The 51,415-nt window shown below is 43.7% G+C and overlaps 1 protein-coding gene and 1 pseudogene across 1 annotated transcript; one reads left to right on the top strand and one right to left on the bottom strand.

Moving 5' to 3' along the window:
- Nucleotides 1-2,733: 2,733 nt before the first annotated feature.
- LOC135556685 (tripartite motif-containing protein 16-like) lies at nucleotides 2,734-11,242 on the bottom strand (annotated as a pseudogene).
- A 15,232-nt stretch (nucleotides 11,243-26,474) lies between these two features.
- On the top strand, nucleotides 26,475-50,103 carry LOC135556689 (tripartite motif-containing protein 16-like). Its single transcript, XM_064990075.1, has 6 exons — nucleotides 26,475-27,088; nucleotides 27,502-27,597; nucleotides 34,166-34,399; nucleotides 48,275-48,434; nucleotides 48,560-48,619; nucleotides 48,856-50,103. The coding sequence occupies exons 1-6, from the start codon at nucleotides 26,492-26,494 to the stop codon at nucleotides 49,362-49,364; spliced, it is 1,656 nt and encodes a 551-aa protein (XP_064846147.1). The 5' UTR covers nucleotides 26,475-26,491; the 3' UTR covers nucleotides 49,365-50,103.
- The last annotated feature ends 1,312 nt before the right edge of the window (nucleotides 50,104-51,415 follow it).

Genomic DNA, 51,415 nt, shown 5'->3' with positions numbered 1-51,415 from the left:
TCAGCTATAGACTACACCAGCATGACTAGTATCTATGTGGACCCTACTACAGTTTAATCAGCTCAGCTATAGACTACACCAGCATGACTAGTATCTATGTGGACCCTACTACAGTTTAATCAGCTCAGCTATAGACTACACCAGCATGACTAGTATCTATGTGGACCCTACTACAGTTTAACCAGCTCAGCTATAGACTACACCAGCATGACTAGTATCTATGTGGACCCTACTACAGTTTAATCAGCTCAGCTATAGACTACACCAGCATGACTAGTATCTATGTGGACCCTACTACAGTTTAATCAGCTCAGCTATTACACCAGCATGACTAGTATCTATGTGGACCCTACTACAGTTTAATCAGCTCAGCTATAGACTACACCAGCATGACTAGTATCTATGTGGACCCTACTACAGTTTAATCAGCTCAGCTATAGACTACACCAGCATGACTAGTATCTATGTGGACCCTACTACAGTTTAATCAGCTCAGCTATAGACTACACCAGCATGACTAGTATCTATGTGGACCCTACTACAGTTTAATCAGCTCAGCTATAGACTACACCAGCATGACTAGTATCTATGTGGACCCTACTACAGTTTAATCAGCTCAGCTATAGACTACACCAGCATGACTAGTATCTATGTGGACCCTACTACAGTTTAATCAGCTCAGCTATAGACTACACCAGCATGACTAGTATCTATGTGGACCCTACTACAGTTTAATCAGCTCAGCTATAGACTACACCAGCATGACTAGTATCTATGTGGACCCTACTACAGTTTAACCAGCTCAGCTATAGACTACACCAGCATGACTAGTATCTATGTGGACCCTACTACAGTTTAATCAGCTCAGCTATAGACTACACCAGCATGACTAGTATCTATGTGGACCCTACTACAGTTTAATCAGCTCAGCTATAGACTACACCAGCATGACTAGTATCTATGTGGACCCTACTACAGTTTAATCAGCTCAGCTATAGACTACACCAACATGACTAGTATCTATGTGGACCCTACTACAGTTTAACCAGCTCAGCTATAGACTACACCAACATGACTAGTATCTATGTGGACCCTACTACAGTTTAATCAGCTCAGCTATAGACTACACCAACATGACTAGTATCTATGTGGACCCTACTACAGTTTAATCAGCTCAGCTATAGACTACACCAGCATGACTAGTATCTATGTGGACCCTACTATAGTTTAATCAGCTCAGCTATAGACTACACCAGCATGACTAGTATCTATGTGGACCCTACTACAGTTTAATCAGCTCAGCTATAGACTACACCAGCATGACTAGTATCTATGTGGACCCTACTACAGTTTAATCAGCTCAGCTATAGACTACACCAGCATGACTAGTATCTATGTGGACCCTACTACAGTTTAATCAGCTCAGCTATAGACTACACCAGCATGACTAGTATCTATGTGGACCCTACTATAGTTTAATCAGCTCAGCTATAGACTACACCAGCATGACTAGTATCTATGTGGACCCTACTACAGTTTAATCAGCTCAGCTATAGACTACACCAGCATGACTAGTATCTATGTGGACCCTACTACAGTTTAATCAGCTCAGCTATAGACTACACCAGCATGACTAGTATCTATGTGGACCCTACTATAGTTTAATCAGCTCAGCTATAGACTACACCAGCATAACTAGTATCTATGTGGACCCAGTACAGTTTAACCAGCTCAGCTATAGACTACACCAGCATGACTAGTATCTATGTGGACCCTACTACAGTTTAATCAGCTCAGCTATAGACTACACCAGCATGACTAGTATCTATGTGGACCCTACTACAGTTTAATCAGCTCAGCTATAGACTACACCAGCATAACTAGTATCTATGTGGACCCTACTACAGTTTAACCAGCTCAGCTATAGACTACACCAGCATGACTAGTATCTATGTGGACCCTACTACAGTTTAATCAGCTCAGCTATAGACTACAACACATGACTAGTATCTATGACCCTACTACAGTTTAATCAGCTCAGCTATCTATGTGGACCCTACTACAGTTTAACCAGCTCAGCTATAGACTACACCAGCATGACTAGTATCTATATGGACCCTACTACAGTTTAATCAGCTCAGCTATAGACTACACAAGCATGACTAGTATCTATGTGGACCCTACTACAGTTTAATCAGCTCAGCTATAGACTACACCATCATGACTAGTATCTATGTTTACCCTACTACAGTTTAATCAGCTCAGCTATAGACTACAACAGCATGACTAGTATCTATGTGGACCCTACTACAGTTTAATCAGCTCAGCTATAGACTACACACATGACTAGTATCTATGGACTAGTATCTATGTGGACCCTACTACAGTTTAATCAGCTCAGCTATAGACTACACCAGCATGACTAGTATCTATGTGGACCCTACTACAGTTTAATCAGCTCAGCTATAGACTACACCAGCATGACTAGTATCTATGTGGACCCTACTACAGTTTAATCAGCTCAGCTATAGACTACACCAGCATGACTAGTATCTATGTGGACCCTACTACAGTTTAACCAGCTCAGCTATAGACTACACCAGCATGACTAGTATCTATGTGGACCCTACTACAGTTTAATCAGCTCAGCTATAGACTACACCAGCATGACTAGTATCTATGTGGACCCTACTACAGTTTAACCAGCTACACCAGCTATAGACTACACCAGCATGACTAGTATCTATGTGGACCCTACTATAGTTTAATCAGCTCAGCTATAGACTACTCCAGCATGACTAGTATCTATGTGGACCCTACTACAGTTTAATCAGCTCAGCTATAGACTTCACCAGCATGACTAGTATCTATGTGGACCGTACTACAGTTTAATCAGCTCAGCTATAGACTACACCAGCATGACTAGTATCTATGTGGACCCTACTACAGTTTAATCAGCTCAGCTATAGACTACAACAGCATGACTAGTATCTATGTGGACCCTACTACAGTTTAATCAGCTCAGCTATAGACTACACCAGCATAACTAGTATCTATGTGGACCCTACTACAGTTTAACCAGCTCAGCTATAGACTACACCAGCATGACTAGTATCTATATGGACCCTACTACAGTTTAATCAGCTCAGCTATAGACTACACCAGCATGACTAGTGTCTATGTGGACCCTACTACAGTTTAACCAGCTCAGTTATAGACTACACCAGCATAACTAGTATCTATGTGGACCCTACTACAGTTTAATCAGCTCAGCTATAGACTTCACCAGCATGACTAGTATCTATGTGGACCCTACTACAGTTTAACCAGCTCAGCTATAGACTACACCAGCATGACTAGTATCTATGTGGACCCTACTACAGTTTAATCAGCTCAGCTATAGACTACACCAGCATGACTAGTATCTATGTGGACCCTACTATAGTTTAATCAGCTCAGCTATAGACTACTCCAGCATGACTAGTATCTATGTGTACCCTACTACAGTTTAATCAGCTCAGCTATAGACTATAACAGCATGACAAATATCTATGTGGACCCTACTATAGTTTAATCAGCTCAGCTATAGACTACAACAGCATGACTAGTATCTATGTGGACCCTACTACAGTTTAATCAGCTCAGCTATAGACTACACCAGCATGACTAGTATCTATGTGGACCCTACTATAGTTTAATCAGCTCAGCTATAGACTACTCCAGCATGACTAGTATCTATGTGTACCCTTCTACAGTTTAATCAGCTCAGCTATAGACTATAACAGCATGACAAATATCTATGTGGACCCTACTATAGTTTAATCAGCTCAGCTATAGACTACAACAGCATGACTAGTATCTATGTGGACCCTACTACAGTTTAATCAGCTCAGCTATAGACTACAACAGCATGACTAGTATCTATGTGGACCCTACTACAGTTTAATCAGCTCAGCTATAGACTACACCAGCATGACTAGTATCTATGTGGACCCTACTATAGTTTAATCAGCTCAGCTATAGACTACTCCAGCATGACTAGTATCTATGTGGACCCTACTACAGTTTAATCAGCTCAGCTATAGACTACACCAACATGACTAGTATCTATGTGGACCCTACCACAGTTTAACCAGCTCAGCTATAGACTACACCAGCATGACTAGTATCTATGTGGATCCTACTATAGTTTAATCAGCTCAGCTATAGACTACACCAGCATGACTAGTATCTATGTGGACCCTACTATAGTTTAATCAGCTCAGCTATAGACTACACCAGCATGACTAGTATCTATGTGGACCCTTCTACAGTTTAACCAGCTCAGCTATAGACTACACCACCATGACTAGTATCTATATGGACCCTACTACAGTTTAATCAGCTCAGCTATAGACTACACCAGCATGACTAGTATCTATGTGGACCCTACTACAGTTTAACCAGCTCAGCAGTACCAGATAGCCAAAACCCAGGATAGAGGGGCTGGGTGAATGTGGTCTGGACTCTGTGGAGGAGGGTCATTGTGTCAGAGACACTGTAGAAGGACAGAGTACCTGCCTTGTAATCCAGGTACACTCCTACTCTGGAGGACTTAGGGCCTGATGCTTTCGTCTCAACATTATTGTGTCTGAAATAATAACCATCACTAGAGCACTGTAAACTCCAGGACTTGTCATTGTATCCAAATGCATTACCTCTCTCTGTTCTACTGATGTCTTTATAGGAGACTGTTGTAATAACATACACCCCACTCCACTCCACCTCCCAGTAACAGCGTCCAGACAGACCCTCTCTACAAAGAACCTGGTAGTAGTTAGTGAATCTGTCTGGATGACCAGGATATGGTTGGTCTTGGCGTGTTTGGGACACCTTTCTGTTCCCTTCAGACAGAGAGAGACGTGTGCCTGCTGTGTTTGGGTCCAGTGTGAGCTGACAGGAATCTGCGAGAAGAGCAGAGCAGATACCAATGAGGGGAGTTAGAACAATCATTTTATTCAGATACTGTATCTACCCTGTCTTTGATTAGAGCACAGCAGAGATCAAATCAGAGAAATATGAGGAGTCAGATACCCAGTCTTTGATTAGATCTACTATTGCTATATATTTCTAGAGGGATTGTTAGGAGTGTCAGTGAAAAGAGACTGTTAGTTACTTCACAATAAAGAGACTCACATTGTAACAACTGTTCTCCGGTCTTGGGCTCTGGAGGCAGTACAACATCCACTATATTCACTACAGACACACAAACACATTGACAGAGAGAGGGAATGTTATCATCATACCATATTCCACATGTATATGACTAGTAGGGAACTTTCAATGGTCTAAAGTTGATGTTCTTATTATTTTCAACACACCTGTAGTGGAGATCTTGGTCCATTCTCCTTTAAGGAAGTCTTCTAGTTTCTCTCTCAGTTCAGACACAGTCTTACTCACATCTCCAAAGTACTGAAGAGGACAGACAACGATGCTGGGTAAGTCTGAAGATACACTTAAACTGGAGAGAGACTGATAACTCTGGAGAGAGATAGAGAGACAAAGAGAGAACAGAACCAAATGATTGACATGAATAGTTTCAGCATTCAGATCATTTCATATCACATGAATAAAGGCCGTTTAGTTACCTGGAGGAAATGGATGTGATCCTCTGTGTGTGAGAGCTGCTCCATCTCAGTGCTTCTCTTCCTCAGCTCAGCGATCTCCTGCTTCAGTTGCTCCAGGAGTCCTTCAGCTTGACTCACTTGAGCCTTCACTTGGGCTCTGATCAGCTCCTTCACCTCAGAGCTCCTTCTCTCAATGGAGCGGCTCAGCTCTGTAAATATCTGATCACTGCCCTTCACTGCAGAGCGCTATTGAGAGAGAGACTGACTTGTCTTAATGAGCCATCCTTATTACACTAACACCCACCCCCCTCCTAAAAACATATTGTGTGCCACCACAACCTCCACACAATCACATTATACAGTACCCAACACCACAGTACAATACACCATCCAGCACCACATTCCAACCGTACATCCAACCCCTCCTCTCCAGCCGTACAGACAGCCCCCCTGAGCCCCCATACCTCCTGAAACATCTCCACACTGTTGATCATTTTGTAAAACTCAATCTCATCCCTAAGGCATTACCCTCACCTCCACTTGGCCCTGCCCTACTCTCTTCCCTCCTGGTACTCCCTCCAGCAGCCTGCCCTGTATCAGAGCTAGACCCATCCTCTGCCCCCTGAGTCCTAGGCCACACACTCTTCTCAATTTACATCAACAACATAGCTCAAGCAGTAGGAGGCTCTTTCATCTATTTATATGCAGATGACAGTCTTATACTCAGCTGGTCCCTCTCCGGATTTTGTGTTCAAAGCTTTCTTATTGTCCAACAAGCTTTCTCTTAACCTTGTTGTGAACACCTCCAAAACAAAGGTCATGTGGTTTGGTAAGAAGAATGCCCCTCCCCCCACAGGTGTGATTACTACCTCTGAGGGTTTAGAGCTGGAGGTAGTCACTTCATACAAGTACTTGGGAGTATGACTAGACAGTACACTGTCCCTCTCTCAGTACATATCAAAGCTGCAGGCTAAGGTTAAATCTAGACTCGGTTTCCTCTATCGTAATCGCTCCCCTTTCACCCCAGCTGCCAAACTAACCCTGTTTCAGATGACCATCCTCAACTAACCCTACAGTCATTAAAAACCAACGACCCCATCCCACTACTTTGACCCTATCTTCTCCTGCACCATGACAACTAACCCTACAGCCATTAAAAGCCAACGACACCATCCCACTACTTTGACCCTATCTTCTCCTGCACCATGACAACTAACCCTACAGTCATTAAAAACCCACTACCCCATCCCACTACTTTGACCCTATCTTCTCCGGCACCATGACAACTAACCCTACAGTCATTAAAAACCCACTACCCCATCCCACTACTTTGACCCTATCTTCTCCTGCACCATGACAACTAATCCTACAGTCATTAAAAACCAACTACCCCATCCTACTACTTTGACCCTATCTGCTCCTGCACCATGACAACGACCTGGGAGGACGGGACACCACCACTCAACACACCCTAGAACTCTTATGAAGTCAAATCTCGTATGACCAAATACTTCTCTGCAGCTGCCACCGCAACATCAATATTCTGTGATTTAGGTTCCATTTCTGTGGTACAGTTGATAACCATTGTTATGGCAAAGCCAACCTTACTGAAGCATATATCACTCATTGGCCTATCCCTCTGTGCTGCACAGATCTACTACTCACAGGGATCCTCTCAGGATCCTTCACCCTTGACCCATCCTCCTCTACTTTCTTCACTGCCTCAGCATACGACACCTTCTGCACTGGCGCTTAGATAAATGTAATAGTTCTTTAGAGAGGTCAGAATTACCTCCCGGCATGTCAAAAAGGGACTCCGAAATAATGATATTATCACGCTCCCTTTGGCTATATTCAAAGTAATCTTGTATGGGTCTATGACCAGTGTCAGGAAAGGAATTATCATTCGGCATCGTTTAAGAGCTTTTTTATCGATAGGGTGCTGTTTACTGGGTAACAGAACGGTCTAGAAGAAAAAGAAACGCACACCTATAAAGACGAGGTGCTGGCTAGCGGAGTAGAAACTTGAAAATAAAAATAAAAGAGAGCCGCAGGCGTTCCATGCTTTTCTTAACTCCTGTTCTGAGCATCTGAGATTTACTATGCAATCTGATACACGTCAAATCAGTTTTCTTGATCTTCTGATCTTGTGTGAAGATAATGTTTTATACACTGATCTTTACAGGACACCTACTGATCGTAATAGTTTGCTGAGGGCTGATAGTTGTCACCCACTTCCCTTGAAAAACAGTTTGCCCTACAGCCAATTCTGTCGAATCAAAAGAATTTGCAAAAAACAGTCCGATTTCGACAGAAATATGGCTGAGACGCAAAGAAAGTTCAAGGAGAGGGGCTACAAGAATGATCAGATTAATATTGCCATTGAGAAAATTCAAAACAAAACGAGACATGACCTTTTTCAAGGTAAATCTCGCAAAAAGACGCATTCTTGCATTCTAACTACCCGTTATTCAAAGTGCTCTGAACAAATTAAGGGAATTGTTCACAAACATTGGCACATCCTAAAATCCGATGATAGTCTTGGTAATGTGTTTTCGGACCTTCCCTTGGTCGTATTCTCGCGGGGCAGAAATCTCAGAGACCAATTGGTAAACTCTGATTTACCACCCCAAGATATTCCTGAGCAACGTCTATTTGCGCCCCTACTGGATGGAAATTACAAATGTAATGGCTGTGCTCAATGCAATGGCACTTATAAATGTAGATCCTTCAAACACCCACAAACAGGGAAATCGATCCCAATAAAAGGTGTTATTACGTGCTTCACTAAGGCAGTTATTTATCTTATAACTTGTCCTTGTGGTAAAAATTATGTAGGTAAAACAAAGCGCGAATTAAAAGTACGTATCTCAGAGCACCGTAGCACCATTAGGTGTAAAAACTTGACTTATCCAGTTGCGGCCCACTTCTTGGAGGCAGGCCAATCGATTTCGTCACTGCGTTATATTGGCATCGAACATGTCACCCTCCCTAGGAGAGGGGGTGACCTTGATAATTTATTGTTAAAACGAGAGGCTGCCTGGATCTTTAATTTAAAGACCCTTGCGCCCTTCGGTCTCAACGTAGACTTTGATCTGAAGCCATTCTTGTGATTATTGTGATTTTGCCATTGTAATTGTGTGTAAACTTGTATAGTCAAATTAATCTATGATCGTATGCTATCCATTTGTTTGTATGCTGTTCTTTGTATGACATTTTAATATTTGATTATTAACCAATGATATTAGGCCACTCCTGGCCATGATTACAGACACCTGTGTCCTTTGACACTATATAAACGAGTCATCCCGCAGTGTTTGTGATTATACCCTGATGAAGACAGCTTGGCTGTCGAAACGTTGGTATTACATTTTTTGCATCTGAGCTCCAAGAGTGTGCGGCTCTCTTTTATTTTTATTTTCAAGTTTCTACTCCGCTAGCCAGCACCTGGTCTTTATAGGTGTGCGTTTCTTTTTCTTCTAGACCTATGTGATGAGGTAGGCCCGAAAGCAACTTCTAAATCAGTGTCAGCCCAATGGGAAATGTCCTCTTGGTGTAACAGTCAAGATGTTGGTTTCTCCCACAGTAGACCTAAGTTCATATCCCGTTGTGTACATTAAGCAGTGTATTGTCTGAAAGGGGTCCAGACAGCCTGTTCCCAATATTGGGGTCAGTGGGATTGGAGAGGGGCCCCTCTCCTCTCTCTCTGCCTGGAGGAGAGAAGTGAACTGGTGTGTCTCCTCTGGTCAACAAAACTCACCTTGAACGACTCCACAGCCTGTTGGACCTCCTTCAGCTCCTTCTCTCTCTCCTGGAATCTCTGCTGGACCTTCTGCTGACTCATCCCCAGCTGCCTCTGTGGAGAATCACTCTTCAATGAGCTATGAAGCTGTAGTAGTTCAGTAGATCAATAGTATAGTAATGTGACATAGGGCCCATAGAGAACAATTGTGATAGAAAAATTACATACTTATCTGATTTATTTGATATTAATAGTAAACAATTATATAATTATCTAAGAGTAAGACTGGCCTGCTAAGGCTGAGTTTTATTGTGTCCACTCTATCTTCCTGCAGCTAGTCTGGGTTTACTAGAGATCTAGAGTCTGGGTGTAGAGGACATGGGTTTTAATAGAGATCGCTTGAAGCTGGCAATTGATCAATGTCTTGGTGATAAAATGCATGTGAGACAAATGTCTCCGGTCTGACTGGGCCTGTATTCTATAGATAAGATTGTGTGTAAGTCGCTCTGGATAAGAGCGTCTGCTAAATGACTTAAATGTAAATGTAATGTAAATGTGTGTGACTCGAGATAGAGAGAACCTGAAAGAATAGGATCCTTTCATCTGGGAAACTTATCCTGAAGGAGTAGAAAACCTCTCCATGTAGATAAACATCAGGATGAACACAGGGTGGGTTATAGTGCCCAATCTGTATGGGGGGCAGCCATGGTTGAAGCCGTTTTAGGTTTGGTATATGAAGACCCGGAATTCTCTGAATGATTCAAGTACTCGGTCCGACAGTCAAGACTGTTAGATTGACGGCGTCATTATTGCAATAATTCATCGATATTAAATAATGATGGTTGTTTGAAGAAATGACCGAGTCTCTCTCAGTACTGACTTTCCACAACACTATCAAGCTGTATTTTTTCAATAGATCAATAGTATAGTCATGTGCCATAGGACCCATAGAGAGGAAGGTCTACAATCTTGATGGTCCCTTTACATTGTGATATTGATTTGCTGCTATTTTAATGATTATAGTTTTAACAGTCGGTGTAAATGTATCAAGGAGTTGAGACTGAACTTTGGACTCATTAAAGGTCATTCAGAATGATAATGGTGTTTGACTTTAGAAAATGGTGATACATTTGGAGAATCTGGGTTAACATATCTATATACTCAAGGTTGTGTCCATATTTGATCTGCTGTGGATCAATTTAATTTGAATGACCTCATATTCAAACAGTCTTAGTTCCTACTGTATCTTTAATTCCTTGTTTATCAGACAGTCACCAACAAGTTGTTCTGGTCTTACCTGTTTCTCAGTCCTCTCTGCTGCAGCTGACACTGTATCATGGCCTTTATGTTGTTCCATCACACACTGATAACAGATACACTGCTGATCGGTACGACAGAAAACCTCCAGCAGTTTGTCATGATGAGAGCAGATCTTCTCCTGTAGTTTTGCGGTGGCTCTGACCAGCTTGTGCTTCTTGAAAGTAGGAGATTCATAGTGAGGTTGGAGGTGAGTTTCACAGTAAGAGGCCAGACACGCCAGACAGGACATGAGGGCTTTCTGTTTTCTGGTCCCTCTGCAGATATCACACGCCACATCTCCAGGTCCAGCATAGCACAGAGCAGGAGGGGGAGCAGCCTGGAGTCCTGTCTTCTTCAGTTCCTCCACCACCTCAGCCAACATGTTATTTTTCCTTAGAGTAGGCCTTGGAGTGAAGGTCTCTCTGCACTGAGGACAGCTATAGACCCCTCTCAGAACGTTGTTATCCCAGCAGTCCTCAATACAGATTCTACAGTAACTGTGTCCACAGGCAGTAGTGACCGGCTCCTTCAGTAGCTCCAGACAGACAGAACAACAGAACTGGTCCTGGTCCAGCAGAATTCCTTGTTGAGCCATTTGGATGGTTGTTCACTCTCACACAGACAGATGAGACAGAGACTCAGGTCAGTTTTATTTCCTCTGAAGAGAGTTTGTGGGAGGGGGAGGGACTTCCTGGTTCTGCCATAGGGGTGGGGTTAGAGAGGTGAGTGAGTTAGGGAGGGAGGGAGGGAGGGGGTAGAGGGGTGGCAGGTTAGTCTAGTGGTTAGAGCGTTGGACTAGTAACCAGAAGGTTGCAAGTTCAAACCCCCAACCTGACGAGGTATAAATATGTTTTTCTGCCCCTGAACAGGCAGTTAACCCACTGTTTCTAGGCTGCCTTTGAAAATAACAATTTGTTCTTAACTGACTTGCCTAGTTAAATAAAGGTAAGATAACATTTTTAGAGGTGGTAGAGGTCAGAGTGATTCCCATTCCAATAAAGACCCTTGAATTAATTTGAGAGGGGGAGGGATTAGAAGGACTGAGAGGTTCGAGAGAGTGAGACAGTTTTGTTCCTGGTTAAATGTAATATAGAATACATCAAATAATGAACCTTCTGGATGCATGCTGTCAATTAACTTCTGGGCCACATCCTGACTGATGGAAGCCCATTTTTGCATAATCAATACTTGGAGTTTGTCAGAATTTGTGGGATTTTGTTTGTCCACCTGCCTCTTGAGGATCGACCACAAGTTCTCAATAGGATTAAGGTATTGGGAGTTTCCTGGCCATGGACCCAAAATATCGATGTTTTGTTCCCCGAGCCACTTAGTTATCACTTTTGCCTTATGGCAAGGTGCTCCATCATGCTGGAAAAGGCATTATTCATCACCAAACTGTTCCTGGATGGTTGGGAGAAGTTGTTCTCGGAGGATATGTTGGTACCATTCTTTATTCATAGCTGTGTTCTTAGGCAAAGTTGTGAGTGAGCCCACTCCCTTGGCTGAGAAGCGACCCCACACATGAATGGTCTCAGGATGCTTTACTGTTGGCATGACACAGGACTGATGGTAGCGCTCACCTTATCTTCTCCGGACAAGCTTTTTTCCCGGATGCACCAAACAATCGGAAAGGGGATAAAGCAGAGAAAATGACTTTACCCCAGACCAGAACAACTTGTTGGTGACTGTCTGATAAACAAATAATTAAAGATACAGTAGGAACTAAGGCTGTTTGAATATGAGAGAATTCAAATGAAATTGATCCTCAGCAGATCAAATATGGACACAACCTTGATTATGTTAACCCAGATTCTCCAAATGTATCACCATTGTTAAAGTCAAACACCATTATCATTCTGAATGGCCTTTAATGAGTCCAAAGTTCAGTCTCAACTCCTTGATACATTTACTCCGACTGTTAAAACTATAATCATTCAAATAGCAACAAATCAACATTATATTGTAAAGGGACCATCAAGATCGTAGACCTTCCTCTCTATGGGCCCTATGTCACATGACTATACTATTGATCAACAGGACAAATACAGTTTGATAGTGTTATGGAAATTCGGTACTTTCAGGTTCTCTCTATCTCGAGTCACACACACAATCTTATCTATAGAATACAGGCCCAGTCAGACCGGAGACATTTGTCTCAAATGCATCATTAATCATAGACTGGAATGTGGCTGTTTGGTTTTTATCACCAGGACATCGATCAATTGTCTACAAACGGTGTCAGTGGAGGAGGTGTTAAACCTATTGAAGTCATTACCTGGTGGTAAATCTACAGGTTATGGTTTTATGGACAATTCCTTGCTTCTATCAATTTTTTGCTTCGCTGTGCTGCTCCACAGATTGCAGTTCCACTGAGATACATATTTAATTGGTCACTGGAAAAGGGAATGTTTGCAAATGTATGGAAGCATGCCAAACTGTCCTATTCCGAAAGACAGCAAAGAACCCATTACTCCTGCTAATAGTCAACCAATTAGTCTACTCCCTACACTCAGTAAGATATTGGAGGGTATTGTGAGTAGACAAATGTGGGAGTACATGGAAAAGAATGATCTGATTACAGCCAATCAGCATGCTTATCGCAAAAACCATTCCACGACCACTGCATTTGTTGACATGACTGATCAGTGGCTCAATGCTATGGATAATGGCACATTTGTAGGTGTACTATTTTTAGATTTCAGTGCAGCATTTGATTTAGAGGAGCATTAAATAATTTTGACAAAATGAATGCATTATGGTTTTAAGGAGGTAGCATTGAATTGGGTACAGTCATATCTAACTGACAGGAAACAGTCCACCTATATCAATGGTTCATTTTCTTCCCCTAATGTGTTAAACTGTGGAATACCGCAGGGCAACTGCCTTGGCCCACTTCTTTATTTAATATATACCAACTACCTTCCCTATGCCATGGTTGAAACTCAATCTACTATATTTGCAGATGATACTACAATTTATGCAGCAAGACAATCGATTCAACAGGTACAGCAGGCTTTACAAGGAGATTTGGAGAATATCAGGAAGTGGGTTTGCCAAAACAAACTTGCTTTAAACACCAAGAAAACCAAAGTTATGTTGGTCTGTTCAACTAGGAAAAGGCCAAAACAACATGGGATACAATTAAGTATGGGAGGAGTACAAATTGAAGAAGTGGCAGAAACCAAAGTATTGTGAGTTCAGCTAGACAACTGCTTATCATGGTCGTCTCAAATAACTAATCTATGTAAAAAAAATATATATATATATTAAAACAGCATGCACAATCAGAAGGATAGCTAAATATTTACCAGGAAAAATTCTTCAGCAAATAACACAAGCATTAATTGAGAGTCAGGTGAACTACTATTCGGTGGTCTGGGGAAATGCATCATCAAGTGAAGTTAGGAGACTGTAGAATGCACAGAATAAAGCAGCAAGGGTTGTTTTAAGGTGGAGATATGGTTCTTCTGTTGCAGTCATGCGCAGTGTTCTTGGTTGGTCATCAATCGACAAGGTAATTGAAAAAAACATGCTTATTTTATTTTATAATCTACATCATTTAAAACGGCCAAGTTCTATTCACAATGGTATTCAGTTGGTAAGAGACAGACATTCCGTAAATACTAGGAATAGATTGTCCACCATCTATGCGTTATCCAGACAGAAAAGAGAAATAGGCAAAAGAACATTTAGATTTAGAGCAATACAGAAATTGAATAAAGTAACTGAGCAAACTAGAAACCTTTCAATATATACATTTAAACATTATTTGAAAACAATTTAAATATAGTATATAGAAATGTTGTGGGATTATAGTAGATGAAGAATCAGTATTTTTTAGATTGAGTATTTATTGGGTCATTATGCGAGTATTATGTATGTTTGTAATAGTGTGTTATATGTGAAAGTGTGTTTGTATTATAAATTGTATTTGAATGTTTAAGGACTCTTGGAAGATTAGTCCAAATGGGGACTAAAAGATATACAAATCAAATCAAAATTGTCAGCTTCAAGCTCTCTCTAGTAAAACCCATGTCCTCCTCACCCAGACTATCTCCAGTAAAACCCATGTCCTCCTCACCCAGACTATATCTAGTAAAACCCAGACTAGCTGAAGGAAGATAGAGTGGACACAATAAACCTTAGCCTTAGCAGGCCAGTCTTACTCTTAGATAATTGTATAATTGTTTACTATTAATATCAAATAAATTAGATAAATATTTAATTTTTCTATCAATCCTCTCTATGGGCCCTATGTCACATTACTATACTATTGATCTACTAGACAAATAAAGCTTGATAGCTCATTGAAGAGTGATTCTCCACAGAGGCAGCTGGGGATGAGTCAGCAGAAGGTCCAGCAGAGATTCCAGGAAAGAGAGAAGGAGCTGAAGGAGCTCCAACAGGCTGTGGAGTCTCTCAAGGTGAGTATTGTTGACCAGAGGAGACACACCATTTCACTTCTCTCTTCCAGTCAGAGAGAGAGGGAGAGGGGCCCCTCTCCAATCCCACTGACCCCAATGTTGGGAACAGGCTGTCTGGACCCCTTTCAGACAATACATTTACATTTACATTTAAGTCATTTAGCAGACGCTCTTATCCAGAGCGACTTACAAATTGTTGTAACAATGTCTCTTTCTCTCTCATTCAATCACTTTCATGGTAGTTGGTTGTGTGGGTCTCTGGTTATGAATGGGGTGCTGACGGACAATCGTTGATGGATATTTATAGAGCTCTGATCAGGACAACAGTTGATTACTGGTGTATAGTTTATGGAACAGCAGCAAAGACTTGTCTTCAGAAGCTGGACAGAATCCAGTATACAGCTTTAAGGACATGTATTGGTGCATTTAAATCAACATCTGTATGTGTCTGACTAGTGAAGGCAGGTGAGATGCATTTGGATATACGACGTAATAAATTGTCATTAGCTTATTGGGTTGAAAGGCTGTGAGGTTGAGCATCCCACTGCTACTGTTCTAGATGACTGTTGGGAATATACTAGTAGACAAGGTAGTGGTTTTGGTTGGACAGTTGGAAAGCTTGCTGATGACAGTGGTTTGAGGGAGTTGGAGGTTGGCCCTTCTGTGGTGATAGGAGATGTACATACAAATACATACAAATACATTTAGTTAATTATATATATTTGTAACCTTTCAGTTACAATCCCAATGCTCTAACCACTAGTCTACCTGCTGCCCTTTCACAGAGGCCGAGTTTACGTTTCCGTGAGTCATTTAGCAGACACTCTTATCCAGAGCCACAAGGGTTAAGGGTTTTTAGTCACAAGGGTTAAGTGACTAAAAAAGTGACTAAAAAAGGCAAATTAGACTAGATTTTTCACCTAGTCGGCTTGGAGATTCGACTAGGTGAACCTGTTACTGTTACTGCCTAACGCTCTTAACCACTAGATTACAAACAACTAAGTGTTTAACACAAAAGTCAAATGGTAGTAGATAAATGGTAAGCTTTAACCTCCCCACGTCTACCTTTGACTCATTCCTCTCTGCCTCCTTCTTTCCACTCCTCTCCTCTTTTGACCTCACCCTCTCACCTTCCCCCCCTACTCACAAGGCAGGCAATACGCTCGACCTCATCTTTACTAGATGCTGTTCTTCCACTAACCTCATTGCAACTCCCCTCCAAGTCTCCGACCACTACCTTGTATCCTTTTCCCTCTCGCTCTCAACACTTCCCACACTGCCCCTATTCGGATGGTATCGCGCCGTCCCAACCTTCGCTCTCTCTCCCCCGCTACTCTCTCCTCTTCCATCCTATCATCTCTTCCCTCTGCTCATACCTTCTCCAACCTATCTCCTGATTCTGCCTCCTCAACCCTCCTCTCTTCCCTTTCTGCATCCTTTGACTCTCTATGTCCCCTATCCTCCAGGCCGGCTCGGTCCTCCCTCCCGCTCCGTGGCTCGACGACTCATTGCGAGCTCACAGAACAGTGCTCCGGGCAGCCGAGCGGAAATGGAGGAAAACTCGCCTCCCTGCGGACCTGGCATCCTTTCACTCCCTCCTCTCTACATTTTCCTCCTCTGTCTCTGCTGCTAAAGCCACTTTCTTCCACTCTAAATTCCAAGCATCTGCCTCTAACCCTAGGAAGCTCTTTGCCACCTTCTCCTCCCTCCTGAATCCTCCTCCCCCTCCCCCCTCCTCCCTCTCTGCAGATGACTTCGTCAACCATTTTGAAAAGAAGGTCGACGACATCCGATCCTCGTTTGCTAAGTCAAACGACACCGCTGGTTCTGCTCACACTGCCCTACCCTGTGCTCTGACCTCTTTCTCCCCTCTCTCTCCAGATGAAATCTCGCTTCTTGTGACGGCCGGCCGCCCAACAACCTGCCCGCTTGACCCTATCCCCTCCTCTCTTCTCCAGACCATTTCCGGAGACCTTCTCCCTTACCTCACCTCGCTCATCAACTCATCCCTGACCGCTGGCTACGTCCCTTCCGTCTTCAAGAGAGCGAGAGTTGCACCCCTTCTGAAAAAACCTACACTCGATCCCTCCGATGTCAACAACTACAGACCAGTATCCCTTCTTTCTTTTCTCTCCAACTCTTGAACGTGCCGTCCTTGGCCAGCTCTCCCGCTATCTCTCTCAGAATGACCTTCTTGATCCAAATCAGTCAGGTTTCAAGACTAGTCATTCAACTGAGACTGCTCTTCTCTGTATCACGGATGCGCTCCGCACTGCTAAAGCTAACTCTCTCTCCTCTGCTCTCATCCTTCTAGACCTATCGGCTGCCTTCGATACTGTGAACCATCAGATCCTCCTCTCCACCCTCTCCGAGTTGGGCATCTCCGGCGCGGCCCACGCTTGGATTGCATCCTACCTGACCGGTCGCTCCTACCAGGTGGCGTGGCGAGAATCTGTCTCCTCGCCACGCGCTCTCACCACTGGTGTCCCCCAGGGCTCTGTTCTAGGCCCTCTCCTATTCTCGCTATACACCAAGTCACTTGGCTCTGTCATAACCTCACATGGTCTCTCCTATCATTGCTATGCAGACGACACACAATTAATCTTCTCCTTTCCCCCTTCTGATGACCAGGTGGCGAATCACATCTCTGCATGTCTGGCAGACATATCAGTGTGGATGACGGATCACCACCTCAAGCTGAACCTCGGCAAGACGGAGCTGCTCTTCCTCCCGGGGAAGGACTGCCCGTTCCATGATCTCGCCATCACGGTTGACAACTCCATTGTGTCCTCCTCCCAGAGCGCTAAGAACCTTGGCGTGATCCTGGACAACACCCTGTCGTTCTCAACTAACATCAAGGCGGTGGCCCGTTCCTGTAGGTTCATGCTCTACAACATCCGCAGAGTACGACCCTGCCTCACACAGGAAGCGGCGCAGGTCCTAATCCAGGCACTTGTCATCTCCCGTCTGGATTACTGCAACTCGCTGTTGGCTGGGCTCCCTGCCTGTGCCATTAAACCCCTACAACTCATCCAGAACGCCGCAGCCCGTCTGGTGTTCAACCTTCCCAAGTTCTCTCACGTCACCCCGCTCCTCCGCTCTCTCCACTGGCTTCCAGTTGAAGCTCGCATCCGCTACAAGACCATGGTGCTTGCCTACGGAGCTGTGAGGGGAACGGCACCGCAGTACCTCCAGGCTCTGATCAGGCCCTACACCCAAACAAGGGCACTGCGTTCATCCACCTCTGGCCTGCTCGCCTCCCTACCACTGAGGAAGTACAGTTCCCGCTCAGCCCAGTCAAAACTGTTCGCTGCTCTGGCCCCCCAATGGTGGAACAAACTCCCTCACGACGCCAGGACAGCGGAGTCAATCACCACCTTCCGGAAACACCTGAAACCCCACCTCTTCAAGGAATACCTAGGATAGGATAAAGTAATCCTTCTCACCCCCCCTTAAATGATTTAGATGCACTATTGTAAAGTGGCTGTTCCACTGGATGTCAGAAGGTGAATTCACCAATTTGTAAGTCGCTCTGGATAAGAGCGTCTGCTAAATGACTTAAATGTAATGTAAATGTAAGCTGGTTAAATAAAAGACTGCTGTTATACCATGTCTGTTTATTTCACTAAATATACTCACAATGTGTAAATGTAAAATGTTTTATGTCAGATTTTAATCAGGAAAATCTCCTCTTTCTAATGACATAAGGTTGGGCAGGTTGCTGTTATCGATCGCTTAGACCAGAAATAGTCAGAACTTTCATTTCTTGCCTACTTCCTGGAAATGCAGATATAAAAGCACAAGGCACTATCGAGGTGCGGATGTTTACTTTCTTCACCAGTTGTTATTATTATAATATATATTTTCTCCAGTTTAGTCCTAAAAACAGATGGTAGTGGTAAAATAAAAAGGTAGACATTTTTTGGTGCCATTTAGGGAAAATGGAATTGGGTTTGGGGCTGGATCAGCAGCTCTTCATCAACCGGCCGGAGAGACTCAATACAGCAGGGGTCTCTGATTTCTATGCTGCAGTCTGGCAGCTGCTGAGACCCACACGAGAGGGGGTTGTGGTGCCTGGTCCGTGGGTATGGGAGGAGACCATCTTCCACAACCCACTGATCACTGGGTTTGGTGGACCTGGAGAGCAGGGTGGCAGCGTTCTGACTCAGCAGCACAGAGGCTACTGTACCGTATGGAGGTGGGTTTAGAGGGGGTGAAGGGGCATCAGTGGTAGGGGGTTGTGGGGGATGGGAGCATGGCAGGGTATGGGTGGAGGGTGCTCGATAAGCTCCCAGTGCTGGAAAGGTCAGGGGTCATCCAGTGGAGGGTATTACATGGAGCCCTGGACACCAATAGCTGGTTGGCTCGGGTTGACCTGGGAGTTGGGGAAGGATGTCAATGACAGACTGGTCATCATGTTTTTTCTGTGTTGCCAGGGTAATGCCATTACTGTTAACGCCTTAGGGTTGAGATTGAGTTTTACAAAATGATCAACAGTGTAGAGATGTTTCAGGAGGTATGGGGGCTCAGGGGGGCTGTCTGTACGGCTGGAGAGGAGGGGTTGGATGTACGGTTGGAATGTGGTGCTGTATGGTCTATTGTACTGTGGTGTTGTTGAGTCAGTGTGTTGGCAGCAGCCACTCAATGTTAGTGGTGGCTGTTTAACAGTCTGATGGCCTTGAGATAGAAGCTGTTTTTCAGTCTCTCGGTCCCTGCTTTGATGCACCTGTACTGACCTCGCCTTCTGGATGGGCCCTCACCGCCTCCCTGTAGGCCGTCTCGTCGCTGTTGGTAATCAAGCCTACCACTGTCGTCCGCAAACTTGATGATTGAGTTGGAGGCGTGCATGGCCACGCAGTCGTGGGTGAACAGGGAGTACAGGAGAGGGCTCAGAACGCACCCTTGTGGGGCCCCAGTGTTGAGGATCAGCGGGGTGGAGATGTTGTTGCCTACCCTCACCACCTGGGGGCGGCCCGTCAGGAAGTCCAGTACCCAGTTGCACAGGGCGGGGTCGAGACCCAGGGTCTCGAGCTTGATGACGAGTTTGGAGAGTACTATGGTGTTAAATGCCGAGCTGTAGTCGATGAACAGCATTCTCACATAGGTATTCCTCTTGTCCAGATGGGTTAGGGCAGTGTGCAGTGTGGTTGAGATTGCATCGTCTGTGGACCTATTTGGGTGTTAAGCAAATTGGAGTGGGTCTAGGGTGTCAGGTAGGGTGGAGGTGATATGGTCCTTGACTAGTCTCTCAACGCACTTCATGATGACGGTAGTCGTTTAGCTCAGTTACCTTAGCTTTCTTGGGAACAGGAACAATGGTGGCCCTCTTGAAGCATGTGGGAACAACAGACTGGGATAGGGATTGATTGAATATGTCCGTAAACACACCAGCCAGCTGGTCTGCGCATGCTCTGAGGACGCGGCTGGGGATGCCGTCTGGGCCTGCTGCCTTGCGAGGGTTAACACGAGAGTCCACAGGTTTTGGTTGCGGGCTGTGTCAGTGGCACTGTATTGACCTCAAAGCGGGAAAAAAGTTATTTAGTCTCCCTGGTCCGTGACGGGGCTGGTTTTCTTCTTGTAATCGGTGATTGACTGTAGACCCTGCCACATACCTCTTGTGTCTGAGCCGTTGAATTGTGACTCTATTTTGTCTCTATACTGACGTTTAGCTTGTTTGATTGCCTTGCGGAGGGAATAGCTACACTGTTTGTATTCGGTCATGTTTTGGGTAAAAGCAGTGGTTCGTGCTTTCAGTTTCATGCAAATGCTGCCATCAATCCACAGTTTCTGGTTTGGAAATGTTTTAGTCGTTGCTATGGGAACGACATCATCAATGCACTTTCTAATGAACTTGCTCACCGAATCAGCATATTCGTCAATGTTGTTGTTGGACGCAATGCGGAACATATCCCAGTCCGCGTGATCGAAGCAGTCTCAGCATATGTGGTTTCCAGTTTGCAAAGAGTCAAATAAAGTTTGTTCAGGGCCATCGATGTGTCTGCTTTGGGGGAATATATACGGCTGTGATTATAATCAAAGAGAATTCCCTTGGTAGATAATGTGGACGACATTTGATTTTCAGGAATTCTAAGTCAGGTGGACAGAAGGACTTGAGTTCCTGTATGTTGTTCTGGTCACACCACGTCTCGTTAATCATAAGGCATACGCCCCCCGCCTCTCTTCTTATCAGAAAGATGTTTGTTTCTGTCGGCGCGATGCGTGAAGAAACCAGCTGGCTGCACCGATTCCGTTAGCGTGTCTCGTGTGAGCCATGTTTCCGTGAAGCAAAGAACGTTACAGTCTCTGATGTCTCTCTGGAATGTTACCCTTGCTCGGATTTCATCAACCTTGTTGTCAAGAGGCTGTACATTGGTGAGAAGTATGCTAGGGAGTGGTGCGCGATGTGCCCGTCCCCGGAGCCTGACCAGAAGACCGCTTCGTTTGCCTCTTTTACGACGTCTTTGTTTTGGGTCCAGGCTGGGATCCATTCCGTTGTCCTTGGTGAAAGGCTGAACACAGGATCCGCTTCGGGAAAGTCATATTCTTGGTCATACTGATGGTGAGAGGACGTTGCTCCTATATTCAGTAGTTCTTCCCGACTGTAATGAAACCTAAGATGACCTGGGGTACCAATTGTAAGAAATAACACGTAAAAAACAACAAAAAACTGCATAGATTCCTAGGTACGCGAAGCGAGGCGGCCATCTCTGTCGGCGCCAGAAGTTATCAAGAGTCATTGAAGTGTTGGATGAGATGGGACCCTGCCTTCACATGGGATATTTGTTGGACCCGTCACAACAGTTGATGAGGACCTCATCATCCGGCTGCACAAAGAAAGCCAGGGACCGCAGTGTGCTCCTGTCTCCAGCAGGGGGCAGTAATACTCTATGGACCTGAAAGGGAAAGTGAGGAGTAAAAATCAAAGGTGAATTTACATTGATGTTTCCACAGAGACCTGAGTCATATTCACTAGGCACCAAACTGAAGAAAATGAACTAAAACGGGGACTAACTGAGCAAGACATTTTTTAGATGTTTGTACTTTTAGGGCCTTTCTATTGGTTCCATTACATCAAACTCAATCAACCACTGCTTATTAAGCATTCAACAGGATTTTAAATAGTATTTGAACGCAGGTCTGTTTCCACCTGCAATTACCCTGTAACGTCTTGTACGATCTCAGGTAAAGGTGTTTGAAATGGAAAGGAAAGGCAAGTCTCACCGCTGAGAGGAAAACATCACCGGTCCACCTCTGCATCAGGTCAGCTATGTTGATCAGTACTGTCCCAGGGATGCTGGGAGCAGAGATGAACTCCCCTGACCTGGTATCATCTATGGAGTTGTCATTTTAATATCAGTTTAAGCCCATTACTGCTATAACACACACAAACCATGTTAATAGAATGAAATGGATCCAGGTTCCATTTATTCTACAATAGATTTACTGAGATTTACACTTCTCCAAAGTGGTCTGATATTGAGATGACTGCAGGTCTGAATCCCAAACTAATGGGGGGAAATGGCTCCATCTAATAAGATGGTATTTAGAGGTAAGTAGAAAGACATGTTGACAAACTTTATTATTGAGGTGAACAAAATTCTATTGACTTACATACAGAGCATTCAGAAAGTATTCAGACCCCTTTCCCTTTTCCACATTTAGTTACATTACAGCCTTGTTCTATTATGGATGTAATAAATCATTTTCCTCATCAATCTACACACAATACCCCATAATGACAAAGCGAAAACAGGTTTTTATAATTTTTTTGCAAATGTATGAAACTAAAAAACAGAAATACCTTATTCTCAGACCCTTTGCTATGAGACTCAAAACTGAGCTCAGGTGCATCCTGTTCCCATTGATCATCCTTGACAACTTTTTTTGAGTCCACCTTTGGTAAATTCAATTGATTGGACATGATTTTGAATGGCACGCACCTGTCTATATAAGGTCCCACAGTTGACAGTACAAGTCCGAGCTTGAGAGGATCAGCAGAGAAGAATGGGAGAAACTCCCCAAATACAGGTGTGCCAAGCTTGTAGCGTCAAACCCAGGAAGCCTCAAGGCTGTAATCGCTGCCAAAGGTGATTGAACAAAGTACTGAGCAAAGAGTCGAAAGTTTACATACACCATAGCCAAATATATTTAAACTCAGTTATTCACAATTCCTGACATTTAATCCAAGTAAATATTCCCTGTCTTAGGTCAGTTAGGATCACCACTTTATTTTAAGAATGTGAAATGTCAGAATAATATTATCGATAATTATTTATTTCAGCTTTTATTTCTTTCATCACATTCCCTGTGGGTCAGAAGTTTATATACACTCAATTAGTATTTGGCAGCATTGCCTTTAAATTGTTTGAATTGGTCAAATGTTTCAGGTAGCCATCCACCAGCTTCCCAAAATAAGTTTGAGTGTATTTTGGCCCATTCCTCCTGACAGATCTGGTGTAAATGAGTCAGATTTGTTGGCCTCCTTGCTCGCACATGTTTTTTCAGTTCTGCCCACAAATTTTCTATGGGATTGAGGTCAGGGCTCTGTGATGGCCACTCCAATACATTGACTTTGTTGTCCTTGAAAGTATGCTTGGGGTCATTGTCCATTTGGAAAACCCATTTGAGACCAAGCTTTAACTTCCTGTCTTGAGATGTTGCTTCAATATATCCACATACTTTTTCTTTGTCATGATGCCATCTATTTTGTGAAGTGTACCAGTCCCTCCTGCAGCAAAGCACCCCAACAACATGATGCTGCCACCCCCATGCTTCACAGTTGGGATGGTGTTCTTTAGCTTGCAAGCCTCCCCTTTTTCCTCCAAACATAATGATGGTCATTATGGCCAAACAGTTATATTTTTGTTTCATCAGACCAGAGGACATTTCTCCCAAAAGTACGATCTTTGTCCCCATGTGCAGTTGCAAACCATAGTCTGGCTTTTTTATGGCGGTTTAGGAGCAGTGGCTTCTTCCTTGCTGAGCGGCCTTTCAGGTTATGTCGATATAGGACTCGTTTTATTGTGGAAATAGATATTTTTGAACCTGTTTCCTCCAGCATCTTCACAAGGTCCTTTGCTGTTGTTCTGGGATTGATTTGCACTTTTTGCAGCAAAGTACATTCATCTTTAGGAGACATAATGCGTCTCCTTCCTGAGCTGTATGAAGGCTGAGTGGTCCCATGGTGTTTATATTTGCGTACTATTGCTTCTACAGATGAACGTGGTACCTTCAGGCATTTGGAAATTGCCCCCAAGGATGAACCAGACTTGTGGAGGTCTACAATTTGTTTTCTGATGTCTTGGCTATTTTTATTTATTTTCCCATGAGACAAAGAGGCACTGAGATGAAGGTACGTGCATCTCCAATTGACTCAAATCATGTCAATTAACCTTTCTGAAGCATCTAAATCCATGACATCATTTTCTGGACTTTTCAAAGCTGTTTAAAGTCAGAGTCAACTTAGTGTATGTAATCTTCTGATCCACTGGAATTGTGATACAGTGACTTATCAGTGAAATAATCTGTCTGTAAACAATTGTTGAAAAAATTACTTGTGTAATGCACAAAGTAGATGTCCCAACTGACTTGCCAAAACTATAGTTTGTTAACAAGACATTTGTGGAGTGGTTGAAAAAGAGTTTTAATGACTCCAACCTAAGTGTATGTAAACCTCCGACTTCAACTGTATGTAAATGTGATATTTCAGTATTTATTTATTTTACATTTATTTTATTTTTGCGAATATTTCTAAAAAACAGTTTTTGCTTTGTCATTACGGGGTATGTGTGTTCATTGATAAGGCAAAAAACAACAATTTAATCAATTTTATAATAAGGCTGTAACGTAACAACATGTGGAAAAAGTCAAAGGAGCTGTATACTTTTAGAATGCTCTGTAGTCCAGTAGAAATGTGCTTAACAAGTCACATAAGTTACATGAACTCACTCTGTGAGCAATAATATAACTGGAGACAAAGTCTTTCCTGCCAGGTGACGTAGCCAGGAAAACTCCTGGCCATAATAGAAGCTGCAGGGGATTCAGTGGTGTCTTGTTTACCTGCAGGCCTCCCTCTTGGTTCTAGAAGACCAGAGGATTCAGTGGTGTCTTGTTTACCTTCAGGCCACCCTCTTGGTTCTAGAAGACCATAGGATTCAGTGGTGTCTTGTTTACCTGAAGGTCACCCTCTTGGTTCTAGAAGACCAGAGGATTCAGTGGTGTCTTGTTTACCTGAAGGTCACCCTCTTGGTTCTAGAAGACCAGAGGATTCAGTGGAGTCTTAAACGTTGCATCTGCACTGTTCAGGTAAATGTAAAAATAAAAAAATAAAACGATTGTTTAAAGTAGTCCTTGAGCATAGAGTTGTAAGGCTTTTTAATACTGATAGCAACAACAACCAGACAGGCAGAAAGGTTATTTACTATGACTGGATGAAGGGATGCAGTGTTGAAGGCTTCCTTTAGGTCTCCTGGTCTCTTGGGATTTAAACTGTGAATACAGAAAGATAGTCCTAACCATTCAATCAATGTACACAACAAACAGTCATCATTAACACTATACTGAGGGGAGACTATGGATATAATATATTATCATAGAATATAATACAATATAATATAAAGACGAGAATAGAACAAGGGTTTTGACATGAAAGCACAGCCAGATGTTTTGACTTGACAGTGTGTCTCTACACCTCTCAGTCTCTGAAGACACCAAGCCATGGTTAGGATTAATAGAGAAGCTTTTCCTGCTGAAAGACAGTTTCATTTCATCTGGTTCCAGAAATAATGTATTGGATGTGTTCATAAATCCGTCCACCTATAAACTGTGGGGGATCTGTATGACTAAGAAGAGATACAAAGAACTCTGATTGTAAAACGTCTTCTCTTTTTAGTCCTAGATATGTCTGGGGTTACTGCTGAATGTAGTAACTCTAAATCTGACCCTAGACCTAACAGTAATAACCACAATGTAATGTAAAGTATTACCTCATTCTCAATGATCAGTCAATACATACAGTATTCATTTCAACTACAGTACATTGTATCAATATCAAGTTCCCCACCCCATTAGAAACACTTATGAATTATTATAGACACTTATAATCAGTGTTATAACACATATATGTATTATAAGGCAATATCAAGGTCATTAAAATAATTATAATATGTACTTCAGAGAAACTGTTACCCTTTATATATTCCAACAACTCACATTTGTTAGATTTATTCCAAATGAAGGTTCCTAACCTAGGAACTAAATGTGTCTCCCTCTAGACGTTGCATGCAGTTCCCTCCCTCCCTCCTTCCCTCTAACCCCAGGACCAGGTAGTCCCTCCCAATCCCCCAAACTATTTTCTGAGGAAATGAAACTGATCCGAGTCTCTGTGTCGTCTGTCTGTGTGAGAGTGAACGACCGTCCAAATGGCTCAGCAGGGAGTTCTGCTGGACCAGGACCAGTTCTGTTGTTCTGGCTGTCTGGATGTACTGAAGGAACCAGTCACCATCCCCTGTGGACACAGTTACTGTAGAAGCTGTATTGAGGGCTGCTGGGATCAGGATGTTCTGAAAGGGGTCTATAGCTGTCCTCAGGGCAGAGAGAACTTCACTCCAAGGCTTAATCTGAGGAAAAATAACATGTTGGCTGAGGTTGTGGGGAAACTGAAGAAGACAGGACTCCAGGCTGCTCCCCCTCCTGCTCTGTGCTATGCTGGACCTGGAGATGTGGTGTGTGATGTCTGCACTGGGACCAGAAAGCAGAAAGCCCTCATGTCCTGTCTGGTGTGTCTGGCCTCTTACTGTGATACTCACCTCCAACCTCACTATGAATCTCCTGCTTTCAAGAAGCACAAACTGGTCAAAGCCACCGCACAACTACAGGAGAAGATCTGCTCTCATCATGACAAACTGCTGGAGGTTTTCTGTCATACCGATCAGCAGTGTATCTGTTATCAGTGTGTGATGGATGAACATAAAGGCCATGATACAGTGTCAGCTGCAGCAGAGAGGACTGAGAAACAGGTAAGACCAGAACAACTTGTTTGATGACTGTCTGATAAACAAATAATTAAAGATACAGTAGGAACTATGGCTGTTTGAATATAAGATCATTCAAATGATATCGTAACGGGACAGAACAAATATGAACACAAACCTTGAGTATATTGAGTTTGCTCCAAATGTATCACCATTTTCTAAAGTAAAACACTATTATCATTCTGAATGCCCTTTTATGAGTCAAACGTTCAGTCTCAACCCCTTGATACCTGTAGTGCTACCATAACAACTATAATAATTTTAAAGGGACCATCAATATTTTAGACCTTCCTCTCTATGGACCCTATGTCACATGACTATACTAGTTGGAAGGGTTTTACTATTGATCTACTGGACAAATAAAGCTTGATAGCTCATTGAAGAGTGATTCTCTACAGAGGCAGCTGGGGCTGCGTCAGCAGAAGGTACAGCAGAGATTCCAGGAGAGAGAGAAGGAGCTAAAGGAGCTCCAACAGGCTTTGGAGTCTTTCAAGGTGAGTATTGTTGACCAGAGCAGACACACCATTTCACTTCTCTCCTCCAGTCAGAGAGGGAGGAGAGGGACCCCTATCCAATCCAACTGTTGGGAACAGTCTGTCTGGACCCCTTTCAGACAATACACTGCTTAATGTAACTGATGGGATATGAACCCAGGTCTACTGCAGGAGAAACCAACATCTTGACCGTTACACCAAGAGGACATTCCCTATTGGGTAGACACTGATTTAGAAGTCGAAGGCGGGGCTACCTCATCTCATAACCATGAGTAACCAAGACTGACTCATGGCCCCTATACATTAACATGGAGCTCTCTCTCAATTTGATTCAAAGGGCTTTATAGGCATGGGAAACATATGTTTACATTGCCAAAGCAATTGAAATAGATAATAAACAAAAGTGAATTAAACAATAAGAAATTAACAGTAAACATTACACTCACGAAAGTTTCAAAGTAATAGAGACATTTCAAATGTTATAATTCAAGTACAAAAAGAGAGAGCCGTGCGCCAGACCGAGTTCTGGAGCTGAAATGGAAATGGATGAGGGAGAGTTGAGTGAGGTAGAAGGTGTGGTGAAGACCTCAGAACCAGAGCCGGACATCAATGGACATGATAACGAAGAATCTGGTGCAGTAGGAGTTACATTGTTGGAGAAAGTGGATCCATACCTTTTGGCAGATCCATGTGTGGTTTCAGGGTGGGTGGTAAAGGAGTTGGGTGCAGTTGAATCAGTGACGGTAACCTGTAGTGGACTTGTCATATTTGTTTGTGTTTCTTCTGACCAGAGGGAGTGGGCGCTCTGTGTCATGTAACTTGGGTCGAGATCTGTTTCTTGCTTTGCTCTTAGGAACAGGGCACAATTGGAAGGCGTTATTTCTGGGATAGCGTTAAGTGTGGAGGTGGAGCAATTGAAGTTGAAGACTCATGATGTTTGTGATGCCTGCCATTTACAGAGGCAGTGAAGAAAGTAGAGAAGGATGGGTCAAGGGTGAAGGATCCTGAGAGGATCCCTGTGAGTAGTAGATCTGTGCAGCACAGAGGGATAGGACAACGAGTGATATATGCTTCAGTGAGGTTGGCTTCTTAGCGTTCATAGTAATGGTTATCAACTGTACCACAGAAATGGAACGTAAATCACAGAATATTGATGTTGTGGTGGCAGCTGCAGAGAAGTATTTGTTCATATGAGATTTGACTTCATAAGAGTTCCAGGGTGTGTTGAGTGGTGGTGTCCAGTCCTCCCAGGTCATTGTCATGGTGCAGGAGCAGATAGGGTCAAAGTAGTGGAATGGGGTAGTGGGTTTTTAATGAGTGTAGGGTTAGTTGGAAGGGTTTTACTTTTTATATAACTTTTTGTAAAGTAAAATAGATTTATATTTTAGTCCATTTGGGGGCAGTAATGCAACATATTGGAAGCCAACTGCCGTTAAACTCCAAAGAAGAAGAAACGTTATATAATGGCTATGTACAGTGTTGTAACAATGTCTCTTTCTCTCTCATTCCATCACTTTCATGGTAGTTGGTTGTGTGGGTCTCTGGTTATGAATGGGGTGCAGGCAGACAATCGTTGATGGATATTTATAGATCTCTGATCAGGACAACAGTTGATTACTGGTGTATAGTTTATGGAACAGCAGCAAAGACTTGTCTTCAGAAGCTGGACAGAATCCAGTATACAGCTTTAAGGACATGTATTGGTGCATTTAAATCAACATCTGTATGTGTCTTACTAGTGGAGGCAGGTGAGATGCCTTTGGATATACGACGTAATAAATTGTCATTAGCTTATTGGGTTGAAAGGCTGTGAGGTTGAGCATCCCACTGCTACTGTTCTAGATGACTGTTGGGAATATACTAGTAGACAAGGCAGTGGTTTTGGTTGGACAGTTGGAAAGCTTGCTGATGACAGTGGTTTGAGGGAGTTGGAGGTTGGCCCTTCTGTGGTGATAGGAGATGTTCCTCCATGGTTACTCCCAGATCCTGTTGTTGTTCTAACCTTGGTAGAGAAAAGGAAAGATTGGTCAGAAGTCAGTGATGAAGGGAAACTGGTTGACAACTACATTGGTAGAAGTTATGCTTTTTTACCACTTTTCACAGATTAATCCAAGGACCCAGATAGTGGAGCACAAGGAGCAGGCGTTTACCTTCCTGAATTTGATGTGCAGATATGTAGAAGACTAACAGATGAACTGTCAGTATACTCAGTTGAACTGTTGGTGATAATAGTTGCCCTCCAGTGGGTGAAGGACGTACAACCTGTTAGAATTATAGTATGCTCAGATTCTCTGTCTGTATTGAATAGTTTATCATCTGGTAAATCTAATCGGAGTGACCTACTATTGGAGGTATCAATGTTATTATGGAGAATTGAGAGAATGGGTGTAGTAGTGAGATTCTGCTGGGTCCCAGCACATTCAGGTGTAGAAGGGAATTAAATTGTACACCAGTTAGCTAAAAGAGCTTTGAAACAAGATATAATTGATATTAATGTTCCACTGGGTAGAAGGTGAGGCCAAATGTGAGATCAGAGCCATTTTGATAGATGGCAGAAGAGATGGGTCTCTGAGCACAAGGGACGGCATTTATATGCACTCCAAAGAAAGGTTGCTGGACCAAGATTCAAAGGTCAGATTTGGAAGGAAGGAATATATTTCTCTGCCATGTTGGAGTCAACAGAAATACGAAATTACATCATAAATATTCCCTTACCTTTGATGATCTGTGATCAGAATGCAGTGCAAGGAATCCGAATTCCGCAATAAATCGTTGTTTTGTTCCATAATGTCCATTACTAGTGTCCAATTAGCTACTTTTGCGCTGGTCCAGGCGAACTCGGACAAAAACTTCAAAAAGTTATATTCCAGGTCGAATAAACTGGTCAAACTAAGTAGAGAATCAATCTTCAGGATGTTATTATCATATATATCCAATAGCATTCCAACCGGAGCATTTGTTTTTGTCTACAGAGTAATGGAACGCAGGCGATATAATGACTGCTCTGTGTAACCAGGAACTGGCATTCTGCTAGACCAGTGACTCAAATAGCTGCAATCCGGTCCCACATCACACTAAAGGCTTCATTCCACGTTCTACTGACTGTTGACATCTAGTGGAAGGTGTAGGAAGTGCGTGCAGATCCATATCTTACTTGGATGTGAATAGGCGATGAGTTGAAAATCAACCAGCCCCAGGATTTCCACTTCCTGTTTGGAAGTTTGCCTGTCCTATGAGTTCTGTGATACTCACAGACATAATTCAAACAGTTTTTGAAATTTCAGAGTGTTTTCTATCCAATAGTAATAATAATGTGCATATAATGTGCATCTGTGACAGAGTAGGAGGCAGTTCACTATGGGCACGCAATTCATCCAAAGTGAAAATGCTGCCCCCTATCCCTAAAAGGTTTTAACTAACTTCAAGGTTAAACAGGGGAGGGGTGGTACACAGGGTTTGTTAACAAAGATAGTGTGGGGATTGAGGGCAGGCAAGCGCTATCAGCCGGCAGCGGGGGCAATGACTAGGATGGACACTACATTTTTAACATTTACTGATAAAACTAGTTCATTGCATCCGCCAAGCAGCCCAGTTATATAATATTACCATATGTCTCAGCTGTTTGTCGTAATCGTTAAAAACAGGCCTTATTTTAGGTCATGTTTCACCCTGCCAGCGCCTATTAGTTGTATTGAAAAAACAGGCCTTATTTTAGGTCATGTTTCACCCTGCCAGCTCCTATTAGTTGTATTGAAAAACAGGCTTTATTTTATGAGATGTTTCACCCTGCCAGCTCCTATTAGTTGTATAGTAAAAACAGGTCTTATTTTAGGTCATATTTCACCCTGCCAGCTCCTATTAGTTGTATTGAAAAACAGGCCTTATTTTAGGTCATGTTTCACCCTGCCAGCTCCTATTAGTTGTATTGAAAAACAGGCTTTATTTTAGGAGATGTTTCAGCCTGCCAGCTCCTATTAGTTGTATTGAATAAACAGGTCTTATTTTAGGAGATGTTTCACCCTGCCAGCTCCTATTAGTTGTATTGAAAAAACAGGTCTTATTTTAGGTCATGTTTCACCCTGCCATCTCCTATTAGTTGTATTGAATGAACAGGTCTTATTTTAGGTCATGTTTCACCCTGCCAGCTCCTATTAGTTGTATTGAATGAACAGGTCTTATTTTAGGTCATGTTTCACCCTGCCAGCTCCTATTAGTTGTATTGAGAAACAGGTCTTATTTTAGGTCATGTTTCACCCTGCCAGCTCCTATTAGTTGTATTGAATGAACAGGTCTTATTTTAGGTCATGTTTCACCCTGCCAGCTCCTATTAGTTGTATAGTAAAAACAGGTCTTATATTAGGTCATGTTTTACCCTGCCAGCTCCTATTAGTTGTATAGTAAAAACAGGTCTTATTTCAGGTCATGTTTCGCCCTGCCAGCTCCTATTAGTTGTATTGAACACTGTGGCACCAACTCACCTTCTGAAAGTTCTATTCCCAGTCCATTGTTCTGCGTCACAATGTCAGCTTCACTATTGTTATCAATGAGACCAGCCCTCGTTAACCTTGTAGGTTTACCTCAGGTAACTTATTATTAACTAGGTAACAGCTACTTGGTGAGGAAGCTCACTGTTCACCTGATTACACGTTGTAGTGACTCACAGTGATAGCGATGGTTGGCGCATAGCCAACCAATGAATTTTTTTTCATCATGGTTATCCTTTTTTAAATGTTTATAAAAAGGTGTAAAACCGAAACAAAACGCATGTCCTTGTTCCCTTTTTCAAGATGTGGTTTAAACAGCCAGGAGTTTCTCTCTCTCTCTCTCTCTCTCTCTCTCTCTCTCTCTCTCTCTCTCTCTCTCTCTCTCTCTCTCTCTCTCTCTCTCTCTCTCTCTCTCTCTCTCTCTCTCTCTCTTAATTCAATGGGCTTTATTGGCATGGAAACATGTGTTAACATTGCCAAAGCAAGTGAAGTAGATAATATACAAAAGTGAAATAAACAATAAATATTAACAGTAAACATTACACATACAGAAGTTTCAAAACAATACAGACATTACAAATGTCATATTATATATAAACAGTGTTTTTACAATGTACAAATGGTTAAAGGACACAAGATAAAATAAATAGGCATGAATATGGGGTGTACTTACAATGGTGTGTGTTCTTCACTGGTTGCCCTTTTCTCGTGGCAACAGGTCACACATCTTGCTGCTGTGATGGCACACTGTGGAATTTCACCCAGTAGATATGGGTGTTTATCAAAATTTGATTTTTTTTCTAATTCTTTGTGGATCTGTGTAATCTGAGGGAAATATGTCTCTCTAATATGGTCATACATTAGGCAGGAGGTTAGGAAGTGCAGCTCGGTTTCCACCTCATTTTTTGGGCGGTGAGCACATAGCCTGTCTTCTCTTGAGTGCCATATCTGCCTACGGCGGCCTTTCTCAATAGCAAGGCTATGCTCGCTGAGTCTGTACATAGTCAAAGCTTTCCTTAATTTTGGGTCAGTCACAGTGGTCAGGTATTCTGCCGCTGTGTACTCTCTGTGTAGGGCCAAATAGCATTCTAGTTTGCTCTGTTTTTTTGTTAATTCTTTCCAATGTTTCAAGTAATTATCTTTTTGTTTTCTCATGATTTGGTTGGGTCTAAATGTGCTGCTGTCATGGGGCTCTGTAGGGTGTGTTTGTGAACAGAGCCCCAGGACCAGCTTGCTTAGGGGACTCTTCTCCAGGTTCATCTCTCTGTAGGTGATGGCTTTGTTGTGGAAGGTTTGGGAATCGCTTCCTTTTAGGTGGTTATAGAATTTAACAGCTCTTTTCTGGATTTTGATAATTAGTGGGTATCGGCCTAATTCTGCTCTGCATGCATTATTTGGTGTTCTACGTTGTACACTGAGGATATTCTTGCAGAATTCTGCATGCAGAGTCTCAATTTGGTGTTTGTCCCATTTTGTGAAGTCTTGGTTGGTGAGCGGACACCAGACCTCACAACCATAAAGGGCAATGGGCTCTATGACTGATTCAAGTATTTTTAGCCAAATCCTAATTGGTATGTTGAAATTTATGTTCCTTTTGATGGCATAGAATGCACTTCTTGCCTTGTCTCTCAGATTGTTCACAGCTTTGTGGAAGTTACCTGTGGTGCTGATGTTTATGCCAAGGTTTGTATAGTTTTTTGTGTGCTCTAGGGCAACAGTGTCTAGATGGAATTTGTATTTGTGGTCCTGGTGACTGGACCTTTTTTGGAACACCATTATTTTGGTCTTACTGAGATTTACTGTCAGGGCCCAGGTCTGACAGAATCTGTGCAGAAGATCTAGGTGCTGCTGTAGGCCCTCCTTGGTTGGTGACATAAGCACCAGATCATCAGCAAACAGCAGACATTTGACTTCGGATTCTAGTAGGGTGAGGCCGGGTGCTGCAGACTTTTCTAGTGCCTGCGCGTTGATATATATGTTGAAGAGGGTGGGCTTAAGCTGCATCCCTGTCTCACCCCACGACCCTGTGTGAAGAAATGTGTGTGTGTTTTTGCCAACACTTGTTGTTTATGTACTCTTAACAGCACTCTGCACAGGCAGCAGTGGAGGACAGTGATCAGATCTTTACTGAGCTGATCTGCTCCATTGAGAGAAGGCGCTCTGAGGTGAAGGAGCTGATCAGAGCCCAAGAGAAGGCTCAAGTGAGTCAAGCTGAAGGACTCCTGGAGCAACTGAAGCAGGAGATAGCTGAGCTGAGGAAGAGAAGCACTGAGCTGGAGAAGCTCTCACACACAGAGGATCACATCCATTTCCTCCAGGTAACTAAACTGCCTTGTTACATGTGATATGAAATTAACTTAATGTGAAACTATTCATCTCAATCATTATGTTGTCCTGTCCCTCTCTCTGTCCGTCTCCATCCCTGTCTCTCTGTCCATCTCTGTCCCTCCCCCTCTCTGTCCCATCTCTCTCTCTTTCTGTCTTTCTCTCTCTGTTCCCCTCTATGTCCGTCCCTCTCTCTCTCTGTCCATCCCTCTCTCTCTCTGTCCATCCCTCTCTCTTTGTCCATCCCTCTCTCTCTCTCTCTCTCTGTCCGTCCCTCTCTCTCTCTGTCCGTCCCTCTCTCTCTCTCTCTCTCTCTCTCTGTCCCTCTCTCTCTCTCTGTCCATCCCTCTCTCTCTCTGTCCATCCCTCTCTCTCTCTCTGTCCCTCTCTCTCTCTGTCCCCTTCTCTCTCTGTCCCCCTCTCTCTCTGTCCCTCTCTCTCTCTCTCTCTCTGTCCCTCTCTCGCTCTCTCTGTCCCTCTCTCTCGCTGTCCCTCTCTCTCTGTCCCTCTCTCGCTCTCTCTTTCCCTCTTGCTCTGTCTCTCTCTCTCTCTGTCCCTCTCTCTCGCTCTCTCTCTGTCACGCTCTCTCTCTCTGTCTCTCTCTCTCTCTCTGTCCCTCTCTCGCTCTCTCTTTCCCTCTCGCTCTATGTCCCTCTCTCTCTCGCCCTATGTCCCTCTCTCTATCTCTTCGCTCTCTGTCTGTCTTGAGAGCCATGTCTGTCTTCGGCGGCCTTTCTCAATTGCAAGCTCATGCTCACTGACTCTGTACATAGTCAAAGCTTTCCTTAAGTTTGGGTCAGTCACAGTGGTCAGGTATTCTGCCACTGTGTACTCGCTTTTTAGGGCCAAATAGCATTCTAGTTTGCTCTGTGTTTTTGTTAATTCTTTCCGATGTGTCAAGTAATTATCTTTTTGTTTTCTCATGATTTGGTTGGATCTAATTGTGCCACTGTCCTGGGGCTCTGTGGGGTCTCTCTCTCTCTCTCTCTCTCTCTCTCTCCTTCAATTCACTTTATTGACTTGGCAAGTTCATTATTACCTACATTGTCAAAGTATACATTTTGAAAAAAAAAAAAATTATATATATATATATATATATATTTATATATATAAATAAATGGTGGGACCAAAAGCAATAATAATAGTAGCGGACATGGGAATACCATTGACAACAACTACAACAACAATATTAATCAGAACAACAATACATTGAAGCAATGGTAGTAGACCAGTGTCAACATGACTGAGAAGAACATTCGTAGTGTCATTCCAAAAAGTGATCAAATTCAACATCTACTCACAGACTCCAACCTTGACTTCCTCTGCCTCTCAGAGACACGGCTCCGTAATACCTCTCCATATGCTGCTTTGATAGTGCCTGGCTCTAATATTGTCAGGAGAGACAGGAAGAGGAGGAGTTGTGATGATCTACATTAAAGAACATATCCGATGTAAACAAATTGAGTGGTCATGTGATAATGAGCTAGAATGTATTGGCCTGAACGTTACACTGTCTCCCCAAATGTCTTCTACCCTCATTGGAATGTATAGGCCACCATCCACCAAAAGTGTGTTTTTTTATCAGTTTAATAACATGCTTAGGGAATGTGACTTTGGGAAAGGGGTCATCTTAATGGGAGATTTTAACATTAATTATGAAGACAAGTCTTGTAGGAAAACCCTCGAACGGATCACTAATACCTTTGGCCTTACACAGCTAGTTAAAGGGCCAACCTGGGTGATATGTTGCTCTAAAACACAGATTGATTTGGGGTTCAGTACTAAACCAGAGAGTGACTAAATCATTCCATATGGTTACTGGGCTATCTGATCATAATCTGACACTTATAGCCAGAAAGAAGTCTAAGAGCAGGTTTAACCTCTCTACTGTTAGAAAGCCGGATCAACTAAGAATAACTGAGCTAAACGACTACCGCCCCGTAGCACTCACTTCCGTCATCATGAAGTGCTTTGAGAGACTAGTCAAGGACCATATCACCTCCACCCTACCTGACACCCTAGACCCACTCCAATTTGCTTACCGCCCAAATTGGTCCACAGACTATACAATCTCAACCACACTGCACACTGCCCTAACCCATCTGGACAAGAGGAATACCTATGTGAGAATGCTGTTCATCGACTACAGCTCGGCATTTAACACCATAGTACCCTCCAAGCTCGTCATCAAGCTCGAGACCCTGGGTCTCGACCCCGTCCTGTGCAACTGGGTACTGGACTTCCTGACGGGCCGCCCCTAGGTGGTGAGGGTAGGCAACAACATCTCCACCCCTCTGATCCTCAACACTGGGGCCCCACAAGGGTGCGTTCTGAGCCCTCTCCTGTACTCCCTGTTCACCCACGACTGCGTGGCCACGCACGCCTCCAACTCAATCATCAAGTTTGCGGACGACACAACAGTGTTAGGCTTGATTACCAACAACGACGAGACGGCCTACAGGGAGGAGGTGAGGGCCCTCGGAGTGTGGTGTCAGGAAAATAACCTCACACGCAACGTCAACAAAACTAAGGAGATGATTGTGGACTTCAGGAAACAGCAGAGGGAACACCCCCCTATCCACATTGATGGAACAGTAGTGGAGAGGGTAGTAAGTTTAATTTCCTCGGCATACACATCACAGACAAACTGAATTGGTCCACGCACACAGACAGCATCGTGAAGATGGCACAGCAGCGCCTCTTCAACCTCAGGAGGCTGAAGAAATTTGGCTTGTCACCAAAAGCACTCACAAACTTCTACAGATGCACAATCGAGAGCATCCTGGCGGGCTGTATCACCGCCTGGTACGGCAACTGCTCCGCCCACAACCGTAAGGCTCTCCAGAGGGTAGTGAGGTCTGCACAACGCATCACCGGGGGCAAACTAACTGCCCTCCAGGACACCTACACCACCCGACGTTACAGGAAGGCCATAAACATCATCAAGGACAACAACATCAAAGCTGGGACCGAGAGACTGAAAAACAGCTTCTATCTCAAGGCCATCAGGCTGTTAAACAGCCACCACTAACATTGAGTGACTGCTGCCAACACACTGACTCAACTCAGCTATTTTGAAAACGCAATTAGGGGAATTAACTGGAATGATCTCTTGTCCTATACAGACGTGGAAGCTGATAGTCAGGTTTTTCTATCCACAATCCAGACGACAATAAATGGTTTCCTAAAGAAAATCAAATCCAAACCTGGCCAAAAGAGCACTCTTCCTTGGCTAAATGGAGAAATCTGGAAACTGATGAAAGAACGAGATTATGCTCTAAAAATAGCCCTAAGATATAAATTAGAGCATGACAGACGTAGGTTTACTATGTTGAGAAATAAGGTGATGAAAGGAATCAGACAGACCAAGGCAAACTTTTTTATTAACATAATTGGTGAAGCAAAGGGAAATTCTAAACTGATCCGGGAGAATCTAAAAACGTTAACAGGGAAAGACCATAGTAACACTGCAAAAAGACTAGAAATCATGGTGAATAACAATCTAACACAGGACGCAGTCGAAACAGCAATAGCCTTCATTTATTACTTTATTGACTATGTCAGGGTACTGATACAGAACTCTTGGGCTCAGTGCTTGTGAATGACACTCAACCTGTCTTCATCATGAGGGAGGTTTCTGAGTCAAAGGTGAACAAGGTGATAAGCTCACTAAAGTACTCTGAAGCCAAAGATGTGTTTGGGCTGGACTCTACCTTTCTTAAAAACTACAAAGAGTCACTCATTGGCCCCATTACTAAGGTCACCAACACATCTATTGGTCTCGGGGCGTTTCCAAGTGTATGGAAGTCGGCCACAATAACGGCCATCTTTAAATCAGGCGACCCTGCTGACGTGAGTAACTACAGGCCCATTAGTATACTACCTGTGGTGTCAAAGGATGTTGAAAAGTGTGTATCAGAACAACTGATTGCCCAACTCAACAACAACCCCTTCACATTACACTTCATGCAGTTTGGCTTCAGAGTGAAACACTCCACAGAAACGGCCAACTGCTTTCTTCTGGAAAATGTGAAGTCCAAGATGGACAAAGGGGGTGTTGTTGGGGCTGTGTTTCTGGACCTAACAAAGGCTTTTGATACTGTTTTAACCATGAGATTCTCATCACAAATTGTCCAAGTTCAACTTTTCTCCCGATGCCTTGAGATGGATGAAATCATACCTGAAGGCAGAACTCAGTGTGTCAGAGTGAGCAATGAGCTGTCGCCCACTCTTAGATATGATGTGGGCATGCCCCAAGGGTCAATACTGGGGCCCCTCCTGTTCAGCCTGTACATTAATGATCTGCCTTCTGTCTGTACTGGGTATGAAGTTCAAATGTATGCAGATGATACAGTGATATAGGTGCATGCAAAGAGCAAACAACAAGCTTCACAATAACTCACTACTGTAATGGTCCAGGTTACAAAGTGGCTCAGTGACTCGTGTTTGCATATCAATGTGAAAAAAACTGTTTGCATGTTCTTCATCAGAAACACATAACTGCACCATCTATCACACTTTCACAAAATGTATGAATACATGGCAAAAGGTCAATCAGATTTGTGAACATGGTCCCTAGCTGTGTGTTGCCGCTTTCCATGTTGTCTGTTGTCTGTAGCTTGTGAGGTGTGGAAACACTTTGTTGCTTTTATGAATTTTGTCTTTTTGCTTTATGTTCTATGTTGCTCTGTCTGTATGCTACGTCTTGCTTGTCCTATGTTGCTCTGTCTGTATGCTATGTCTCGCTTGTCCTATGTTGCTCTGCGTGTGCTCACTGCTCAATGATTGTCTATATTGTAATTGTTTTTAACAACCTGACCAGGGATTGCGGTTGAAAATTAGCCGGCTGGCTAAAACCGGCACTTTTACTGAAACGTTGATTAATGTGCTGTAACGTCCGTTGGTGGAAGAAGGTGAGGACCGGTACGTGTTAATCTTGTTTATTTACCTGAACACTGAATTAACAAAAATGACAAAGAGAACAACCAAAACATTTTATAGTGTCAAATTCTTTGTATGGAATTATAATTTTGGGAAAGAAATATTCTCTTAGGTCTGAGTATTTGTCACAGTGTAATAGGAAATGCAGCTCTGTCTCTACCTCTCCCCTGGAGCAGAGTGAGCACAGCCTGTCCTCTCCGGGCTGCCAGGTTTGTCTGTGATGACCGGTCTCTATAGCCAGATTGTCCTCTCTGGGCAGCAAGGTTTGTCTGTGACGACCGGTCTCTATAGCCAGACTGTGCTCACTGAGTCTGTACCTAGTCAATGTTTTCCTCGGTTTTCTATCAGTCACAGTGGTCAGATAGTCTGCCACCATGTACTGTCTGTTTAGAGCCAAATAGCATTGAAGTTTACTTAGATTTTTTGTGGTGTCTTTCCAATAGGTGATATATTTTTGTTTTTGTTTTGTGATGATTTGGTTGGGCCAGATTTTCTGAGTGCTGTCCTGAGGCACTTTGGGGTTGGTTTGGGTTGGTGAACTGAGCCTCAGAACCAGCTGGCTGGGGGGACTCTTCACTTGTTTCATCTCTTGATACTATAGAGCTGTGTGATTGAATGTTTTGGGGTCACTTGTTTTTAGATGGTTGTCAAATTTTATGTCTTTTTTTTCTATTCGAATGAGGATGGTATTGGCCCAATTCTGCTCTACATGCATTATTTGGAGTTTTTCTTTGCACTTATTTTGCAGTATTTCGATTGGATGTTTGTCCCATTTGGTGAATTCATTATTAGAGATTGGACCCCATACTTCACTGCCATATAGAGCAATTGGTTATATAACTGATTGAAAAAATTTGAGACAGATTCTAATTGGAATTTCGATTTTGATGTTCCTTTTAATGGCATAGAATGCTCTTCTTGCTTTGTCTCTCAGCTCATTCACAGCTGTGTGAAAGCTACCTGTGTTGCTGATATTTAGTCCGAGATATGTGTAGTTTTTGGTGTGTTCTAATAGAACTGTGTCCAAAAAGAACACATATAACATATTTATATTTGTCATCCTTATTTCCGGACCTTTTTTGGAATATCATTATATTTGTTTGTTCTTTAGGTTAACAGACAAAGCCCAGGTCTGACAGAACCTGTGGTTAACGGTCAGAGCCCAGGTCTGACAGAACCTGTGGTTAACGGTCAGAGCCCAGGTCTGACAGAACCTGTGGTTAACGGTCAGAGCCCAGGTCTGACAGAACCTGTGGTTAACGGTCAGAGTCCAGGTCTGACAGAACCGGTGGTTAACGGTCAGAGCCCAGGTCTGACAGAACCTGTGGTTAACGGTCAGAGCCCAGGTCTGACAGAACCTGTGGTTAACGGTCAGAGCCCAGGTCTGACAGAACCTGTGGTTAACGGTCAGAGCCCAGGTCTGACAGAACCTGTGGTTAACGGTCAGAGCCCAGGTCTGACAGAACCTGTGGTTAACGGTCAGAGTCCAGGTCTGACAGAACCGGTGGTTAACGGTCAGAGCCCAGGTCTGACAGAACCTGTGGTTAACGGTCAGAGCCCAGGTCTGACAGAACCTGTGGTTAACGGTCAGAGCCCAGGTCTGACAGAACCTGTGGTTAACGGTCAGAGCCCAGGTCTGACAGAACCTGTGGTTAACGGTCAGAGCCCAGGTCTGACAGAACCTGCGGTTAACGGTCAGAGCCCAGGTCTGACAGAACCGGTGGTTAACGGTCAGAGCCCAGGTCTGACAGAACCTGCGGTTAACGGTCAGAGCCCAGGTCTGACAGAACCTGTGGTTAACGGTCAGAGCCCAGGTCTGACAGAACCTGTGGTTAACGGTCAGAGCCCAGGTCTGACAGAACCTGTGGTTAACGGTCAGAGCCCAGGTCTGACAGAACCTGTGGTTAACGGTCAGAGCCCAGGTCTGACAGAACCTGTGGTTAACGGTCAGAGCCCAGGTCTGACAGAACCTGTGGTTAACGGTCCGAGCCCAGGTCTGACAGAACCTGTGGTTAACGGTCAGAGCCCAGGTCTGACAGAACCTGTGGTTAACAGTCAGAGCCCAGGTCTGAAAGAACCTGCGAAGACGATCTAGGTGCTGCTGTAACCCCTCTTTAGTGGGAGACAGCAGCACCAGCTCATCTGCGTACATTTGAGTCCATCAACAGGACGATGTCAGCCAGTGTTTCTTCTGGACTGGAGGGGGCAGAGGGGGGCTGGTGGGTGTTGAAGTTGGGGTGTGGCTGGCTGTGCCGGTGCCACTGTCATTGGGAGGCTGTTCTGTGGTTTGGGAAGGAGGGGTGCAGCAGGCAGGGCTGGGGAGGCCTGGCTGGTTGAGCTGGGCTCCTCTGCTGTGTGAGGGCAGGTCATAGAGTGGTGTTCTAGTTCTAGCAGATCGTTATTACTGTTCGGCCTGTCTTTTTGGAGCTCTCTCACCTCCTTTGTTAGATCAGCCAGCTCTCACCTCCTTTGTTAGATCAGCCAGCTCTCACCTCCTTTGTTAGATCAGCCAGCTCTCACCTCCTTTGTTAGATCAGCCAGCTCTCACCTCCTTTGTTAGATCAGCCAGCTCTCTCACCTCCTTTGTTAGATCAGCCAGCTCTCTCACCTCCTTTGTTAGATCAGCCAGCTCTCACCTCCTTTGTTAGATCAGCCAGCTCTCACCTCCTTTGTTAGATCAGCCAGCTCTCTCACCTCCTTTGTTAGATCAGCCAGCTCTCTCACCTCCTTTGTTAGATCAGCCAGCTCTCTCACCTCATTTGTTAGATCAGCCAGCTCTCTCACCTCATTTGTTAGATCAGCCAGCTCTCACCTCCTTTGTTAGATCAGCCAGCTCTCACCTCCTTTGTTAGATCAGCCAGCTCTCACCTCCTTTGTTAGATCAGCCAGCTCTCACCTCCTTTGTTAGATCAGCCAGCTCTCACCTCCTTTGTTAGATCAGCCAGCTCTCACCTCCTTTGTTAGATCAGCCAGCTCTCACCTCCTTTGTTAGATCAGCCAGCTCTCACCTCCTTTGTTAGATCAGCCAGCTCTCACCTCCTTTGTTAGATCAGCCAGCTCTCACCTCCTTTGTTAGATCAGCCAGCTCTCACCTCCTTTGTTAGATCAGCCAGCTCTCACCTCCTTTGTTAGATCAGCCAGCTCTCACCTCCTTTGTTAGATCAGCCAGCTCTCACCTCCTTTGTTAGATCAGCCAGCTCTCACCTCCTTTGTTAGATCAGCCAGCTCTCACCTCCTTTGTTAGATCAGCCAGCTCTCACCTCCTTTGTTAGATCAGCCAGCTCTCACCTCCTTTGTTAGATCAGCCAGCTCTCACCTCCTTTGTTAGATCAGCCAGCTCTCTCACCTCCTTTGTTAGATCACCCAGCTCTCACCTCCTTTGTTAGATCAGCCAGCTCTCACCTCCTTTGTTAGATCAGCCAGCTCTCACCTCCTTTGTTAGATCAGACAGCTCTCACCTCCTTTGTTAGATCAGCCAGCTCTCACCTCCTTTGTTAGATCACCCAGCTCTCTCACCTCCTTTGTTAGATCAGCCAGCTCTCACCTCCTTTGTTAGATCAGCCAGCTCTCTCTTGAGTCTGTCTCTCTCTTGCTGAACCTCTTTCAGCTGTGTTGCAAGGCTGCTGTCCTGCTCTGTCCTCACCTTGGTTAGGAGCTCCTCTAAGGTGTGGTTGTCTGATTGCTGTTTGCTTACGCTCACCCTCAGCAGGACCACCTCCCCCTCCAGTCTGGTGAACTGATCCCTCATGGCAGCCATGGTGGTGAGGAGGGTCTGAGCCTGCTCTGCACTGAGGGGGTTGCTCTCCTCCTGGGGCATATCCTCCACTATGGTGGGAAGAGAGGTGCTGGATGTGCCTTCTTGGGTGGGGAGAGTAGGGGTGAGGGTGGTGCTGGTGGAGGTTGTCTTGTGGGAGGGCATGTCACTGGTGGTGCCCTTCTCTCTCTCTGCTCTCTCCTTATTGGTCTGAAAGTCTGTTTCAAACAGCCTAATGTTGCCTTGCACCATGACAGTCCCAGTCTGGTAGAGGTTGATTGTTATCATGGTGCTGTCAGGGTCGTCTGTCTCTTTGACTTTCAGCTTCCACCCATTACAGAGTCCCTCTTTCTTTATGGATGGGTAGTGAGAGCACACTGCTGAGCGCCATGCATTTGGCTGGTCAGTGAGGAAGATGAGATTACTCACATCACCGTTTTTGTAGAGGTCTGCGAAAAGGGTTTCTTGCCTCCCCTTTAGTAGTGTCTGTTTAAAAGCTTTCGTCGTTGTGTCATTTTTGGCCTCTGGAGGGTAGAGGATGGATTCAGCGCTGAGTGGGGACATGGTGCTTGTGGGCTCTGCTACTACTGCTGCTGCTCTGTTCAAAAACCAGCAAAAAGAGTGGCAAATCTTCACACAAAAACACAGAAGATATGTTTACTCATGTTTACTCACTTTTGGTTTACTCACTCAGTTTGGTCGTTTGATGTAGTTGTATTAACTGCCCTTGCTAGGTTTCTTCTGGCTAGCTTGTTAGCATGCTGGCTAGGTCTCTGTTGTGTAGCTAGCTTTTTCGATTAGAGTGTTTATCTCATTCTAAAAAAAATAATTACAAAAAAATATATCAGGAGCTCATGTTGAGCATGACTCTCTCTCTCTCTCCCCCTGTCTCTCTGTCCCTCTCTCTCTGTCTCTGTCTCACTCTCTCTCTCTCCCTCCCTCTCTCTCTTTCTCTCTCTCCCTCTCTCTCTCTCTTTCTCTCGCTGTCCCTCTCTTGCTCTCTCGCTCTCTCTTTCTCTCTCGCTCTGTCTCTCTCTGTCCCTCTCTCTTGTTCTCTCTCTCTGTCCCTCACTCTCTGTATCTCTGTCTCTGTCTCACTCTCTCTCTCTCTGTCCCTCTCTCTCTGCCCCCCTCTCTCTCTCTCTCTCTCTCTCTCTGTCCCTCTCTCTCTCCCTCTTTGTCCCTCTCTCTCTGTCCCCCTGTCTCTCTCTCTGTGTCCCCTCTCTCTCTCTTTCCCCACTCTCTGTCTCTGTCCTCTCTCTCTCTCTCTCTCTCTCCCTCCCTCTCTCTCTTTCTCTCTCTCTCCCTCTCTCTCTCTCCCTCTCTCTCTCTCTGTCCCTCTCTTGCTCTCGCGCTCTGTCTTTCTCTCTCGCTCTGTCTCTCTCTCCCTCTCTCTTGTTCTCTCTCTCTGTCCCTCTCTCTCTGTATCTCCGTCTCTGTCTCACTCTCTCTCTCTGTCCCTCTCTCTCTGTATCTCTGTCTCACTCTCTCTCTCTCTGTCCCTCTCTCTCTGTATCTCTCTCTGTCTCACTCTCTCTCTCTCTGTCCCTCTCTCTCTGTCCCCTCTCTCTTTCTCTCTCTCTGCCCCCCTCTCTCTCTCTCTCTCTCTCTGTCCCTCTCTCTCTGTCCCCCTGTCTCTCTCTCTGTGTCCCCCTCTCTCTCTCTCTTCCCCACTCTCTCTCTCTGTCTCTGTCCTCTCTCTCTCTCTCACACACTCTGTCCCCCCCCCTCTCTCCATCTGTCCGCTCTCTCTCACTCTGTCCCTCTCTCTCTCTGTCCCTCTCTCTCGGTCTATCTCTCAATTCAATTCAATTCAAGGGGCTTTATTGGCATGGGTAACATGTGTTAACATTGCCAAAGCAAGTAAGGTAGATAATATATAAAGTGAAATAAACAATAAAAATTAACAGTAGACATCACACATACAAAAGTTTCAAATCAATAAAGACATTACAAATGTCATATTATATATATATATATACAGTGTTTTTACAATGTACAAATGGTAAAGGACACAAGATAAAATAAATAAGCATAGATATGGGTTGTATTTACAATGGTGAGTGTTCTTCACTGGTTGCCCTTTTCTCGTGGCAACAGGTCACAAATCTTGCTGCTCTGATGGCACACTGTGGAATTTCACCCAGTAGATATGGGAGTTTTTCAAAATTGGATTTGTTTTCGAATTCTTTGTGGATCTGTGTAATCTGAGGGAAATATGTCTCTCTAATATGGTCATACATTGGGCAGGAGGTTAGGAAGTGCAGCTCAGTTTCCACCTCATTTTGTGGGCAGTGAGCACATAGCCTGTCTTCTCTTGAGAGCCATGTCTGCCTACGGCGGCCTTTCTCAATAGCAAGGCTATGCTCGCTGAGTCTGTACATAGTCAAAGCTTTCCTTAATTTTGGGTCAGTCACAGTGGTCAGGTATTCTGCCGCTGTGTACTCTCTGTGTAGGGCCAAATAGCATTCTAGTTTGCTCTGTTTTTTTGTTAATTCTTTCCAATGTGTCAAGTAATTATCTTTTTGTTTTCTCATGATTTGTTTGGGTCTAATTGTGCTGCTGTCATGGGGCTCTGTAGGGTGTGTTTGTGAACAGAGCCCCAGGATCAGCTTGCTTAGGGGACTCTTCTCCAGGTTCATCTCTCTGTAGGTGATGGCTTTGTTGTGGAAGGTTTGGGAATCACTTCCTTTTAGGTGGTTATAGAATTTAACAGCTCTTTTCTGGATTTTGATAATTAGTGGGTATCGGCCTAATTCTGCCCTGCATGCATTATTTGGTGTTCTACGTTGTACACGGAGGATATTTTTTGCAGAATTCTGCGTGCAGAGTCTCAATTTGGTGTTTGTCCCATTTTGTGAAGTCTTGGTTGGTGAGCGGACCCCAGACCTCACAACCATAAAGGGCAATGGGCTCTATGACTGATTCAAGTATTTTTAGCCAATTCCTAATTGGTATGTTGAAATTTATGTTCCTTTTGATGGCATAGAATGCCCTTCTTGCCTTGTCTCTCAGATCGTTCACAGCTTTGTGGAAGTTACCTGTGGCGCTGATGTTTAGGCCAAGGTATGTATAGTTTTTTGTGTGCTCTAGGGCAACAGTGTCTAGATGGAATGTGTATTTGTTGTCCTGGTGACTGGACCTTTTTTGGAACACCATTATTTTGGTCTTACTGAGATTTACTGTCAGGGCCCAGGTCTGACAGAATCTGTGCATAAGATCTAGGTGCTGCTGTAGGCCCTCCTTGGTTGGTGACAGAAGCACCAGATCATCAGCAAACAGCAGACATTTGACTTCAGATTCTAGTAGGGTGAGGCCGGGTGCTGCAGACTTTTCTAGTGCCCGCGCCAGTTCGTTGATATATATGTTGAAGAGGGTGGGGCTTAAGCTGCATCCCTGTCTAACCCCACGACCCTGCGTGAAGAAATGTGTGTGTTTTTTGCCAATTTTAACCGCACACTTGTTGTTTGTGTACATGGATTTTATGATGTCGTATGTTTTACCCCCAACACCACTTTCCATCAGTTTGTATAGCAGACCCTCATGCCAAATTGAGTCGAAGGCTTTTTTGAAATCAACAAAGCATGAGAAGACTTTGCCTTTGTTTTGGTTTGTTTGGTTGTCAATTAGGGTGTGCAGGGTGAATACATGGTCTGTTGTACGGTAATTTGGTAAAAAGCCAATTTGACATTTGCTCAGTACATTGTTTTCATTGAGGAAGTGTACGAGTCTGCTGTTAATGATAATGCAGAGGATTTTCCCAAGGTTACTGTTGACGCATATTCCACGGTAGTTATTGGGGTCAAATTTGTCTCCATTTTTGTGGATTGGGGTGATCAGTCCTTGGTTCCAAATATTGGGGAAGATGCCAGAGCTAAGAATGATGTTAAAGAGTTTTAGTATAGCCAATTGGAATTTGTTGTCTGTATATTTGATCATTTCATTGAGGATACCATCAACACCACAGGCCTTTTTGGGTTGGAGGGTTTTTATTTTGTCCTGTAACTCATTCAATGTAATTGGAGAATCCAGTGGGTTACATACATACATTTACATTACATAGTCTTTAATAGTTGATTCTAAGATCTGTATTTGATCATGTATATGTTTTTGCTCTTTATTCTTTGTTATAGAGCCAAAAAGATTGGAGAAGTGGTTTACCCATACATCTCCATTTTGGATAGATAATTCTTCATGTTGTTGTTTGTTTAGTGTTTTCCAATTTTCCCAGAAGTGGTTAGAGTCTATGGATTCTTCAATTACATTGAGCTGATTTCTGACATGCTGTTCCTTCTTTTCCGTAGTGTATTTCTGTATTGTTTTAGTGATTCACCATAGTGAAGGCGTAGACTCAGGTTTTCCGGGTCTCTATGTTTTTGGTTGGACAGGTTTCTCAATTTCTTTCTTAGATTTTTGCATTCTTCATCAAACCATTTGTCATTGTTGTTAATTTTCTTCGGTTTTCTATTTGAGATTTTTAGATTTGATAGGGAAGCTGAGAGGTCAAATATACTGTTAAGATTTTCTACTGCCAAGTTTACACCTTCACTATTACAGTGGAACGTTTTACCCAGGAAATTGTCTAAAAGGGATTGAATTTGTTGTTGCCTAATTGTTTTTTGGTCTCTCTCTCACTCTGACCCTCTATCTCCCTCTCTGTCCCCACCTCTCTCTCTGTCACCCCTCTCTCTGTATCTCTGTCTCACTCTCTCTTTCACTCTCTCTCTGTCCCCTCTCTTTCTGCACCCCCCTCTCTCTGTCCCTCTCTCTCTTTCTCTGTCCCACTCTCTCTCTGTCCCCCTGTCTCTCTCTCTCTGTCCCCCTCTCTCTCTCTCTTTCTCTTTCCCCGCTCTCTCTCTCTCTCTCTCTCTCACTCTCTCTCTCTCTCTCTCAATCTGTCCCCTCTCTCTCACTCTGTCCCTCTCTCTCTCTGTCCCTCTCTCTCGGTCTGTCTCTCTCTCACTCTGACCCTCTATCTCCCTCTCTGTCCCCACCTCTCTCCCTGTCACCCCTCTCTCTGTCTCTCTCTCTCTCTATCGCTCTCTTTCTCTCTCTCTGTCCCTCTTTTGCTCTCCCTCTCTCTTTCTCTCTCTCTGTCCCTCTCTCTCGGTCTTTCTCTCTCTCTGTCCCTCTCTCTATCTCTGTCCCTCTGTCTGTCTCGCTCTCTCTCCAGAGTTATCAGTGTCTCTCCAGTATCAGTATATCTTCAGACTTACCCAGCATCGTTGTCCGTCCTCTTCAGTACTTTGGAGATGTGAGTAAGACTGTGTCTGAACTGAGAGACAAACTAGAGGACTTCCTTAAAGGAGAATGGACCAAGATCTCCACTACAGGTGTGTTGAAAATAATAAGAACATCAACTTTAGACCATTGAAAGTTCCCTACTAGTCATATACATGTGGAATATGGTATGATGATAACATTCCCTCTCTATGTCAATGTGTTTGTGTGTCTGTAGTGAAAATAGTGGATGTTGTACTGCCTCCAGAGCCCAAGACCAGAGAACAGTTGTTACAATGTGAGTCTCTTTATTGTGAAGTAACTAACAGTCTCTTTTTACTGACACTCCTAACAATCCCTCTTGAAATATATAGCAATAGTAGATCTAATCATAGACTGGATATCTATCTGACTCCTCATATTTCTCTGATTTGATCTCTGCTGTGCTCTAATCAAAGACAGGGTAGATACAGTATCTGCCTTAACTTATTGTTCTAACTCCCCTCATTTGTCTCTGCTCTGCTCTTCTCCCAGATTCCTGTCAGCTCACACTGGACCCAAACACAGCACACAAACAACTCTCTCTGTCTGAAGGGAACCGAAAGGTGACATATAAAGATCAAGACCAACCATATCCTGACCAACCAGACAGATTCACCAACTACTACCAGGTTCTGTGTAGAGAGGGTCTGTCTGGACGCTGTTACTGGGAGGTGGAGTGGAGTGGTTATGTTGATATAGCAGTCTCATATAAAGACATCAGCCGAACAGAGACAGATGGTGGATTTGGAGACAATGACAAGTCCTGGAGTTTACTATGCTATAGTGATGGTTATTGTTTCAGACACAATAATGTTGTGACTAAAGTATCAGGCCCTCAGTCCTCCAGAGTAGGAGTGTACCTGGATCACAAGGCAGGTACTCTGTCCTTCTACATTGTCTCTGACACAATGACCCTCCTCCACAGAGTCCAGACCACATTCACTCAGCACCTCTATCCTGGACTTTGGCTCTCTGGTACTGCTGAGCTGATTAAACTGTAGCAGGATCCACATAGATACTAGTCATGCTGGTGTAGTCTATAGCTGAGCTGGTTAAACTGTAGTAGGATCCACATAGATACTAGTCATGCTGGTGTATTCTATAGCTGAGCTGGTTAAACTGTAGTAGGGTCCACATAGATACTAGTTATGCTGGTGTAGTCTATAGCTGAGCTGGTTAAACTGTAGTAGGGTCCACATAGATACTCGTCATGCTGGTGTAGTCTATAACTGAGCTGGTTAAACTGTAGTAGGGTCCACATAGATACTAGTTATGCTGGTGTAGTCTATAGCTGAGCTGGTTAAACTGTAGTAGGATCCACATAGATACTAGTCATGCTGGTGTATTCTATAGCTGAGCTGGTTAAACTGTAGTAGGGTCCACATAGATACTAGTTATGCTGGTGTAGTCTATAGCTGAGCTGGTTAAACTGTAGTAGGGTCCACATAGATACTCGTCATGCTGGTGTAGTCTATAACTGAGCTGGTTAAACTGTAGTAGGGTCCACATAGATACTAGTTATGCTGGTGTATTCTATAGCTGAGCTGGTTAAACTGTAGTAGGGTCCACATAGATACTAGTTATGCTGGTGTAGTCTATAGCTGAGCTGGTTAAACTGTAGTAGGGTCCACATAGATACTAGTCATGCTGGTGTAGTCTATAGCTGAGCTGGTTAAACTGTAGTAGGGTCCACATAGATACTAGTCATGCTGGTGGTGATGGTCCCCAGATATAATGGTCTGTTTTCTGTACAATAATTTGTCTGACTGTATAGTTCAATTAAAATGTCATGTACTTAATTTTTATCAAATACAATGTTTTAATCTTGTACATTTCCACAAGTCATGATGTATGGTGTTGATGTATATTGGTTGACATTCAGAACCACTGATATGTTTTCTCAATTGGTTCTCTGTCTCAATGTAATTATCCTCAGTGGCATTGCCTTGTTCAGGGTTAGAACGGCAGATTTTTACCTTGTCAGCTCGGTGTTTCCAACTTGCAACCTTCCAGTTACTCGTCCAACACTCTAACCACTAGGCTACCTGCCTCATTGAACAGGTAGTATCACTAACTAACGAAACTATATGGAACAAACACAGATTAATCCTAGAAGTATCAGTATATCAGTAATGTTCAGAATAGTACTTTAATATCATTGGAGATTGATGGTCTTTTTAATCCACTATCCAGAGTCAGGAACAGATGAAGTTAGATCTGCTACTGTCCAGTGATTAAATATGACTTATGGTGATGGGAAATAAAAAAATACAACACTAAACTTCATCTAGTAATAGTTTTCCTTTGTTATTTATTCCAAGCTGTCTTTAACTTGTAAATGGATTGTGTGGAGGTGAGCTAGTGGTGTGGCTGATAGAATATCATGAAAAGGGAGGATGGGAGGAAGAGGAGAGGAGTGAAGGGCTATTAAAGAAACCAGATGAGGAAGAGAAAGATGTTCAGAGGAATTACTGGCTCTGTTCCAAATGGTTCCCTATTCCCTGCATAGTGCACTACAGTGCTTCTGACCAGGTCTACATAGGGAATAGGGTGTAGATTTATTACAATATCAAGATTTAGTGTTTGGCACAATTTGTTTTTACATCTCCACCCCCCACTTCATGTCTGTCATCTCCCAGTTCTGTTAGGACTTCCTCTCATTGAACTGGGTCTCATTCTAAATGGTCACTTTGTATTGATAGTCCATACTGGACTTTACTATGGTTCTACATACAGTACCTGTATTGATAGTCCATACTGGGCTTTACTAAGGTTCTACATACAGTACCTGTATTGATAGTCCATCCTGGGCTTTACTATGGTTCTACATACAGTACCTGTATTGATAGTCCATACTGGGCTTTACTATGGTTCTACATACCGTATCTGTATTGATAGTCCATACTGGGCTTTACTATGGTTCTACATACAGTACCTGTATTGATAGTCCATACTGGGCTTTACTAAGGTTCTACATACAGTACCTGTATTGATAGTCCATCCTGGGCTTTACTATGGTTCTACATACAGTACCTGTATTGATAGTCCATAC

This window comes from Oncorhynchus masou, chromosome 15 (genome assembly GCF_036934945.1).
Source record: "Oncorhynchus masou masou isolate Uvic2021 chromosome 15, UVic_Omas_1.1, whole genome shotgun sequence".
Lineage (NCBI taxonomy): Eukaryota > Metazoa > Chordata > Actinopteri > Salmoniformes > Salmonidae > Oncorhynchus > Oncorhynchus masou.
The sequence above is the reverse complement of the archived record's forward strand: the minus strand, read 5'-3'. Positions and strand labels throughout refer to the sequence as shown.

Bases quoted from the DNA above. Each gene is read 5' to 3' on its own strand.
- LOC135556689 (XM_064990075.1), top strand. From the start codon at position 26,492: ATGGCTCAGCAGGGAGTTCTGCTGGACCAGGACCAGTTCTGTTGTTCT. The intron at 27,598-34,165 runs GTGAGTATTGTT...TACTCTTAACAG, and splicing joins AGGCTTTGGAGTCTTTCAAG to CACTCTGCACAGGCAGCAGT. The intron at 34,400-48,274 runs GTAACTAAACTG...CTCTCTCTCCAG, and splicing joins ATCACATCCATTTCCTCCAG to AGTTATCAGTGTCTCTCCAG.